General features: G+C 43.2%; 1 protein-coding gene across 1 annotated transcript; it reads right to left on the bottom strand.

Moving 5' to 3' along the window:
* Window positions 1-581: 581 nt before the first annotated feature.
* lrig1 (leucine-rich repeats and immunoglobulin-like domains 1) lies at window positions 582-37,792 on the bottom strand. Its single transcript, XM_056391208.1, has 18 exons — window positions 36,775-37,792; window positions 25,327-25,398; window positions 24,308-24,382; window positions 17,874-18,011; window positions 17,341-17,484; window positions 16,061-16,204; window positions 15,301-15,444; window positions 13,492-13,635; window positions 11,159-11,239; window positions 9,061-9,132; window positions 8,492-8,563; window positions 8,074-8,237; window positions 7,330-7,683; window positions 6,128-6,409; window positions 4,152-4,586; window positions 3,776-3,910; window positions 3,247-3,534; window positions 582-2,730 (listed from the first exon to the last, which is right to left on the bottom strand). Exons 1-18 carry the CDS (start codon window positions 36,975-36,977, stop codon window positions 2,528-2,530), a joined length of 3,150 nt encoding a protein of 1,049 aa, XP_056247183.1. The 5' UTR covers window positions 36,978-37,792; the 3' UTR covers window positions 582-2,527.
* Between the last annotated feature and the right edge of the window lie 23,156 nt (window positions 37,793-60,948).

The raw sequence follows: 60,948 nt of genomic DNA, 5'->3' as shown, positions 1-60,948 counted from the left end.
CAGGTGGGAGTGTTTGTCATGCTGCTTGTCACTAGGCTGTTGGACAACAATGGTCGGTGTGTGATTGGTGGAGGCCATGGCCGGGGGCATGTCAATCATCCGGTGACAAACATCCATCTGGAATGCACATTCTGGCCAGCCACTGACCCTCAGTCAGCCCTGACTCAATAGAAAATATTTTAAACAGCCCACAGAAGGAAAAAATATGCCTGCTGTCTTTGGAGCTTCAGGGAGCCAGGAGACATTCCTGGTTGGAAGATTAGCTCTGTGTGTGTGTGTGTGTGTGTGTGTGTGTGTGTGTGTGTGTGTGTGTGTGTGTGTGTGTGTGTGTGTGTGTGTGTGTGTGTGTGTGTGTGTTAGTGTGTTAGTGGTCCAGGCGCAAGCTACTTGACTGCTTTGAAGATCAAGGTCTCTGGGTTTCATGTCCTTGTGCATGCTCCATTTGAATTGATGACTTCTCCATAACCACTGTGACATGTGAGCAGCGCTAAATGCTAACTCAGCTGTTTGTGATACGGTTGTCACACAAAACATCCTTTCAAGTGTTGATTCAGGCGGAGACACAGAAGAAACACTTGGAATAATAGCAAAATGTGATTTTTATTAGACACTTCAATGCCATGTTAGACACTTCACTGTTTGCAGCTTTGACAATGGTACAACGGTTTGGGACAGTTTGTTTCAATAAATTACTCAGAACACGACCTGCACCCGACTCCCTCTTGTCCGTTTTACCTACTACACTGGAATTGATTTTCCACCAGGGCTCTCTGATTGGTCTTGCTGGAAAATCATCTCTGATAGGTGCTATCAGGTGTAACCAGAGGAGGTTGTCCTCCAGCTTACCTTGATAAGGCCACTGGTTAACAGAAGATAGTTCAGACAAGGGCACAGTGGGGGAAACACATTAGACACTGTAACTACTCTGACTGATTTCAGAGCCAGGGTATGCAGGGACTGTGACAGTTCGGGGAGCGTCTAACTGCATTATTCCTCCAAGTTTGGTTAGAGCACATTTCACAAGCTTTCCCACTGTTCACAGCATCGAGCCGCACCTTTAGTTACCTCAAGCATGAAACATTATTCACCTGTAGTGATGCTGAGAAAGTTTACTGTTACAATGTGGTGGTGGTGTGACAGAGGTGGAATACTGGCCATTTGCTTCTGAATGCACATCATCGCTGGATCTTGAGGCATATTACAGCAGTAACATCATGACACAATACAACATCATTCTCCCTGATTCTCCATCTTTTTTTCTTATAAATCCAAAGCATAAGAATTATTTCATTAAGCATTGGGCCAATAACATGTCAGTGCCTGAGCGCACATATAACTGGAGATTTCATGACAGCTGTCCTGTGTCCACACTAAGAGATCATTACTAGCTTTTACAGCTTCATAAGATACAACTACAGCTCCAAATTACAGCTGACGGCTGATGTTTGTCCACATTTGGTTGCAAACTTGTGCCAAAGTCACTTTCCTGGACAGACAAAGAACCTAAGAGAAGAAGAATTTCTCCCAACGAACTCAGAGCAGCTTTGCAGTAACATTTATATTGTGAAACAGGTGGAAGAGCCTTAATGTTACAGTATGTACTGTCAACTTTACCGTGTCAAAATAAGTGGAATGTCTCCTCGTGCAGAGGAGGTTCCTGCATTCCTATTGGCAGATATCATGTACACAATCGGCTTGTTTATGAAGTGAGTATAAAAGTGCTTTAACTGACCGCCCACAAATATCCCACCTTGAACTATCTGACGTACCAAAATAATTTACATCAAAGCTCTTCCTTCATACAATAACAAGTGTGAATTGTGTTTCTGTAAGGCCATGGTTGGCAGCGTTTGTCAAAAAAAAGAAAGAAAAATTCAAGTGCAATCAAGTGTTTTGTTTTGTTTGCTATAAAGAGTGTACCAGTATCTCTGACAAAGGTCTCTTGATATATGCTATTACAAGTTGAGTTTTCTTTGATCATGCAATAAGGCACCGCAGCTGAATGTTGGTAAAAGCTGAAAAGACAGTTTTTTTTTTTGAAGAAAAATAAAAATACCATCACTCCTTTCTTTGTCATGCACATAAATTCAAATACTCTTTTGTAAAAGTTATATAATATATAATATAAGAAAACTCTTATGTACAGTCAAATGTCCAAAGGTATATTTCTCTTTTTTGCCCCTGCACATACATACACTGTACAAGATTCCCTACATTTACATGCTTCAAATGCAAGTCACATTTTTTGGAGCTAGAATTTTTATTGGTCACCTCCCAAGGGAAGGTTTTAACTATGTACAGCTCATACGCTCAGATGGGACGCCACCCACACAAGCTCCACCTTCAAACTCCGGATGTCCCCTGCGTTTTTTCCCCTCCCGGCGCTCCAAGTCAGTCGACATCCAGGAGGCTCAGGATCGATTGCCTCGATATGAGGTAGCAGTTTATTTCCCAGTGCAAAAAAAAAAAAAAGAGAAAGTCCACTCATCTATTGCGAGTCCACATTTTGGGCTGGATGCAGCGACTGCTAGTCGCTGGCTCTCCTTAGGGGGGTGCTCTCATTCTGAGAGGCTCTGAGGGTGTGTCCATTGGACAACAGAGTCTGTCTGAGCTCAGGCTCACAGTCAGTGTCGGAGAGGCCGTGGCTCGTCACGCCGGCCAGCTTCACCGGCTTGTGGAAGGACTCTTCCTGTGCTGGCGAGCACGCCAGCGTCTGTCCCGCTCTGCTCGCTGATGAACACAGAACAGAAGGAGGTGGAGTCAGAAACAGGCAAAGTCAATGACGTGACATGTATGTAGACAAATATACATTTCGCTATAGGATACAGAGGCAGTGGAATGTGTGTACAGGGCTGCGTTGACATGTGGAGGTGAGAATTGGTATTTGAAGGCCAATTCCTGTGGTATTACTCCTCGCAAAAGAAGCTGAATCCCAGAACAGGCCCTGACGTGCAACTGCAGGAGTTTGGCAGCAGAGAGAACTCAGTGGTGCTTTGCAGTGGTTTTAGAGACATATCCCGAGGGGCTCTGGGCATGCAACTATGATACACTGTCAAATGCTGGTAGGAGCCAATCTATCAACAATCAGGTTCAAAGAAATTTGTCTTGATAAGAGTTCCTCATATGCTGATAGTTTCGCATGGAATCACCTGATAGAAAAACTAAGATTTAGGATTTATTACTTTATTACTGTTTTTGTTTATGGGATAAAGCTGTTGGCGTTTGATCTCTCTCTTATCGTCTCACCTTTTCTATCCTGTTGGTTCCCTTGTAATGTATTGTGGTTTTTTGGAAATGTGGATCCCTGAATGTCCTTCCGGATCCCGTTGGGTGTCCCGTTGCAGAGCAGGGTTGTGTGTGACGCTGGTTCGTGATGCTCCCCTGGGTGAAAGTGAGAGTAAGGCGGGGGAACAGAGTGCTGCTGATACTCCATGCCTCCAACAGGGCCGAAGCTGTGTGTCAAGTAGTCGGGATCTTTGGAGTAGCTGCTGCTGTTCTCCATACAATCTGTACACACTACTGCACCGTCATAACCTGCAGGCAGAGAGAGGGAGAGAGAAAATAAATGAATCGGAGGCAGAAAATCAACAACTGTATATCAACACTGTGGTTTGGGTGTCTGCAGTAATTATCTCTGATGCAGAGCAGGCCTTCACAGACAACAGTCCTCCTTTCACCATTATGCAACACACCAACTTCGCTCATGGGAAGTGGGAGAAACTGCTGGGGAGCACAAACATTTGGAAGACCGAGCAGAGATTCAACTGTCAGCTACCTGCGGTGTCTACGATGTGTCCGTTGGGCTGAGGTCCACCGCCGGCCTCCACGCGGATACACACATCCTGCCGCTCGGACAGAGTGCCCTGGGAGGAGAGGTAACTGGGCACATCTGGAGGAACTATGGTCTCATCTGGGAAAGAGACGAAAAGATTGGAACACATGACATTACAACCAGGGCTGCTGATCAAAATGTATTATTTATGTAACTATTTTGAATGTCGATTCTTCTTTCAAGTCATTTTAAAGATTCACAGCTTTACCTTGTGTAAAATGTTTTCCCTTCTATGATATTGATAATGAATTGAATATTGTGGGTTCTTATATTGTGGATTTTTACCCTTTATAACCACACAGAACCGATCGAAGCTCACCTGTGTTGGTGACACTGCACTCCTCACTCTTCTTCCTTGTCTGGTAGATGATGCACACCCACACCAGTGATGTTACCACGATACTCGTCACCACGGCGATGACGATGATCCCTATAGTGACCGTGCTGGGGCCCGGCGGTGAGGTGCAGAGGCTTCTGCGCTGCGTCACCACCAGCTGGCTGTGAGCGCGCTCTGTGCCCAGTGTGTTGGACATGAGGCAGGTGTAGCGACCGGCGTCCTCCAGCGAGGCGGATCCAATGACCAGCAGCTGGTTCCCCGGGGTGAAGTGGTGTCTGTCGGAGGGGCGCAGGGGCTGGTCGTTGCGCAGCCAAGTGATGCGGGGTGGTGGACTGCCCAGGGCCTTGCACTGTAGAGCCACCGTGTCCCCGACTACTACGCTGCGATCCTCCAGGTCCTGGGCTAGATGGGGGGTTTCTGTAGCAGGACAGGAGAGATATAGTTCTCATCTAAAGCTTGGAGACTGCAGGATCCCTGAGGTCTCTGTTTTTTTCATTATTCTATTGTTATTCTATGGCATCAAAGTTTTAGATTTCTGTTCTCAGGTTTCTGCTTTGTTCACAGTCTCTGTTACAGACTGTGGGACCATGGTGATTTAGCTAGATAGCCTGAGCACAAAGTGATGTTCTGTGTTTGATATCCACCGACTGAAAGCTCATCTCATAATGACAGTCTCATCTAACAACCATATTTATGCATCTGAGGTCAGATCTGTAATGCTGACAAATTCATCTATTTTAATTTTGACATTATGACACACCAACAAGATATGTCTCGGGACGGATTCCTCTTCAAAACCATGTTTTCACTGTTTCCCTGGCAACTTCTCATTCTGCTGAATGGAGCACGTTGAGCTATGTGTGTGTGTGTGTGTGTGTGTGTGTGTGTGTAGGTAGGCCTCTCCTCTCAGTCTGAGCACTTCCCCTCACAGTGGGACATACACAGATTAAGAGATCTCACTTAACCCACTTCAGTCGCCCTTCACTCTTCTATCAATACTTTCTCCCTCTCCATCAATCCCCCTCTCTCTACCACCCTCCTCCCATCTTTCTTTTCTCTAAATCCCACTTTCCTACCTTCCCCCACACACACTCCAACCATTCCAGGTCTTCTTTGGCTCCCATTTTTCTCCCCCGCCACTCTTTTCCAGACAGGGGCCCCTCAACTCCAGTCACCCACCCCCCCTACCCCTCTGTCTCTCAACCCCAAACATCACAGATTCTGTGCAGAGGCAAAGTCTCTTATATTCTACATTGTTGAGTGGATTAGCACTCGGCTTGAACTGCTGTGCAGTCTAACAAGTTGCACAAAATGCAAATTTGTGGCTGAAATACCAACTACACCAGTCTGCTCATGTTAAACATAGACACTGTTGCTTGTGAGCTCTTTAGGGGAAATTTCAGGCTTGTAATAAAGCAAAGATCCCCCCCCCCCCCCCCTTTTTTTTTTTAGCTCTGTCCAACAAGAGACTGCTATGCTCAGTTCAAAGACAAAGGACAAAGATGATCTATGTGCTGAGATGGTTATAGGAGAGCAGCTCCGTTTTGTTTGATTTAACAGTGTAAAACAGCCAATAAACTGGGAGCATTCAGGCCTGCAGTGAAGCAGCCATGACTGTCCCTCCCACCAAGAGAGGATAGGGGGGTGGGAATGCCTAACAAACACCCCTCTATGAGTCCCTCTTGCTCCCCCACCATCCCCCTTTGACCCCCAACTGTGACCTCTGGCCCCTGACCTGCAGCAAGGCCGCAGCTGCCGAAAAAAGAAAAATATAAAGCCGCTCATTCTGCAGCCTCGGACTGACCAATTCCCAACTGAGCGCAGAGCTATTTACAAGTGTACAACTCATTTTTAGGGTTGTGGGAATATGATCAACACTATGTCACACTGAACACGAGTCAAAAATGGGACAATATTAGCTCACATAAATTACAAGATAGAAATATCGCAGCTCTTACCAAGCACAGTGAGGGTGGCGTTGGCAGAAATTGTGCCCGCTGTGTTTTTAGCAGTGCAGCTGTACACGCCCATGTCTTCCGGCTTGACATCCATGATGAAGAACACGTCGTCATCAGGCATGACGTGCATTCGCCGCTCACGGGCTGCAGGGAAGTCTGTGCCTCCGTCCTTCTGCCAGGCGATCTGAGGTGCCGGGTGGCCCTCAGCAGCACACTCCAGCCTGGCTTTGTGGCCCGTCCTGATGGTGCTGTCCTTGGGAGTCTTCACAAAGGATGGAAGAACTGTGGATGAAAAAGACACCAATTCCATCAGTATGGGTCGACCAAAACAGCACCTTTATATATTCCAAGGAAGTCGACTATCCACTTTGTTCATTTGTTCAGATTTCCTAATTGACAGTCATACAGTTTTACACTTTGACACCTGTGAGCAGCTCTGCTAGGAGTCTTGGGTACAGAACCTTGACAGCAGTTGTTGAGGATTACAGATCATTACTCATTCACTTCTTCCAACTACATTTTTCCAGCTGGTGCTGACATTCAAACCAGGGAACTTCCGGTCAGAAACCAATGTCTCTGACCTCTATGGGAAACATCTGTTTGTACGCCAAGACAACAGGCAGAGAAATGATTCTGTCAGAAGTGAGAGTAAAGAACAAGCTAGAGGTCTGATGCAGACTTCGGCAGGGAACCAAGCTTTAGATAAATACTCTCCATTTGCAAGAAAGCAGAATGACTGAGTGCAGAGGAGGTGGCCCCTGTTGACGCTGACATGCACCTAAATCAATTTGTTCCGAATACCATCCTGGAGGAGATGGAGGCTGAGTGAGAGAGAGAAGACTTTATTCAAGCGAAAGAGAAGAACTCAGCATGGCCACTTATCTCAATCGTGCCTCTGTCAAACCGGACAATTGAAACTCTGGTCAGTATAATATAAACAGGCATTTTATTTTGCAGAAATGATGTGATCACACACGTCAACACAGATGCTGGAGTGGCATGTGTTTTTCTATCTATCTTGTCTTGACAGATGATCTTTTATTTTCCTCACATTTTAATTACTATCACACTTTTTACAACCACAATGACTCAACTCTTCCTTTAATAGAGTAATAATATCATCAGTCTTAACTAAGAGGCTAATACATTTGTCCTTCACTGAACATCTGGTGAACAATTTCAGCCCAACAACAACAACCTACCATTGACGATGAGGCGGGCTTTGCTGGAGTAGGTGGAGCCAAAGTGGTTGGTGATGATGCACTGGTAACGGCCCTCGTGTGCGAAGGTGACATGCCGCAGGTGCAGGATAGTGGTGTACTCCATCACGCCTCCATTTGCAGCAGGCGCATCAGACGTTGTGCCTTGGTGGTGAGCTTGTACGTGAGCGTAGTTCTCTGTCTCAGCGTGTCGAAGCAGTTCCTGATCCTTGCGCCATGCAAAGGTCATGGGGGATGAGCTGCTGCTCGCGGCCGTACAGGTGAGATGCACATCGCTACCAAGGACTGTCACTGTGGTTTCTGGTTGTGCTGTGATCTGGGGCTTGGGAAGGTCGTCTGAAGGTGATTGATGGCAAAGCAGAAGTGGAAGGTACCGGATGGGGAAAAAGAAGAAAAGAAGCCCAGAGTAAGGACAGCTGAGTGATAAATCATGCATCAAGCATAAATCATGTGTGGTCCAATGTCAAACATCACAAATGTCTCTCAGTGGGTGTCTGCTTGCTATGCATACATGGATGACAACGAGGAAAATAAAACACACATATGAATCCATTAGCGGATTGCAAATGCAGAGCTTAACAAAAACACCACACAAACAAATATGTGTGAGTATGTAAATAACAGAAGAGCGCCAAGCTGTCAATGTGGCCCATCTGTGCCTCCAGCGCCTCTTGCTCAACACACCCGCCCACATAAACACAGATTATACACACACACACAACTCACCACACACAAAGCTGCTGGACGGGGCCTGGAAGATGGTGGTGCCCTTGAGGCTCTCCGGGTGAGCACAAGTGGCATTGACACCGGCCTGCAAACCACGTGTCACCAGCCAGTCAGGCAGCCACTGGAGCTGGCAGTCACACAGGAAGCTGTCGCTCTGAATGAAACTGTGGAGGAGAAGAGAGGAGGGAGGAGAGGAGAGGAGAGGAGAGGAGTAAGTGCATGTGGTATATATCACATCTGTTGCATCTGTAACTGAATATGTGTTTCTGAATGCGCATGTATGCCAAAAGCAGTGTGGGAGTGTGTTTCTATCTCAGTTGAGGCGTGTGAGTGTATATCTGCTGCTGGCTGCTTCTCCATGTGTGGGTTTGTGCACATAAATCATGTGTGTTTGTGTGAATCCATCAATATAACTCACAGGGTTTTGAGGTTCTTCATCTTACTGAAGGCATCGGGCTGGATGGAACGAATGGCATTCTCGCCCAAGTTCCTGTTGGGACATTACATTGCATTGCATTACACGTTACAGCCATACCTGTATATGGACTTCCATTAGCAAGGATCACACACTCTTTAACCAAGGTGGACATATCTGGGTCTGTATCTCTGAGCCTACATGTCAGCTTTTCAATCACTCCCTGCATTGCACTCATTGGACAAAGGCCTGTGAAAGAGCTTATAGGAATTCCATTTCTTCTACGGAGCTCACCATATGCTCAATAACTTTGTTCCTGTGTGGACGCAGGAAAAAAAGGCCAAAGATTGTGCTAGGCTAACGAGAGAGAAGCAGCTGGGCGCTTGCAAAAGCCCCTGTCTTCTCCTTTTACAAAGACGCTATTAAATTGCTAGCGGCCTCCTCTCTGCCAGCTACTTTTGGCAACCCCCCGCTCCCTCCACACACACTCCACCCTCTCTCCCTAACACTCACTCACTCTCTCTTTCTCCCTGGCCGAGAGGAGGGGTGGCCAAGCATTGTGGAATACTCACAGGTGTTCCAGGGTCTCCAGGCCAGAGAAGGCTTTCTTGGCCACCGACTTGATCTTGTTTCCAAACAGAGTCCTGCCGTTTCCAAACATGAAGGGTGTCGATAGATGAAGAGAGAGAACGAGAGAGAGAAAGAGAGAGAAAGGGAGAGGGGAAGAAGGGGGTGAGAGAGGGGGTGAAAAGAGAGGGAGAGACGCACAATTAGCAAGGCTGAATCTGATAAGATTGAGGGGATTGAGGTACTGGAAATCTGAACTGCATGGAGATTAGCCAGGAGGAAGGGTGAGGGAGAGTAGATGGGGTTGAGTTGGGTGGAGGGGGTGGGGTGGGGCTGCCTGGGCTCTGCGCTGCTCTTCAAAGACCACTTTTATCTTTATTAGAATTTAATAGAATGACCAGGGGGTGCTGGGTGCTCTGTGTGTGTGTGTGTGTGTGTGTGTGTGTGTGTGGGTTCTTTTTCCTCGCAGAGCTTGTAACGACATACGTGAGACCCATGCGATTGTGTGTCTGTGCCTGCCAAGCCTGGTTTGAGCCAAGAAGTGAGTTGCTGTTCCCTCTGATTTGGGGTCCTAATCCCTTCTTCCGCCCTCTCTCCCCGCTGCCACCTCCCCTCCCTCGCTCCTCTCCTGTTGTAGCCTTCGCTTCACAGGAAGAGGAGACACGGCTGGCTGGTTCACAATGAAGACCCCAGTGTTCAAACTCATCCACATGTTCACACAAACAAACGGCTGTCTTGTCACAGGAATGACAAGAGGGCTACTTTGTCATTTTTGAAACTTTTATTTTGAAGGAATAAGGTGAGCCTATGAAAACAAATGAGGGCAGCCTGAAAATGAAATCGTATCATTTTCTGTGGCTTAGAGCTGGAAGACCCACTTCCCTCCCATGTGATGGCATTCACAAGCTTCTTTTAGGAAACCCAGTGTGTGTTGTGGACACTTTGAAGACTTGCCTCTTCTTTCTCTTTTCTGCATCTCTTTTTCCCATGGCTCGCTTTGCCAGCGTCGGGATGCAGCGGGCCGCTTCCGCCAACGTCGTGACAAAAGGGGCAGGGTCAGAGGGCGGGGCGTGTGAGGCGTTTGATGTTGATGACTGAATGCAGCCCTCAATTTCACCCTCTCTCAGTTCCTAACAACAGGGACTGGGAACGAGGGGACGAGAGGAGCGGAGGCATGGAGGAGAAATAGAAATAAGCCTATTGGGGAGCGAACCCCTGCCAGCTCGAAGAAAAGCCCTTTCTCCCGTTCTTTCTCTTTCAGTGGTGCCCACACTGGGAACCATCTTGGCTGGACATCATCTTTTCATGCTGCAGGTTGATGATTGCCACTGAATGCCAGCAACTCAACGTCTGCTGTAATTTTCAACTCGCCAGCTTTTGAAATTGAACATTTCAAGCTTCCTTGATGAAAACATCTTTGAGTAATCATGAAGAGATACAAAAGAATACACTGTATCGGGGCGTCGTGTAGCGTAGTGGTCTAAGCAGGCGCCCCATGTGTAGAGGCTACAGTCCTCGCTGCAGTTGGCCCCGGTTCGAAAAAGCCCAAAAAAATATACTTTAAAAAAAAAAAAAAAGAATACACTGTATCTTCTTGATGTAGCTGCAAAGGGAACCCAGTCTGACCATAAAGCTACAGTGAAACAATGAAATCATAAGATGAAAGCCAGATTGAACTGGAGAGAAACTGGCCTTGGCTTCTACACGATGAAGGGAGTAAAAAAATTACCTTCGATGTTTCATGAGCAAGCCTTGTAAAAAAAATTAAAAAAAAAAAAAAAAGGAAGAAGGGGAGGATAAGTCATCGTACACTGCAAATGTGCAGGGTCTTGAGGGGCTAGATATCTCAAACTCTGTGGCACTAACCTGCACTGGCTAAACTTAGCTGGCAATGAAGGGTGAGTGGGGATTTGGAGGGAAACTTTTGGATGCGAGAAAAATGAGAAAGCTCACTCCTGTTCCTCTGAGCGTCTGTTTTTGAAGAACAGCAGAGAGAATCCCAGAATCAGTGACAGGCCAGAACAGAGGGGTGAAAAGGACGGGTTGGTAGAGAAGGAGAGGTGGAGGGAATAGAAGAAGAAAGAGGCGAGGAGAGACACTCACAGCTTGTTGAGGCTGTCCAATCCAGAGAAGGCCCCATTGGTGTCCTCTATTGTGCCCGAGATGTCGTTATGGTCCAGCTCCCTGTGGAGAATGAGAGAAAAGAGGGGTATAAGAGAGATGGAAGGAGGGAGGGAAGGAGGAGAGCAGGGACAGAGTTTGCCAGCGCTGATGTGTTTCACAGCCCTGGCAGAGGCTGGTCTGGAAGTCACGGGTTACCCCCTCGCCCACACTCCCTCCCTCCCTCTATCCCCGGCACCTGGCCTTAAGAGCCCCTCTGCCGCTCTGCTCTGCCAACCAAGCGCATTCTTTCCTTGGAGGGGTGGAGAAGGAGTGTGCATGTGAGTGTGCGTGCATGTGTGTTGGTGTGTCGAGGCAAGCCCCAGCACAGGGAAACACATGTATAATTCATGACGGCGTGGACGGATTGGCGGGAACACAATGCCTTGTCAGAGGCCAGTCAGTTGGGTCTGCTGGTCCAATGGTGGCAGGTATGGCACAGTCAAACTAAAGTTGATGACCTTAATGAGGTTTAGGACCAAGCTCGGCTGTGGCCAGACAAAGACAGAATGGATTCAATGAAAGAAGGAAAAGAGAAAAGGCCTACTTTTACAGTGTTTGGAGGTTTCCAAACACTTGTTGAATGAACTTAATTTCCCCTTGAGGTCTAAAGAAGTACCTCTGTAGGTGAAGTCATAGCTGCAGAGGAACCACCACTCCTCCCCTCTGCATGATAATTGAAAAGAAAAACAACAGAATCGGAGGTCCCCCCTGAACCATTAAAAGACTTTCTTTCAAACTTGAGAAGGGCTTTTGAGGTTGATGGTCAGCCACACCCTCCACCACCTCCACAATAGCATCCTCCGCTCCACCCCCCCACCCCCACCCCCTTTGCTTTTCCAAGCATCTCTTATCCCCCCCTCTGGTTCTTTTCAGTCTCCATTGGCCGCTGTCTTAGTTGGACTGCACTGGGGCTGCCAATTTCCTACTCTTTCTGGCTGGCTGGATGTGAATGGCCTTTGCCTTGTTAAAGCAAGGCCAGTGGTGGGGGCTATGGAGCAGGGAGACCGGGCACAGGGAAGGGGGGCCCTGATGAGCCAACGACCCCCGTGGCCGAATTAGAGGGCAGGCTGGCTTGTTTGGAGCTTTCACACCCCAATGCAGGCTCCAGCCCCATGCCAGCACGGCCAGCAGCGCAGGCCCAATTAAAGCTCCCCCGGCTCCTTTTCACGGCCCAGCCTATGCCTGTCCTCCCGACCACTGATTAGATTAGGCCTGCCTCAAAGACACAGAGCACAGGAGTGATACAAGGAGAGAAAAGATTATGCAGAATCAAGACAAAGATAGGGAGCGTATTGGGGATAACAAGAGGAGATGACAGAACACGCTTAGAATAACGGGGAATAAACAGGCTTTAAGTGGGCTTTCAAAGGGTAAAAGCCAAAAGAAACAAAGTGAGCAATTAAACACAAGAAAGACAAGAATGAGAAAAGAGCAGAGATATAGCAGTCACAAGCTCAGCTCCCTGTCCCACCCTCTACATCCCTCTGTAGTTAGTTATCTAGCACCCAATGTGCCAGCAGAGAGAGGCCTTATGTGCCTTGGCTTGTCACCTCGCTGTGAGAGAGAACTTGTCTAGCAAGCTCTGGCACAACTCTCCTCTCTGGCTCTCTCACTGGGAAGAGGCACAGCCAAGAGGACCTTGGTTGGGAACCAAGACCCCCAAGTTTTTCTCCTGGATTTATCCCCTGACTTTCTCCCTTTCATTCCCTCCTTTTCTTTCTTTAGGCCTGTTTGGGCTTTTTTGTCTAAAAGGTGGATCAGTGGGAAAAGAAACCTGTCTTTATTCATGGCTTCTAAAAGCTGGGAAGGATCTCAAGGGAGGCAAATGACACAGAACACTTTTAGATCCAAGTTTGTTGGAAACCAGTGTCCGAGACAAAAAAAACAAAAAAAAAAAACAAAACAAAACCAAACAAAAGGAACAAAGTTAGAAAAGACACGAAAAATAAGACGTTGCCTAAGAAACCAAGACAATACTGATGGACAAAAACCTTATAAAAGTTAAAAAAAAACTCATGAATAGACATGGATGCAAATTAGATCAAACCTGGCTTGGAAAGTAAACAACCCCCAGTTTCTAATGTCGACTGAAGGTACTACATAAGCCTTAATATCAAACATGACACAGGCCAAACCAATATTGAACATCTCAGCTTTCACTGCTCCCAAGTGGCACATCTTAGCTCATCGTCAACAGGGGCAAAACCATAATGAGTTAGTTGTTGGGGGTTATTTGGGGCTTGATAATGGCGGTTGCAGTGAAGTGTACTTACAGGACGCGTACGGACTTGAGGCCTCTGAAGGCTCCCTCTGTGATGTGGCTGATGGAGTTGTGGCCCAGACGAAGGGTGAGGAGATCCCCCAGCACAGCCAGGCTGCCTTCATCCAGACGAGTCAAGTTGTTGTACGACAGATTGCTGGAGAAAGAAACGGAGACACAGAGACGGAGAGAGAGAGAGAGGAAAAAAAGGGGAAAGAAAGCGAAATGTTCTGTGTGAGGTCTGGAAGGAGATGACAGGTTGGCAGAATGCTGAGGCAGCTCGCGACATCATTATACTTAAATTTCATGGCTGATTCAATGTCTATTTGCCACTCAGTGATGTGTTTTTCCATTGTGCCTTTTTTCACATGTGAATGGAGAATGGGCTTAGCAGACCTTAGAGCTCCACTGAGGACCTAACTGTTTGACAGGGAGGAAAAGAAATTCTTGGTCTGAACTTAACATGTCTACAACCTCCATTTATAAGCCTACCTGAGCATGTGGTAAACCCCAGGGGAATATACTGTCACTCATGTCTTCTGTGGATATGTAAGTCAAAATATGACTTGCATATCCAACATATCCAGCTTCCAAATCCAAATGGGATGAGAACACTAAATGAATTTCCAAGCCCTATCACTTGTTTCAGGAAATATGGAGAGAAAGAATACTCTGCTAGTAAACAAGACAAAGAGTGTGTTATATCATAGTATGTATATAATACCTCTTGATAAACCCTGATTATAAATGATGGTAAATCCGATAAGGGTATCTTTCAAACAGTGGTCAAAGGCAGTATTGTGTATTTTATTGCCCTCTCTGTGGGCCTCACTGTCTGTCTCTGTGGCCAGGCCTCAGGTCTGCTTGACCAGTCATGTGTGCAGAGATTCTCCCTGATGACCAGCTCAGTCAGGCCCATTGGGAATGCAATAACAGGCTCCTTATAAAGACGAGTCACTCTCTTGTATCAGCCATGGGGGTCGTCATAACTAGATAATAAAATCATATAACCACTGACTGGTGCAGTGCTGGGAGGACGATTCGAGGATGGCACTGGGAGCAATCTGTCATTTATAAGACGTGCACACAGGAAAAGGCATTGAGATACACAGAGCAAACTACCGCAAACACCATCAACCTCTTTATTCCTTCTGACTGTTAATAGGCGCCACATATTCCCCAGGTTACCTCGCAGTTAGCAACGCCTCAGCTGAGCAGAGCACTTTACAGCAGCAATACGACAGTCATGTCAACAGAACAGGAAAGACTCTCAGATAATAATTCCTCATTCGGTAGACAAAGGCCGTGAAGGCAATCCCTCAGTACAATTACCACAACACAACCGTCAGAGGATTACATGCCGGTTTGCCAAACCCCCCTGCGTTTCAGAATTTAGTACAAAAACTCTTGTCGAAGGGCTTGAGTGCTGTTGAGCCCAGCTCTAATTATGGGATAAACAGGCTTATCCTGAGAATAGCGCAGCGTATTGAGTGTTAAAGCACAATGTCATTTAACCCTGGGGAAGGTAGCTGGATGATATGGGTAGGGGTGGGCAGTGTTGGGTTCTCAGGCTATATGACAAGTTTAAAGAGTTTAAATCTTAATGTCATTCTACAGTTGGAACAAAGTTTTAAATACACATTTTTTATTTTTTAATCTGAACTGTACTGAACTTATGTTCTTTGTTGCCTCCAACTGTGCCCCACAACAGTTGCCATTCCACTTTTAGGAGTTTTAACTGCAGACTGCTGAACGGTTTTTACAAGAGGACATTAGACATTAACGTTTGGGTGTTCAGGCTAATTTAAATGCTGGTACTCACAGTTCCCTCAGCTTCTGGCAGAACTTCCATCCATCAGGATTGATGCGGGCTATAGAGTTGTTACTGAGGAATAGCTGCTGAAGGGAGGTCAGGCCATATAGGGAGCCACTGTTCACCTCTGTCAGACTGTTGTAGTCCAGGTGACTGCATGGGACAAAAAAATTTGTAATGTAGGTGTTGATATAGTGAGAATTCAGAGATCTTGACACAGTGGTTTGCATGTAACAGGATGTCAGGAGTTGAAGGGTATTATTGTGCCCTGAAATTGCAAAATCTGCAGCAGCGTTTTTGGTAACTTGCAATGCAATTTGTGACAATTACTGTGTTATTTTGCGTGTAATTGAAGTAATATGTAAAAATTGCATGTTGGCTAGAAAATGTGTGATTGTTGCGATTGTGACCAAGTTCCAGTAAGCACACAAAAAGATCTTTTTCTTATGAGGTTTGGTTGGTCAATGTTCCCATAATAGTCCCTAACTGGTGCAAATAGGATTAGCCTATCAGGCAGTGCTTGCTCCAAGCTATGTGCTACAACCAAACTCCATAAATTAGGTGGTTAGTTTGAGATATTAGGTTAGATTAAAGATGTTTTATGATACTGATGCAACATGTTTTGTGCAAAAGAACTTAGTGGCAGTAAAGTAATATGTTAGATGAAACATTAATCACAAGTATCATTTTACACACATTTCTGATTGTGTAAATGTATTATTATGTTTATGTATCAATAGTGTTTCAGTTTTTTTTTTTTTTTACATACAGGACTTTCATCTTTGCCAGGTCCCAAAAGGCCCCATCAGTCAGCTTGCTGATGTTGTTCCTTTGCAGCTTCAGCACCTCCAGACTGGACAGACCCTGGAAGGTCAGACCCTCTACTTGACGAATACGGTTCCTGTTCAGCTCGCTGCATGGTGGACAGGAAAAATACCAGACAAGTTAAAAATGTGATCATGGGAGAAAACTTGTGAGACACTTAATCAGACTTTGTAAACTTTCCCAAAATATTCTTAATTTTTCAAAAACAGGAAAACCATTATATTCCTGTTTCTTTTCTTTTGGAATGGTTGCCCTCATTCTACTGCACATGAGCATCCATCATACTGAAGTCAAAACTAAAGATTCCTGTAGTCTGCACGCTTCAGCTGCAGCATTTTGTCGTTAACAGGCCCCTCATTTAACAGGCATTCCTCAGTGGTGTTCCTTCTACCTGTGGCACAGAGCCAGCAGTGTATACCCCAGCTTCTAAACAAGGGTCAAAGCTATGAACCTTTGAATTAACAGTGATACTAAAAGGAGGAATGAACAGAAAATATGGTATAAGATTTTCAGTCATTCTGTTTTCTGCATGTAAAGTCTGAGATGTCTTTGTATGTAACAGTGCATCGGGTATGTGTGCCTGTGTGAAGGCTGTAAAAGCCCCCAGGTTGGCAAAGATAAACATCCACACAGGTTCTTTTGTGTCTAATATGCATCACCACTAGCATGTGCAGATACTGTGTCATCGGGGCCACCTGTCCAACAAAAGGCACCTGGGGAAACTACTGAAGCCGCCATGGGGGAGACTCACATAATGCGAATCCCTTCACTCTCCAGAATGGAGGCGTTGATCTACAAATGGGTCGGCCTCACTGTTACGCTGGAGGGAAGTTTGACAAAGATAATGGAGCACAGTACGGGGAATGAACAAACCACTTTGGGGATATGGAAGAAGGCAATAAATCACCAATAATATGGCTCTCGTGTTTACCTAGTCAGACCTTATCCATCCCTGGAGGTATAGCTCACACTAATAGCATTCCACATGTTGAACACACAGAGCTCAATCAACAGACACTACAAAGTCCTCCTCATTCAAACCCATTCTTTTCAATTCTGTAATGTCTCCAAAGGCTACAACTGGGAAACCCATTCATTTTCAGCCTAAACACAAATGTCAAAACTATATCGTTTTTCCAGGGTAAACTCTTCTGACAGATCAAAACACAACTTTGTCAGCACACTAACTATGTTGTTAAACTGACGAAATCCAGTGGTACTCACAGCTGGGTGAGCCTCGGAAGCTGGAAGGCTCTCACGGGGATCTGGCTGATGCGGTTTCGGCTCAGTCTCAGGACCTGTAGTGTCGAGCCCAGATGGTCCAGAGCTCCGAGCTCTAACACACTGATCTTGTTGTTGCTCAGGTACCTGAACACAAACGCAGCACATTGTGACATCAGTGATTTATAACAATACTCAAACATGTGTTTATGAATGGCCCTGTTTCTGTCTCTCTTCAGTTACTTTACATACTTGTTGCATGTTGTAATCAGTTTCTCCCATATGCTTTCATTAATAGACTCTGTGTAGCTTTGGTATTGATATTTTGGATACAAATGTTAGGGATATCCAGTTACAGCACTATTGTGCATACTCTTTCTGCTTCTATTTAATTTTTCTACTAATTTTGACTGCTGCACAAACCTTATTTCCCCACATGGACTGGTAATGAAGCATCTTAATTTATTTCATTTCAGTTAATACATTTTTGGAGGACTGGTTTGTTATGTGTCACAGTAATACTCGATCATACTTACAAGTCTCGAATTTGGAGGCCGGCAGTAAAGCAGTGCCCTCGTAGCTCGGTGATGTCATTATTGCTCAGGTCCAGAGTTTCCACAGACACCAGCTCTCTGGTCCGCCTGCCATCAATAGTCCTGATCTTATTGTGATGTCTGGAAAAAACACACATAAAAGGCATTAATTGTGGTTGACAATCCTTTTTACAGACCCACAACTTCTCCCAATGAAATGTCCACATCAGTGTCCTTTTCCCATCACCCAAGGAGGGAAGACACTCCAAATCCCTCAGCTTCTCTAAGCCCACTCAAGCACAAAGAGAGAAGAGTACACAGAACAAAGTGGTCTTCATCAACCACAAAATGTGTACTTTAAGAGCTTCCAAATAGAGGTTGTACTTCTTTAAACAATTCCAAGGACACCTGTGCTTCTCCACAGAGCTTAGTTGCAAAATCTATTAGATAGATGGGGCCTCTGTGATCAACCAGAGCCACTTGAAGGGGTATTTTGGAGCACTTCAGTGTGTTATGGAATGGAGCAGAGGCTGTGTGATTCTCAAGAAGGACTAGCCACTATCAAAGTCCTATTCTAACCAGGACATATGAGCAGGAGCAACTGCCCTAACAGAAAAACAAAATTTAAACCACCAAAAATTCTTTTCACAGGAAAACCTGAATAAATTATGCCTAAACACAGAGGAGCGATGGCATGCTACCTTTCTATTTCAAAAGCATCTACACTTACTGAAATATTATTTTAAAGTAAAGAAAAAGAAAGTAAAAGACACTGTCCCAGTCATTACCCTACAATTTGGAGAACATGATTGTGGGAAACACTACAGACAGCCAAAGTGATCACAATCAGAAAATCTCTGGTCAGCAGAACACATGGAAGGCCACAGGGCACGTAGGAAACCCAAACAGAGCTCTGCTCTACTGCAAACATACACAGAGACAAATGTATACAGTACAATATGCAAAGCAGACAGACATCTTCTACACCAACGCTCTGTGTGGTATGTACATGTGAGTGTGTTAGGAGCCTGAAGGCCAGTGTTATCTGAGCAGACATGAAAGCCTTTGCTGGATGACACATTTAACACATGCCCGGGTGCTAACTAGGGACCGGAATTTCATTTAGTATCACTTTCATTTGCCCCCGAAAAAAAACATTTAAAAAAAGAGCGAGGACACAAGAGAGAGGGATCAAATCAAGTATATTTATTTGTTACAATTAAAAAAAGTGGGTACACACAGAGAACAACTTCCAGTGTCACTGCTGGTTGCCTGGCAACCTCACAGTGGCGACTAGAATCCAGGAAGTCGTTGTTGCCATGCTAAGAACTAATCAAGCACATAGCCCCTCATAAAACAACTGGTCGTTATTACACTATGTTTTTTTTTTTGGATTAAACAAATGAGTGTGGACAGATCTAGGCGAACTGGTTCCCCCTGTTTCTTGCCTTTATGCTAAGTTAAGCTATGAGAGCGAGAGTGGTATCAGCTTATCCAACTCTCAGTGGGAGAGTAAATGAGTGTTTTTCCCAAAAGGAAAAACTATTTCTTTAACAACACGTTCCTTAGACACCAGTTAATGTTTTCATATCCTGCTCTCTCTCACACTCCCTGTTCTACTCTCTTTTAAAACAAGGACCTGTGTTGGAGATGACCTGCTTCGGATCCTTTTACTCCAAATCTGATGACCCACAATATCCCCATGTCAAGCCAATTACACAGGATGCAGCCAAGAGACAAATCAGGCAGTGCATCACATCATTTTCTTCTCAGAGGTTAATCACTTGTACACCACTGACCCTTTTACATGAAATTTGAACTAAATCACATCTCTTAAGTGAAATTCACGATTCACAGAAAGCTTATTCTTAGTAGCAGTTTATTATTAGTATTTCAATGCAAAGACACTAAGAGAGTTGACTTTATTTTTAATTAAAGCTCAGAATTATTCTGACTGCTTAACTTCCCAAGCTTGTGTGTGTGTGAGTGTGTGTTTGACAGAAAGAGCAAGACAGAGAGAGAGTAGGTGTTCCACCAGTCAAACTTGTCAAAACAAGGTCAGTCTCTCCTTCCTTTCTAGCCTTCAGCCAGCAGATGGACACACACACACACACACACACGCACACGCACACGCACACACACACACACACACACACACACACACACACACGTCATTTATTGGTGTCTGAGAGGAGGAGGGGTGACACCACAGCAGCCCACCTGAATAAACAGTGGCAGAAATGGTTAATGATGAGCCATGCAAGCACGCCTGCGCAAACACACACACACACACACACACACACACACACACACACACAGACACACACACACACACACACACACACACACACAACAAACGCACACATGGGACAGAGCAACAGACAGTGGCTTCAGTGAGCATGAGTATAGGAGGGAAGAGAGGGATGGGGGAGGAGGAAAATGGGGGAAGGGTGGGTGGAGAATGAAGGGGTGAGGTGGGGTCAACAGCTGGTGACCTTTGCTGGGAAAAACAGATCAGTCTCAAACTGGTGGGAGAGGTTGACCTCTCTCACTCCTTCTCTCACCCCCGTTCCTCTTCCACCACTCTAACCAAATTCCCTCTCCTCTCTCCCGCCCACAGTGAGAGCCCAGCTGCGTGTGAGAGACAGATAAAGCCTCAGCGCTCAGCGTGTTTGAAGTCCACACATACAATAGTAGCGTTTATAAAAACTGATTATCATACGGCCAGTGACATTTCTGATAAAGAGGAGCTCGGTTCAGGCTTGTTCTCTTTGATGTCCAGGGGCCTTATTCACTCTTGATTCCACTTAATTCCAAATCTCATTACTCTGCCCCATTGACCATCAGATTATCATGAGCCCGGCTCATTTTGACACTTCTTTTGATGTATGGAAAGTACATCGGGGGTTTACACTAGCATGCCCATTCTCCTGTTTCCAGTGTCATCTTTGGGGGCAATTGTTTGGCCCGTCCCTTCCTGTTTGAAGCTGGTGGTCGGGACAAAAGAAGAATTATTTAAAAATCAGATCATCCAGCGGGCCATATGATTTCTATCCCGAGCTGTTTTGCAGAGCCCCTTTGATGTTGACTGGAGAGGCGATGAGCACAATGGGAAAGTTTGTGCTGCTCTGCTGTCAATTTGACACTGTGTTTTTAAAACTTTTGTTGCTTCTTTTTTTTGCCATCCTGCTGAGGCATTCTGGGAGTCTGCGGGTTGTCAGTGGGCTCGCCAAGTGCATTGAGGGACTGTGGGAGCCTGGCATATGGTTTTTGGTTGCTTACATTTGAAGCTTCTGCATGATCAAGTGACTTTTGTTTTTATGTTAACGATGTTTCTGTTAAAATGATTTGGACGTGGATGTGGACGTTTACCCAACTGACAGTGATTGGCCAAAGGAAAAATTAAAACTGCAGCAATGCAACCACATCCAATCTGGCTTATCTGTGCCTAATGGATTCCACGATAGCTGCAGTGATCAAAAAGAGCTGCCAGACATGTCAAAGAAAGGATGGGGGTGAAAGGACTAAAGGAAGCCGAAAGAAGGCAAAAGAAAAAGGCTGAGTCACTTCTCGACTAAGAAAGAGATTAAGAAGAAAGAAGAGAAATAAAAAGGAAGCAGGGGGAAAAACCAAGCCCACTCACCTTTCCTTTCTTAGTACATCCATTTAAATTTCCTCTTTATAATTTTGTATGTTGTACACTCACAGTGGCAGGTCATCTTTGTAAGATCTTTGTAAGTGCAAACTGTGAAAGATTCTAAATCAGATACCTCAGAATAGTCAGAATGATTATCTTGGAAAAAGTTCATCATCATAAGCAATCTTGACAATGACTGGTGAAAGGGTAATCTTTGAGCTGTATTGAACATACTATAATTGATTTAAAAAAAAAAGGGGTTGCTTTAAAATTGTAACTCTCTACAACAAAAAAGTTTTTGTTTTTCTGTCCTTGCCAGAAAACCACTGCTTTCTTCACCCTTCAATATGATAAATACTGTATCTAGGAGGATAATGATGATGATAAAAACTAAATGAAAATGTTTTTTTTTCAATCACCGTCCCTTCCCTAGCATCTTGTTTGCCCCTCAATGCAGAAATATAAGTTGAATTTGACATTTTTTAAAACCCTAGAAATCCTAGAGACTTGTCAATTACCTCAACAACTAAATATGTTAAATTCTAACATAATCACTTTTTCATTTCCTTCAGACAGTGCAAAGACTCAGGCGGTCAGACTGTAGAAACCTCATATAATGAGCTCTCAGCCTTTTGGAGAGTTTACTGCTGGATGAGGGGTTGAAGACAGATTCTCTGTCCATTTGCTTGGATGAGTGTGTGTTTGTGTTTGTGTTTGTGTGTGTGTGTGTGTGTGTGTGTGTGTGTGTGTAAGCCCCTGTCTCACATAAACTTGTAGTCAGACGACATTCCAGACTATCTCCAACTCATGGCACAGGAACACTGCCCTGCATTCTGTGCTGCTGCCTCTGCCAGGGCACACACACAGACACTCTCACACTGCAGAGGGCTTGGTGGTTGGCAAGTCAGACACAGTGCACTGGATTTACTGTAGGGAATAACCCTGAGCCTGAGTTCACCTCTTGCTTCCCTTTTTCCTCTCCTTACCCTCCTACTGACTTCTCCTTAACCATTCCTCTTTCGACATGTAGTGATGTCACCATGATCTGACATATTCACATCCCCCATCCATTCCTCCCTCCCTATTTTCTCATCCTTCCTCCCTTGCTCACTGTCACCCATTTTACTGTAAGCCATGTGACTGACAGCTGCAGCTGCAAGTGCTTCAGCAGGCCTTCACTTCAGCTGCGTGGCTTTGTAAAGATCTGACCCTCCCTCCAGCCTCCACTCCCATCAGGCCTACAGGCCTTCCCCCTAGCAACAGGCTTCAAGTCAGGCCAAAAAAAGACACCCTGATCATTTGGAGGGGCTGCGACTCCGAACAGTTTGTGCAAGTAAAGGTTAACTTGCTTCAATGTGCTCTGTAGCAAAAGCAAAGTGAATAGGAGTTTGGACCGAACTCTATAGATCCAGATAGAAAACCTACGACACACAATAATAATAGCTCAGACGTTTTACAAACATGACACATTTTAACAAACAGCTGACAGCTGCTTACTCAAACATCAAATTTCCTCCCCTTACTAACTGTCCACGGCCTACTGAAATACTTTGACCACATTAGTGCATCATGATAAATTCTGAGAAGCAGGCAGATGACACACAGGGAGAGGAAAAGGTGTGACTCCAACAAAGCTCACCACTGAAAATGATATGACGATGACGATATGACCAGCAGTTGCATACTTTACTACCAGGAAGTCGGCTAACATGCTAGCAAGGTCTGAAAAAAAATACAGTTAACTCTCTTGTTTAGGTTGAGTGAGATGTGAGTGTTCCCTGGTCAAATGGTCAGGGGGGGACGGGGGACGGTGGCACAGTGGAAAACAACAGCCCACCCAACAGATGATATGGGTGGAACACTGTCCCAATTCCACTTATGCCTGTGTGTGTGTTTATGTAGTCTGAAATATAACAAGAAGCATTGCCAAATATATTGTTATTTTGTGTGCCTTGCATTCCTTTAGACATTCCCGGGCATCATAGTAACACAGAAAATTGTCGGTACTGAGATATCACTGAAGACTTAAATAAAAGTGTTGAACAAATAATGAGGTCTGGCTCATGTGAGCATTTCTTCAAGTACCAGTACCTCTATTATTATTAGTTTTTTTTTATCTGGCATTCAACTAACGAAAAGAAGATTATGAACTCCACCTGTATTACAATAATCAAAATATTTAAAAGCTGTATATTTCCCTCAAATGCTGCATTCGCTGGCTTCCAAACTGCAGCTTGAATAAAGTCACCATTTTCTCGCCATGAGATTCCTTCAACAGTGTTAAAATGAGACTGTTGATGGACTACCAAGCTCACGTTTGTGACACACACAAGCGCACACATGCCCTTCCCAAATAGGGCAGTAAATCTCCAATGAGATGCCAGTGCTGGCAGTCCCCACAGGCACAGTTTCACAACTGGGAGCAACCAAGTTGGAACTATATACGAGCTAACACTCCAAGAAGTCAGCACTGCTCACTGTAGACACGACCACATGACCAGCTAATAAGACTAGTCAGTTACCTGACCACATACTAATCGCTCATGACAGAACTCCATACTTATGCCAAGACAGCTCAAGTGGAGAGCGGATTTTTGGACAAGTTTTGTGTAATTGAGTCACATTCATCGCTAACTTCACATTAACACTGCGTTACTTCTGAGATGTACACATGCATCCTCGACAGATGTCAAGAGACTATTTCAAGAGCATTTCAAAGAGGTCACTGACCTAAGAATATGGTAACAGAGAGCCAGATAATTCTGGTACCATGTCAAGCAGTAAATGGGGCAGTACTTACAGGTAGAGCGATACAATCTTGGGAGCAGCCTGTCCTAAATCTGGTATGGAGGTCAGCTCATTGTGGTCCAGCCGCCTGAAAGTGACAAACACACACAGAGCAGTAGGTTAGAGAACAAAACTCTGCCCTGAAGGAAACACTAAGAAATGCATAAGAATGATATGTTGTTATGATATCAGAGGCATTTTTCCCAGGTAGTACAGGCACTGAAGTGAAAATAACAGGTGCAAAGGAAAGAAAAATAAATATAAATTTAGACTCAAAAACAGGGACTATGTCAATAAAAGCTACACTCAAGTTGTTGTCAAGTTGTAATTTCTACACAAATGTATATGCTAGCTAAGGTGTCACAATGTTACTGCTGCTATTCCACATGCTACAATCACTTGATGCTAAATTCAATCAAACCTTATATAAATCAAAAGATTTCAAACACAACTTGTCACCTCTGCCGCAGAGCAAGTAGCAAGTCATCCTTTTAAAAACCATAAATAGCATGGGAGTAAAACAGATGTCGAGGAGCGTATGACTGGCTGGACAGCCTGCCAAAGATGTCACCAGTGTGCGTATCACTAGTTAGCTCGTGTATGTGTGTGTATGTGACTTGTGCACTGGCGCTGAGTGACACAGAGCCAAGCCCTCTCCTCACCATATAAAATATTTACAAGGCCAGCGTTGGCCACAGTATCGGATGGTGGAGGGGAGGCTTAATATAGAAAACCACCACTTTATTCTCAATTGGACTTAGTTCAAGGCAACACATACGAGGACGCTGTTAGGAAGTAGAGTGGCAAACATGGACGTTAGTCACAATCAAGTCATTGATAAAAACTCCTCACAACCGACACTCATGGATTTAAATGAAAAACTGGGTTACATTAATAGTTTAACATTTTAAAAAGTCACAACAGACTCTAACAGGGCCAAACACATACTTAGAGAAGTCCATTAGAACGTGTTCAGGGGTTTGCTGTCAACTGCCTCAATGTAAATCATGTGTATTTGTGAGTATTACTTACAGCTCTCTCAAGTTGGGCAGGTTGGCAAATGCTTCAACACTGATGGCGGTCAGCTTGTTGTGGCCAAGATTTCTGAGAAAAAGAAAAGAAGATGTTAATAGAAAGCAGTTCATATTCTTCTATGCATAAATATCAGCAGTGCAACAATATTTTTCATTACTTTTACTGTATGATCATGGGCAATTTGTAGTTGTTTAAATAAGAACTCTGATCGATAGCAACAATTATTTCTCCGATTTGACAAACAGCCTCATCCGTCCAGTTTAAGTATGCCTGAAAACACTGCAGTACATCAATTCAGCCGGCCTTCAAGGAGGGCTAGATCAATACTATCGATACAGAGCGTCTCTCTCTCCTGGATCACTTTCCAAATATAACCAACAGGCCATTCATCTGCAGCAGTCAATTTGCACTTTAGGCTAACAATGTATTTAATAGCTGGCACTTGACTGTACAGAGGCTTATTAGAGAGTGATTTGTCCGGTGATATAGCGTTACCACTGTCAGGGAGCGAGTGAAGGGGTATGTGTGCACATCTCACACATCTGCATTTCAGATCGAGCTTCCCACGCTATATGAATCAAATTTATTTAGCACATAAACAAGTACTATCTCTGTCACACACGCATACACCTCCTGCCCGACTGGCATGCAGCCTGCCTGTTGGCAGAGGGGAGGCTGCAGTGAGAGCGGTGTTTGTGTTTGTGTGGTGGGGTTAGGCTAGGCGAGACAAAGGGATCCCACAGCTCCGGGCCGCCTGCCTCCCACCCCTCCATCGCTCTGTCCAGACGTGAGAGACGGCCCAGGAATGTTTCACAGGCCTGCCGAGAGATGGCTGCTTGTTCCCAGAGACTGGGGACACTTTTACCTGATGCAACACATTCCTCATCCTCTTGTACCACAGTGGCCATGAAAAGCCATGGCAGGAGGTTTGGGGGTGAACTCTGTGGCAGAAGCTCTTATTTCATATCGCTGATTCTTTGTTTTAAAGCAAGCAACAATGGATATTAAGACAGATAATTTGAGGAAGTTGGTCAATACTATAGCCAAAGACTTTCTGTTACATCATACACACTCCACTTTTTAATACTATTCACATCTATAAATTTCAATCTGTCTCGACAGATTTCCCTTTCTTGTCTCTTGTACTTGATTGCAGATAATGGCAGTCTCCATCCCCAGTTCTTTCTCTCTGCTTATTTTTGTGTGACAAGATAATAGCAGAGCAAGTATCTGCCCTCCAGGCACAGGCCTGACAGGGAGGTGTGTATGTGTGTCTATGTTATGATCATTTACTGAGGCACCTCCTATTGTGGCCTAGATCACCAAATTGTTGGCCCCTGCAACAGAAGGCAATTACCTCGTTACGGTGAAGCTAAGTGAAAAAATCATAGAGCTTTCCTATGGGCCGCCTCTGCCTAGAGATATGTATATTCACACACAGCCAACACACACACACACACAAACATACACACACTTCACACAGCATAGGAACATCTCCAAACAGTTTTTTTTGGCATTAAAAGGTGAAGGAAATTGGCTATGCATATATACATAGGCATGAAACCCAGAGCTTAAAATAAAGAACAGGGCAAAACAGAACAAAGGGATGACTAAGAAACCTGCTGTACGGGTGCTAAAGGCCACAGCAACAAATGAAACTGTTTGTGTGTGTGTGTGTGTGTGTGAGAGAGAGAAGGCATGCGTATGCCTCTTTCTCAGTCACCTATGGTGTTTACACAACTTTTTTTTCTCCATCTCATTCAGGCAGATTTATTTTCTTGCCTATCAGATGAGATAAGTTTCACAGTGTTTTAACACCTACTGTATGAGGCGATGGTGATAACACTGGTTTCCCTCCCTTCCCCCTCTCTCCTGTGGAAGAGGGGGGCTAGCGGGGAGACGCCAGTGCTAAGCGTGGTTAATGCTTTCCAGAAAGTGACCTTACAATCATGCCGTTTCTGGGGGAATTTGCCGAGCCGGGATTAGAAGCCTAGAAGTCATTAGAGTTTCTCACTTCTTCACAGGGGACATGATGTAGACACCAAGACCAGCAGAAACAAACATGCTGAGAAAAATGAGAACCACCCAAATAACCTGTCAAACTCTACACTACGTGCACAAAACAAAACCAGCAACAGCAAAACAGGACGTCTATAAGTTTACATCATAGAGTCCAACCAACGAGAGAAGGATGTATAGTTGAGATGGGAACAGGCCCTGTGATTAAACAAGGCACATATTACAAACCAATTTAGTTCTCAAAGCCCTGAATGTTTCAAACACTGCATTCCATTGTATGGTACAACTAGTTTATACAAATGGGCAGGACTGTTTGACATTAGTCAGCAGGATCAAAATCAAAAGCACTCTCTGCCAGGTACTTAACCAAAGGAAGTGAGTGATAATTTAAGGCTGCATGTTGGGCCAAATACTCAATTTCCCCACTGAATTCAAGCTGCTGTGACTGGTCCAGCCATGGCTGATTTTCTACATTAATTTCATGAAATTATTCACCCTTTAAAGACAATAATTACATAGATTTAATAAATGGCACATTTAACAATCGTGTTATTACTCTCTCACTAATAGTTGTTTTACAAGCATCATTTCCCGTAAATATTAATTTATCACGATACATTTTTTAAAAATTCATTTCGCAACCATTATTGCATGAACCACAGAAAAAAATTAATGATGCAAATGATCATATTCAGTTTGGAGCTGCTTCTTATTAAAAAACATTCACAAAAATCAAAAACTGGCCACATTTAACATTCATCGTCTATTCCAAATCCAACATTTCAACTGTGTTCTAGCAAACTTCTGCCCATCACTGAGCACAAAGGTCAACACAACCTCTTTTCTGAAAGCAGAACTGGAGAGACATGCAACAAGAGGGCAGCAGGGATGAGTCTGGTCTGGAATAAAGAGGTGTAGTCACACTCCCACCTTCCAACCACACCCAACCAGCACAACCCAAAGGCCTCCCCACGCATTACAAACAACCACTAATGCTGGGACTGCGACATCTCAGGAGGAAGAAGCTTCTCTTATGAAACACAGCAGAAATTTAACAAAAAACAAACAAAAAAACAACAACAAGGCATCAGCATATTAATACCACAAAAAATGGCAACATCAGAAATAAACAAATAATCAACCACTTTTTGCAATATAGACATTTCACTAGCTTTGAAACAAGCAGTTAGATAAATAATCTATACAAAATCCATTAATGACTAGTCAGATCACTGACTAGGTCATATACAAAGAATAAAACCCAAGCACTTGCTAGTCACAACTTTTCAGATAAGGGATCCCTTTCTTTTCTCTACATTTTAAGTATGTATAACATTGCGTTGTTGGACTGTTTGTCCAACAACTTTTTATAGGCTCAACAAAATGAATTGCTGGATCAGCTGATTATCAGCCAACTACTGGAGGGAAACATTGGCTTCAATCTTAGGCTGCCTGAGAAAGAAGTCTTCAAAAGACAATGCGATAAACTAAAATGGCCTGCCTGACTAAGCAAACTGTCTTACCAAGCAAAACATGTGCCTGCACTACACCATCATTGCTGGACCATGCAGTTGGTTTGACATATAAAACTCATTAAAAGGCTTTAAAAAATAGTTGTGTTATGGGTGCTGTGGGAGTAGAGGAAAGCTGGGAGTACAGGAGTGATGTCATAGCATATGACACTATGCTTGTAGTGTAAGTCAGCGCACAGTCTGTGTGTGGGAGAGAGGAGATATGGGGAGGGAGGAAGAGAGCTGGGACTTACACATACAGAGATACATCATCATTATCTTTCCCATTTCTATCATAGATAAATGCAGTGTGAACTTTGCTCACTGAAAGTGTGAAGTGATGTCAGTGATGAGCCTTCTGTAGTCCAGCTGGGAGACAAAGGCCCTTTAATGTGGTCGATTTCAGAGCATCATAAAACTAGTCAAATAATAACCTGTGTGTTGGAGAGGCAGACACACACATACACACACCAGTGTTCCTGTCATTAAAGGCCAGTTTATAGCCAGGCAACTGCAGTGAGAGTGTACACAAGGCTAACACCAGCTCCAGCACACCATTTTACACACCAGTCCAACAGAGGAAGGAAACTGGCTGAAACAAAGCCAATATCTTATCAAGTTTGACAAGGTTAAAAGCATAAGCTGATGAACAAGATTTACTATTTTGGTGATAAATGTGATGCTCTAAAATCTGAGTAAAAACATCAGTAGGTATAAGATCTTGGGAGTCTGACGAGAATTTAGATGTAAGATCAGAGAAATGTAGCACTGAGGGGGTCAGCATATTTTAACCATTTACATTACAGATTCCCACCGCCCACACACACACACACACACACACACACACACACACACACACACACACACACACAACAAAGGAGCTGCTCCAGCCTTTGAAATCAGTCAGGCTAGAAGCGTGACTCAGTTTCTGAAGTTTTCCGAGGTAGAAAGGCAGGCCACATCTTGGGGCCATGTGCACTGCCGTTCTCTGCGCTGCTGGTTCTGGGCTGAAGCAGGAGATTGAGAGGGGCACTCAAAACAAACAGGGAGAAGGTTGGGAAAAGGGTCTGCACTAGCCCGAGGCACTGCGTGAACCCATGGCCAGGTCTTAAAACGCCAGCCTCCAAACGAGAAGCTCAGTAACACTCTGCTGTCCACACTGTATATATGTATGGGCAAACACTGTCCACACACACAGGATCATGCTCCTGCATTAAATACTGGATTCGAGCGTGATAATACTTTAATTTGTAACAAATGGCACCAGACCACTTCATTAAGAGTAACAGGAAATGAGTGTCCACAATTAATCTGAAAGAATAACATAAATACTGTATGTCTCCTTAGTAGGGTTATTGTTTTAGTACTGCGCAGACAGCTGACCTTATGCTCTCAACTTCAAAGTGAAGAAAAAGACAGATCATTAGTCAATTTTTCCCCCACTTGTTTATTATACTAGCAGAGTAATAATTACACTCCAGCCAGTGGAGAAATAAGTGTATAAATAGTGGACCATGCTATCTGTACAATCTAATTGCATGCAAATGTGTGGCTGTCTAGACAGTGAGGCTGAGATGCTCCTTTTCGTAGTATCAGAAAGTATAGTGGCATATTTTGCGGATGGGAAGGGGCTTTGAAAAAAATGTTTGTCCCAATTTAGCACTCACAGCTCCACACTTCTCGAAGGCCTGCCTGTTTTCTGGAGAGAAACTGCTTCACTTGCACAGTACCTCTCACTCTCTGTTCACGTCACGCTTCTTTTTTTCTCTAACATCTTCTCCAGATTTCCAAACTCTTACCAGATGTAGAGAATTCACAGATGATTCATCGATCAAGCCCACTTTGTAGACACCGACTTCGGGGAGAGGGAAAGGGGGGAAAAAAAACCTGGCACTCTAAAGTGTCTTCACAAAAGGGCCATCCATTCTGCTGACTGGATTCCAGCAGAATGACTTGTGGCAGCAGCTGTTTGATTGTCATTAAAGCCAGTGCGAGGCCGTGAGCTCATTCCATATCTTCATGTTAATGTCAGACATTATCTGTTGTTATTAGAGTAGGGGCTCAACCTTAGCTCTTCCTTCCTAATTTGTTCGCAGCTAATGTTTTGCATGAATCATCTCAGCTGGTTATGGGGATCATTTACAATAAATAATAAATAAAAAATAAATAGATGCTTTAAAATTTCCATATAGGAAACTTACTACTTTTACTATCTAACTTCACACAAAACAGCCTGATAAGGGAGGAAAAAGTGAAGAGCAGCTGATAAAAATCAGTGCCAATGATTGTATCATCCTAAACCCTTCCAAATGCAAAATATCTGCCAGTGGACATGCAAGTCGCAAGGCTAGGGAAACTATGACAATAAACAAACTTGGTATAATCACTCCCAATACCGCAAGATTACAAGGCTGCGTAGCGAGAAATGCCCTAGAAACCACAAGGGGCTCAGCCCTGCTGAGTGCTGCTGCTGAGTGCTGCTGCTGAGTGCTGCTGCTGTTGCTGCGGCTGAGCCCCAACTGCTGAAATGTTCATCTGTTTTAACAAGACAGGAAGCATTTGGGAAGTTCAGCCTTCATATATCAGTCAAGTTCAAACTTACTAACAGCAGAAATGCCCATGAAAGACAAACTGAGCCAAGGCCCATCATAGTCCCACTGTCTGACTACCTAAAAATAAAAGAGCTGTGTCTGACAATGTGTGACATACAAGCAGTCAGTCCTGTAATGTTTCATTTCCTCTGGGTTTCTTCTGTGTTAAAACATGTGTGACAGTGGTTGAGGTTTCTGACCAGTGACGAGACTTTCACCAACTAGTGGAACCAGTCTGATGGCAGAAGCAACAGCAGCAGCACCAGACCATGACATTGACAAAACACTTCCAGGCAGTGGGCGGAAAATGTCCCCCCCACCTTTCCTCAATTCCCCCAGGCCAGGTGATCTGCCGCTCCACCCTCTGCCGACCAGTCCACAACCAGCCCGCTAAGCTCCCAGCCCCTGCCAGGAAACCACCGACACAAACCCATTTCCTGAGGGCAGAAGCCAAAACCAACTGTTGGGGGTGGTGTTTACCAATAAAGCTGTACTATGAGGTTTAAGGCTACAGTTTGGGGTTGAGTCGCAGCAGAACATTTAGTGTACACCATGCATTATGGCCAGCACATTAGAGAACTTGGGGAAACCACTTGGGAAAAGCTGGGTTATAAAAAGTGATGAATCAAGATCAGGCTTCTTCTTCTTGCTTTTCACCAGAGAAAAAGTTGGTTATCAGGCCGGTGAAGGACACACCATTGAGAAATTAAAAATATAGACCCCATTGAAAAAAACTGTGGTCTTCTGTAACAGTAAAAAACAAAAAGGATTTTACAATCACACATAAGAAAGATGCTGGCAAACAGACACCATGTATCTGCTTTATCTCTATCCAACCACAGCAATCGCAGCCAAAATTAGTAATGCTCATGCTTTCATTTACTAGCAAAATCCCATTACGCCAGTGGCACTGTGGGCAAAAATGCTTTTTATACACATTACCGTGGCTGCAAATAAGATAAGGCACCACTCCTGAGAGGCAATATGTGACTGCGTGAGAGCAAACTTGCTTTGAATGTTATTAGGCTATTCATCAATCAGAAACAATGGACAAACATCTGATGCTGGCGGTCAATTTGTTAAATGTTACAGGCACTGATGTAAGACAGCACAGGATGTGTTTGACAAAGAAATTCATGACTGCAGAAACTGTAAAGAAGTTATATCAGCCCTTTAACCTTAAGTGTAAACCTTTGTGGGTGAATACAAGGATGAGACAAATAAGTGATGAATGAATTGAATATAATCAATGTTCTTTGTTGCAATACATTATCAGTTCATTAACATTCCAATAAGTAATGTGCTGAAGTAAATTTTTTTCTCTTTTTAATGATATTTTCCACACTAAGTTAAGCACACATCTTCCTCACCACCCTTCACCATCTCTCCTTTTTCACTCAGTCTGCTTTGCCAGGCTGTGCCAACATGATTGTTTCCCCGATCCTCATCAAGGCCACTGTCTCACAGGGGACCATTAAAATCAGGGTCCTCAAGGCAGATTATTTTGACAAGTGGAAAGCATTAGGGTTTTTTCCTTCACCGAAAAGCCAGAGGGCTGCTAGGACTGCTAGTGATGGATAAACTGCCAAAATGTACCCTCAAGCCACCTATCTTTTCTCTGGACAAATATTCATCCAGGTTCCCTGAATTACTCCCAAAAAAACATGGAGCCACTTGTGGGGGCAACAGAAGCTACTTGCACAAATCTTTTTGACCTGGCACTGTATATTATGGGTTTGCCAAAACTCCTTTTTTATTTGCATACATTAAATGTACAGGAAACCTAGCTGCAGTCATCAATTAGACAACAAAAGGCCAGTGGTCGACTAACCACAACATCAAGAATTAAGCATAGCTTACTTAAAGCAATACTTTTATGGGAGAGCTTCATGACATTGACAAATCCAAGAAAACCACAAATTTCCTAAAAGCTTTTTTTTTTTTTTTAAATAAAAAAAGAAAATCACATTTAGTGCTGGGGGAAACTTTGCTGTTGTATTTTCTTGTTGACACAAAGAGTAAATTACTTTTTTTCTGTGGAGTGGGTACTCTGTCACAGCAATACATCATAGAAAAAAATAAAATAAAGATTTTCACATTTACCAGCATGTTGTTAATATTGTTTGCTACCTGCTCAAAATCCCCCCAAAACCTCTGCAACTTTCCTACACCCTGGAGAAGACAGGATGACTCTCTTTAAGAACCATTTCCTTTTGGGAGCTGCTATACAAAAGCAAGCCCCGAGATACCACTGCAGTGTGCATTACTGTAATCCCAATTTAAGAGCCTGTATAATGATAATTGCAACAGCTACATGACAGTGCAATCATTCTTCACCCACACAAAAGGGTGGGAAATCTCCATTCATTTTAAGATGGATTTATCCTCTCTACTTGAACGAACTTAATTTTACAGACAGCAAAACAGAACATAGAGGGCTTTTAAAAACGTCTGCAACCACTTCACCACTCAAGTGAACAGGAAAGTGCTCTCAAAATTTTGACATCAATGTATGTATGATTAAATGGCAGGCTTCTTGTTGATTAACAACTGCAATAACAGGTTTTAGCTATTTACTTAACAGTAAAATCCTACAGGTGTTTCAGTGTACTGAGATTTTCCTTCGAGCCTTACATCTGCATTATCTAGAAGAGAGGAGGAAAGCTGGCCTTGGTGAGTTGTGTTTATTGAAACCCACTAATAATGTCCTCCATACCACCACCAACACCACTACTGCTGCTGCTGCTGCTGCTGCTGCTGCTCCCTCCCTGGGGTAAACATAACAGAGACAGTTGATTCCACACTGATTTCACATGGCTCATGTGCCTGGAGGATGAGGTGAACAAACGCACTTTATTTAAAACTAAAACACTGTGCATACCAACACTCTCAGTCAGCTCTACTGACAGGATGAAAGTATTACTGTAGCACTGTACTATCTCCCTCAGTTTATCATTTGTTCTAACAATATTGCAGTTTGCCAGTTTGTCTGGGAATAACATGCACACATAATTTTGAGCACAGGCAGCACTCGAAAACTAAAACTTTCAATCCACAACACAAATAATTATTTCATCCACTCAAGGGAACAGGACTTGGCGTAAGTTACTTTATAATGTGATCATGTTGGGCCACAAGTGAAATTGTCCATACTTGTCTCTTTAGGTTTACAGTAATCATCCACTAATCTGGCTCCGTTACAGACCTCAGAGGAATGGAGCTGGTTCCCTTTGAGTTACCTGCCAGCATAATGTGACTATCTCAAGTGGTGTGGAAATATGCAACCTAGGTGTTTTAAAAGATAATCCAAAGCCATAAAGCCATTCCCTTTGAAAACAACAAGATTGCAGGTCCTTAAATCTTGACCGATAAGGTTTGGCCGAGATAAAAGAAGTAGACTTGGAGCGGGACAGGCCTCCTACAGTACCCTATCGTTACAGAAACCAAAAGGTTTAGAGCAGCTGTTTCAGCTGGGACAGCCGTCCCTCAATAGTTGTCCACTCTCCATGAGGACAGGAAGAGCAGTGTGTGTCTGCGTACATGCACGATAGACAGCGTCTGCACTTGAACTTGGCTAAGTGGTGCTTCGGGGCAATGAGGCTACCCGGGCACAAGTGCTGTTATTCATGTTTTTAGAGGACTTTTTAAAAGTTGCATTCCTCACTTCCCAGGGGAAGAAAAACTGCCTAACACTGGAACCTGGGAGCCAGAGGAGTCTTTGGGTCTTTGCTCTTTAACCCCACGTTCCCAGCAACACACACACACAAACAGATGCCGAAAAGTTTACAACAAGATGCCTAATTGTCAGCGAGGAAACACAATTGCCACTGGACAGTGTTTGGAATATGCTGCAGCGAGAGCCAAAATGTTGATTGGGCAGACAGAGGGTAGTGTTGTCTGTAAATAAATTAGTTCATTCAGCTTGATAAGTGCTGAAGTTCCCTAAACACTGAAGGATGTTTCACAAAAATGTCCCAAATTGGCTCATTTCCTAAATGAGCTGGCAAACAGGGTTTCAACTGTTGTCAGCCCTACTGTGGGGAACTGATGCTTAATTTACAAGAAATTTAATTTGTGAACCATGACTAGCAACACAGAAACAGGAATTAGGATAATACCTGTCATAAATCTGACTGAATAAAGCAGAGGTCTATTTGTTATGACATGTTTGGGTCTATTTGTTTACTCACCCTGAGGGGACAGTTTGTTCATTCCAGCATTGGAAACATGAATACATTTTTAGACAGTTACATTATAATGCACATGTCTAGTATCCATGTATCAGAAACTATGAAAGATATCAAAATTCACTGACAGCAAAGGATGATGATAAGCCATGTCCTGTAATATTCAATTATATTTCTGAAAGCAGTTAAGTTTGAAAGGACAATACTTTAAAATTAAGGTATATCATACTAGGAGTTTGAAGTAAACAAGAAAATTAGTCTTGCTTTATGAGCTGATTAGAGTCTGAAACAAAAAGTATCTTGCCAGCATTTTTCAAAGGAGCAGTTTAAACTTAAAGGCACAATACAGAGCTCTTTCTGTCTCCCACAATTATTTAATGTGCCCATGAGCAAGGCATTTCTCCCCAAGTAATTGTTGTCCAACATTAGAATACACTTCATGAAATGTTTGTGCATATGCAAATTCTTGCACTTACAAAACACCTGTTAAACTGCTGTAAATCATACTCAGCAAGCCTAATTCAATTACATGATACTGAAATACACAATAAAGCCTAAAATACTACATATGGTTTTCTGTCAAACTCAATTAAGCTTTCATTTTGCCCGCAGTCCTGTTGTGAAAGATTATATGAATTTCTAAATAATGACAATCCTAATCAAATTAAAACATGATGTATAACAACTGTCGCAGCAAAGATAAATGCTGGCAGTGTGTTGTTCCAGTGGTTTCCAGAGTGGGGTGCAGGGACCTCCGGGGGACTTTAATGGGGTAACATAGGGTCCACAGCAAAGTGAGAATCAGTTCAGTTTGACTCTTAAAATTACTCACTCAAAGTTACTATTAGGAATAAAGAATAGACACAACTACCCTGACGATTTCCTCACTCTCCCTGTTACAATTGAGAGACATTTAATGCAACTCAAAGCTTAACCTCAAAAATCTTCTCAGACGGGATTCCTGGAGAGAAAACCGTATCAACGGATGTCCATTGCACAATAACCATTTATTTGTGTCGCTGACAAAAAGTATTAAAGTTTCAATGCAAGTTTGCACTTTTCTTTTCTTTACAAATATTGTTACCCCGTTATGGGCTGGTCAATAAATAGGCGAAGGCAACTAAGCGTTTTACTTACAAGGAAACAGTCCGGGCTGGAAGGTCCAGAGGCGTAGCTGTCAGCTCCAGATTGCTACAGTCCACTGAATCTCCGTTGCAGGTACAGTTCTGGGCACAAGGCAAGTCTGAACCGAATCCACGACTGTTAAACAGTTCGACCGTCAAAATTAAATAAAAAACACAACGAGAAACAAATCCAAATCGTCCCAGGGACGCCGCCATTTTGTATCCAGTTTTAATAGCGCGGCCGCTGAGCTCTCTCCTCGCACCCACAAACTGGAATATTAATGTAGTTTCGGGACGACTGACTGCCTTTCGTAACACATGAATTATCTTCTTAACATCCAGAGGCTAGCACAAACAACTATGGCGCATTAAAACGTTTTCCATCCCAATAACAGTCATTTAGGACACAAGTTCCCAGTCCAACTTTCTCCTCTGGTGTCCGACGCGGGCTAAAAAAATCAGAGATTCACAGTAGGCTACAGCGAACTTGTGTGTCGCACTAAACTTAAGTTGCAAGAGTGTGTCCATAAAAAGGCTAAAATCTACTTTCTCGCTTTTTGTGACATGTATTAAAACATGCAACAGCTCAACGTTAAAGGACACCGTGCGCCCGCACAGCTCTCAAAATAACTGTTGATCAACGGAACAGCAGCAAAACTGTTTCAAACTTCGCAAAACGGTCACCCGGTGCCTTCTGGCGATGCTATACAAAGTCTACCACAAAGTTGAGGATGTAGTAAATAAGTAAAGTTCCGCAGGAGCAGTGCCGAAAACTCCAGCGTTGGTCTCTCAAGCCGACCGCTGCGTATCGTCCAAACAGCACTTCTCTGCTGTAGCCGAATAAATCCAACTTTGAAATAACATACTCGCTCCAGAGGAACTCAACCAGCAGCTTATCAGGTGCAGTCTGTGGTCACAAAATCTCGACGATCCGATTAATAGTAAAATAGAGTCCCCCCCTCCTTCCGACCGTGTACCACCACCATGAGTTTTTTCCTTTCTTGAGTTACTTTTCCTTTTTTCCTGGGTGATCGTTCCGTAGTCCCACGTTGGATGCACAACAGCGATTCCAAGGCCCTCCCATGGCTCGCTGCGATTGGCTGTTCCGGTTTGACGGACGGGTAAAGCCCGAACCTCATTGGTCGTTACGGGCTCTCGGTGCACCGCGGAGTTGGAGAGACTTTGAGCGGCTGTCACTCAGCGGTTTCTGGCCCCGCCCCTGTTTCCCACCCCGGGGTGTGAAACCGCACCACCTCCACTCACTCTCACTGCTTCTTAAAGAGACAATCACCGAGATCAAGCTCTGTAATCGCATTATAACAAGCCATAATAACATAATTGGGTTGAATGCCATAACAGTTCAATTTAAAGTGTTTGTTCGTGAAACTGAAATCAAAATTTACCTACCTGTAAAAGAATAACTCAGAGAAGAATTCATAAGCAGTGGACTATGTTTCCTCCAATTTTAACACTGAGAATGTGTAGGAAAAAGCAAGCAACAAGTGTTACTTGGCCTAATACTAACACTTCTATTAATACTGCCATCAGTAATCATTCTAACCTCATTCAAAAGGGTTGTAAAAAAAAAAGCATGTATTTATAAAATCCACTTCATATGATGTTCCCATAAAGCCTTCAGTTTGCCACATTCTGAAGAATTTAGTTCATGTGTTTTATTAAGAAAATGTGTGTGTGTGTGTGTGTGTGTGTGTGTGTGTGTATGTATGTGTACGTAGTGCATGCCAAAAGGGCTGCAACTCCTGTGTATCTTTTGATGTGCACTTCAATGCACCGCAACAACTCAAAATGCTCTGTCATGTAAGATGAAAAACCACCTGGATACGTGAGTTCACTTGACAATGTAAATTTACTTGTGCATGAATCTGAACAATGAAATGCAGTGTTTATTCCGCAACTCCAATATTTAAGAGGCAAATATTGCACTTTTTTTTTTTTACTCCACTTCATTTATTTGACAGCTACTAGTTACTTTGAAAAATAAATGTTTTTTAATGCAAAGTAATACATTTTACTTTTCAGCAGGAGTGGTCAAAGAATTATTCAGACTTTTTAATGAAGTAGGCTAGAAGTAACTATACAACAGTGTTGAAATACTCAGTGTTTCAAGTAAAAGTGCGTCAAAAAGTACCACAAGCAAAAGAATTTATGCTGAATGGCCCACTTCAAAATACTATAATTTACTGGATTATAACTATTGATGCAGTAATGTATAGACACAATCTCCAAAGTAACTCACTGTCAAATAAATAGTTTAAGCATAGACAGACACAAAGATAATTCACAGACATGCATTACACTTAAGCCTAATATTAATCAGCTCCATACTGAGCAAATAAACTATTAATATACTTCTTGCAAGTTATTGCAACAGTAATATTAAGTAATATATATATAATAATAAGATAATACTATTCTGTTAAAGGCCATTCTACATAATGACAACTTTTACTTTTGAAAATTTTCATACATTTAGCTAATAATGGTTTTATTCAAGTGAATTTTGATTGCAAATTTTACTTGTTATTGAGTATTTTTATGTTGTGGAAGTCTTCTTAAGTAAAGGATCTGAATACCTCCTCCACCGCTGTCTGTCCGTACTGTCCAAAAGCTGATACTTTGCACAGGTGCGTCGGAGCATCTGCGTTTGTGATTGTGTGCTAACAAGGTGTGTATACTGTACTTGTGTGTGCAGGCAGGCACACCCATGCATGTGTGTGTCTGTGAGTGTTTTGTGCATTGAGACCTATCTTTTCACCATTTGAGCATATAATGGCCACATGATAGCACAAAATTCTTCCCAAATGTTGAAGTCATGTTCGCCCGTTATCTAAAAAATGCACATCTGTGATAAATCAGGGGTCCTGTCAGACCCATGGCCCCATGAACACTTTTTCTCATCACGTATTTTTCCTGGCACTGACAGACCGTATTGATTGACTTTGCCAGAGCTATAGTGATCACTTCGTGTGGGGAGAAGTCCCAGATTTCATTGCTATTAATCACACTAGCGAGGACGCAGATATTCACACCTGCAGCACTTCAGGCAGTTTAGTGGCACAGTTCCTCGTTCCTTTTCCAATGAATAGACGAAGGTTTCACATTGCATCATGCATGTGTGAGTGAGCGCAGTAGCCTACAGGTGAGGCCTCTAGCTCCTAGAAGCAAGGAAAATATCTGAGAAATGAGACCCTGTTAAAACATGACTTCATTGGGGATGGAAAACTGAGTAATGGAAGACAACTAATTTCTATAGTTTGTCCTATTACTTGAAGAGTTGGAGCTTGTTTGGATACATGCATACATAGATCTTGAATTAAAAAAAAAAAAAAAAATCTTGGAGGCAAAGTATAACTTGGTCAAATGTCTGTTTATCAAACATGTACTTAACAATAAATTGAATATTAATTTGAACATGTTTAAAAATATAGAAAGTATATTACAGCAACTTATCGTAGAGCATGATGTGATTGATATACAGTCGTTTTCATTAAGAGCTGACATAAACAACTTGTGCTTATTTCCATACATTTCATACAATGTGAATATCTGATAAATTAAGTTGCAGTTTAAGCCGAATATTTCTCTGCACCATGTGGGACGATGCAGTATTAAGTCACACTTAATCATTTTTGAATGTTTCTTTCAGCATATATAGAATTAACCTCTGCCATCTACCCAATTTACATCTTAGAAATATTAAATTCTCGAGTTTTCTGCACAGTGTTGGATTCTGAGCCTGATAATCACACTGAATTGCGATCTTATTGTCATTTCATTCTTCAGATCTGTGTCCTTTGCACATTTTGGTTACAAGTGGCAGGATGTGTACAATCACAGCTATCCCAAGTATGCTCAGCCCTGCATTTTGATGTTCCTTCAGCAGATATGGGAATGTGGACCAGGTTCTTTGGGGGTCTATTCTGAGAGGACCGTTGACACGTCTTTTAATGTGATTTATTCGGTGGACGACCTGCTCAGGATGACTTGGCACACAAATAACTTTACTAATGCAGCAGGCAAATACCAGGTTAAAATTTTGACCAGCACACTAAGCTCAGGTTCAAGGGTCTCTCACAAGAAATGTTTGTGTGTGAATGTGGAGGATTTGACTTGCCGTGTTCGTAAATCCAGCCTGATTAAGATCAGCCAGTTTCTGCTTCTAAACTGTGATGAACTTGGTGAATAAAATGTATTATATAATCACCTGTATTTTAATATACAGTAAGTTCTACATTTAGTTTTGAAAGTAGACACTTCCCCATTCACAGCAGATGCTGTAGTGTTTTGCATTACACAATAAAAGCTGACAATTCCCTTGTGTTGTTGCTGCAAAATAATAGAGAAACACATTTAATAGTCACATAATGTGTGACTTCATTTGTCTTTTACTTTACTGACACTGTGCTCAAGTTTTATATCGCATTGTACATAAAGTTATGGCACTGAGCCGCTCAAAGTGCGCACCCCATTCCAGAAATTAGTCTCTTTCCTTGAGGGCTCAGACAGTTCACATGGCACCATCCTGAGGTGATATTTCTCTATGCGTATGGATTGATTTATAATCTGAGAAACCGAGGGGCCTACAAAGAATCCACATTGTAAGGAAAGCATTAACAGCTTTTGCTACCATAACTGGTCTGCTCCTCATACTCGCCCCACGCCCATTCTCCTGTGTGCTGCTGTGTGAAGTTGTGACTGATGAGAAGAGTGGACGTGAGTCTGTCATGAGAGTGCATTGTAAAGAGGATAATGACTGCACCAGATGAGCCCCTGTCTTTTTTTTTTCTGTGTGTATGTTTTTAACACCAACCATATTGGTGTTTACACAGCTGGAGTCGAATGAACGTGTCAATGCGGACTGAAGATTTTGAGGCTGGTACGAGAAAAGTGAAAGCAGTAGCCTCTTAGGTGTGCTTGACAAGTCAACTACATATTGTTCACATTTCACTTTTTCTGGTGCTGGAGGGGTAACGTGGTGGTGGTGGTGGTGGGGGGTGGTGGTGGATGTGTAAGGCCTGGAGCGATTCATCACGCTCGTCTTACTGGAATCTTCAAAGATAACAAACCATCTGCTGCAGTTATTCATCAGCAATAAAATGGAGAGGCGTGAAAGCCGGCCAACTCATCATACTGCGACTGGGATGGCTAACGGGTGTTGCAGGAGCACGGAGATGCTTCGCTAATGGGAAGCAGAAACGGTTCGGGCACTTTCTGTCGATACCAGGCTGCCTGCTAAGTGGCGTGATGCGTGGCCTACTAGGGGGAGAACATGAGTGAAGAGTGAAGAGAGGAAAGCAAGACAGATGTAGATGTGGGGAAAATACAAGGGAGACTAAACACAGAGTGATAGTGCTCATGGGCAAGAGAACAAATCCTCCTGTCCAACACACTCTGGACCAAAGGCTGTGTTTTCTGTTTGGCTGCAGCAGCCATGCAACACAGAAGTCAGTATTACTTGATTGTCAGTTCATTACCATTAATAATTTAAACTTTTTTTTTTTTGTCAAAGTTAAGTCAAAGTAATCGTGCTTCACTGTGTCTGTGACTCCGTCAACATAAAGTAACATTGTGTACAAACAACCATGTTGTTGTGTGGTGGCTAGTGCTAATGCTAATGTTAATTACCAATTTGCCAACTAATTACCAACGTGCTTTTGTGGAGATAACACATCACCATATTTGTGAACCTACACAGAGAAGTGTGTTGGGTAACTTTAGTTGTCAGAGATTTGCAGAGGAGCCAGTGCACACAGCTTCCAAAGGTTTTTCAGAGTTTGGGTCTACATGGATCTACATACAGTACAGTGCTGCCACAAGTGAACTTCAGAGTGTAGGAAACTGAATTCCTTTTCAAGACATCAAAGATATAGGACTGCCTCATACACAGCAGTCACTAAAGTTAAAGTTCCTTCTCGGGTGGTGACAACAGCAGGACTCTTCAGGACTTCTGCACTTATTATCATGGCCTATCCTGTTGTTTTCCCATCCAATTACTTTGGAAAATCCAAATGCTGACACATTTGCTTCGCACTAATAATAGTTTGTTTATACGAACACCTGGGGGAACTTTCCATTTCCTGATTTCTCCTGCATTTCCTTTGCATTGTAGTTTGCTATACTTGACACTTTTTCCTAGTGGACATGTGTGTTATACCCTCAATCCGTACAAGAAGTAAAGAAACACACACCCGAAAGAGTCAAAGTGACACAAATTAATTTAAGCTGCTCATTCACTGTAGGTGTTACAGTGCTACCTTTTGGGGACATACACCATTTTCCAACAACATCAAAACAAAAGTTACAATCTTTCTCAGTGTAACATTATTTGCTACATTCAATATTTTGCAATATTTTTTTTAAACAATTAACTTATATTGAATGTTAAAATCTCCAATAACTGATTAAATTATCAGATGTGTTAACATTTGCATGTGTTATTAATGTGATAAATGATGTTTCAACCAGTTCATGAAGTAAACAGCCATCAATGGAGGTGGAGGAAAGAGAAAGAGAAATAAAAAAAAGGTTCAGCTGTGGTCTGGCTGTTACAACCACATGATCTGCAGGTGTCCAAACACCACGGCTCTGGCTATTCTTCTCCTTGCATTATTATTTTTTGTATCCATATTGAAAGTGTGTGCTAACATTTACATTTCTCACCAGTGTTTGCCTAATGAGGGGAGTGAATCAGGCTGTGCTGTGCCAAGTTCCTGTCGGTAAGTAAGGCTCGCAGCTTGGCGGCCCAACGGCAAGCGATGAGAGACAAACCATACCAGCTCCCTAACCTGTTCCATCATGAGGGAGGCGTGGCTAGAGGTGCTCGCTCTGTCTGTTATGCTTAAACTTCAAGCCACAAGTGTCAGTCGCAATGAAGGTATGCATTGTTGAAAGTCCAAGCCCAAAATGGCAGTTAGTTTCCACGTCCTTTCAACAGGTGTTTACTTGTGTCTACATTGCTCACATCCTCACCCTGCGAAGACAAAGTCAAAGCCTTGGCTTGTTGGTTTACAGCTTCTTTGACAGGCAGGGTGGGGAAGGGCAACTCTCCTGTGTATTTGGCTATGGTTGTTTTAATAGGCCTAGTCAATTGAATATTTCATAAAAGAAGCGATGGCCTGGAACAGTTTTTGTTCTGTGCAAGGAGAGGAATGTGCTTGTTTCACTCTTTGAAAGGTGACTTCTGTGCTGCACGGCTACGGCAGCCAAACAGCTTTTTGTCTGCCAGCACTCTTTGTTTCTGTGTTTTTAGTGTGAATGCATTTGCACCAAGAAGGGATCTCATTCTGTCTTTTGTCTTTGTCTCACTCTTGTTCTCTCCTCAGCGTCGGAAGGAATTTAAACACAGCTTTTGTTGTTGTATAGAATATAATTATCACGGTTAGAATTATTGAACTCCATGCCCTCTCTGCACTCAACCATGCATGTTTTACTCTAAAACCTTATATTAGAAAAGCCAGTTTCTTCCCTGGTGTTTCACATTGAACTCTTCATTTAAACCCATGAAATATAGAATCACAAGACCTACCTTTCACCTGTCACATTTCATGGCTGGTTACACATAGGCTCAGCGTTTAGACATCTACTGAGTGGTTTAATTAGCCAGCTAAATCAGAATGGTCCGCCAGTCTAAATTCAATTAGGTCTTCAAACACACTCAATGGCACCACAGGCCAGAGGTGGAAAATTCAATTTATTTGAAGTAACTGGATACCCATTAACTGCACGGAGGACCATATGGCCTCTCCCTTGGTGTGCGTTGTATATGTTTACGAGCAATTCATTCAGCGTCATTACATTATCTTAAGTATATCATTAACTGTGGCGAAATGGCAATTAGATGGCGTGTTAACTGATGTATCTGTGTGTGTGTGTGTGTGTGTGTGTGTGTGTGTGTGTGTAAGAAAGGTTCAGAGAAACATTTTTCTAAAGAACTGCTAGACTATTCCCTCTGAAGCACACAAATTACAGTGATTCAATAAAACCACAGTTCACTGCATTTCTACTTGTACATTTGATGAAACATTTAATTGTTCAGTTCTCCCTGATTATTCCAGAGCTGGCGTACACAACACAAATGTACTCAAAAAGCAAAACCACCCAGCAGGCTGATGAACACAGGACTGACATTCCATCAGTGAAGAGAATTAACCCATATTAATCAAACCTTTTCTCTTTCTCGAACCTGCTTCTCTCTCCACTCACAACACTGCGGAGGCCTGCTCATTAGCGGAGGCTTTGGGAACGCTTGTATAGCTATGTGGAGTACAAAGAGAGAGAAAAGGGTGATCCCTCCTTTTTTTCTGTGCTCCCTTCCTTCTGACAAAGTAGGGCCCTGGTGAATAGCGGAGGCAAAAGCGGAGCTGAATGGAGCTGGAGGAGCGGGGCTCGCTCATGCAGAGAACTCCCATCCCCTCTATACCTGCCCTGGAGAAAAGAGTGGCCAGCTGCTGCTGCGGAGCCTTTTTCCCTGGCTTCAATAGAGACCTTGTGAAAGGAGCCTGGACAGGGTAGCTGAATACGGAGAGAGAAAGTGAGGAATGGAAGTTTGGGAGGCAAGGAAGGAAGAAAAAGAGGTGGGGGGGAGTAATTGGGAGTAGAGAGCGCACATAGAGTATGTATAAGCCCATCGTTATGCCCCCGCTGTGCACAGAGCTCTTGGGATTGGTCTATGACAGAGAAGAAGAGCAGTTTGGTTTAATCAATCATAATGGAAATTAGCATGTTATAATGAAGCGGTTGGAGAAGTCCATTATTTGGGCAGTTCAAAGGGGAGATTGACTTTGGAGCTGGGATCTGCGGATGCTGGCCAAATCAAGCTTGGCGGGGCCTCCGCTGAAGCTCAAAGAGAAAATAAGCACTTTAAAGAGCTTTCAAATGCATGCCTGGTACAGTAGTAATGATATTCACGCAGCAGGTCTCCCAGTGCTTTCATCTAATGTGGTTATTTGGAGATTTCTGTGGGTATATCCTGGTTCTGGGACTATTTTTGGAATCGTTTTTAAAGTTCAGTGCCAGTTCGTACCATCTCTGTCTCTTTTCTCCTTCATATTTCCTCAATCCTTTATTCATCTGTGTCTCAGTCATTCCACTTTCCACATTTCTAGTATTGCTGTAGCCACAGCTGCTAAACTTAAGTCAGCTTCTTTTCCTCCCCTGTGTGCTTCTCATTCCTTCTTCTCTACCTCCCTCATCAATATCTGCCTCCCTTCCTCTTTTTCTTTTTTGCCTATGCTGCTGTTTCATCACCCTCCGTTGACTACACCGCCTTTTTTTGTAATGCCAGTTTCTTCGCTCCCCGTTCTTCGACCTCCCCACCCCACTCACGCACCCCCCTGCCTGCCCCCAGGCCGCCACTGCTGCTAATAGGATAATGGCTGCCATGTTATGCACACTTAAGACCCACAGAGCAGCGCTGAGGGCTGTGTGCTTGTCTACGTGTGAATGTGTGTGTGCCTGCCTTCTCCAGCAGGCTGTGGGGAATACAGGATGTTTTTAAAAGTATGTACAACTCTTTGCAGGGATCGCTCAGGGAGCAAATGTCTACATCTCCTCCAAAGTCAACATCGACAAAATGACTCTTAGCTCTTACATTTAGGAATCCACATGCTATTGAACATTTTAGAGACCACAGCGATACAGTTTTCACCATTGTCTTCTCAGGCTTTATTAGAAGCCCAGTTAAGGACGCTTTAGTCCTCATCTACAGACAATGCAGTACTCACCATTCACCATGGCTACTCAGCCCTGGGGCTGTGGGCTATAACTCATACTGTGTGTAATTGGGAGCTTACTAATCTCTTGACAACTGTATAAATGTCCTGAATACACTTTCTTCAAATACAGAATGTTATCAACAGGATTTTTTATATCAAAATGTATCAAAAAAATCTCCAGCTTTTAAACTGTGAAATTCTTTAACCCCAATTTTAAAGTAACACTTGTAGGAATCTTAAAAGGAAAGTAAGAAGATAAATTGCTGACACTTTTATAGACTTGATCTCGCAGGTATTGAAGAGTGTATAAGGTGAGATAGAGCATGATTTATTGTGTATTGAAAATATATTCCATTTATCTGCATGTGTTTATTGAAAAACGAGTGGACAATAACAAAAGGCCTTTTGAGCTTTCCTGAGTTTCCTTAGCCAGGTTTTGAAAGTGCTCTTAAACTACCTAGCAGATGTTCGCTACTTCTGATGTATGTCCAATTCCTTTGCAGCACAGGAGACCTCTTGCCACATATCTGATCTGTGAGGCCTGCAAGTTCTGTATCTTTCTCCCCCAAAACAATGTCAAAGTTAACCATCATGGCACGAGTATATAAGAGACTCAGGGAATCAGCGAAAGGGAAAGGTAAAGTGAGATTTCCCTCCGCTAATGTTTTCTCCCTTGTAAAAGAGCAAGCACTGGAGATAAAGTGGAATGAAAGCAAAGCCAGAAACTGTCAGGGTTTTTGCATCCAGCTGGAAAAGTTCTCGATTCGACACTCATAACATTTTAGCATGCACCTCCACTTTATTCTTTTGGAGCCTGTGCTGGAAGAATGCTGGAGTTCAAGAAATGAAACGTGGTGTACTGGACTCACATTGAGAGCTTCACATGTAGAGCCAAAATATACATATGAATACACACACCCACATAAGCCCCTTTCACACAGCCAGGTCAAGACGGGAATGTTGCGCCTTTATTCCGCCTTGCCGTTCTGGAGGGTGGGGGCATTGTTGTTCTGGTAAAAACCCGCCAGGGAGGTAGTCACAGAGCCAGATCCATGTCTACACATCACACCTCTGAGCCCAGAGCGCTGGTATGCATCTAAAATCACACAGAGGGGCAGCAATATGCCAGCTTTGTTCAGCTCAGTGTAAAGAAGCAAAGAGGGATCTTCTTAATGGCAATGCAGTGGGATCTCTGTGTATTCTGTTGTGATGAACACATGGATGGTGCATGTACAATGCTCTCTTTCTCACACACACACACACATACAAAAAGAGATAGGAATCATTTGCACATCATTAAAAAAGGTCAAATTCAATGAAACCTCATTAGTGTGAATCATAAAACTATCATCCAAAAGCCAAAAAAAAAAAAAAAAATCAGCCATGTGGTGTAAATTAACATTCCTCTGCACCTTGACAAATTCGAAACGCTACGCAAAACAAGTTTGCAAAATCAAATTTGCCATGCCATCAAATGTGATAATTTAACATCTAGCATTACACAAGATCTTGACAATGTTTTCCATATGCCAGACTCCACAACTGAATCCTCTACTGGCTGGTAGCACTTGGCATAATGCAAAAAGCCACACAACCCCCATGAATCAGAAGTTTCTTGGTGGTTTTGCGTTGCACAATATGGACTGTAACTGTGAACACACAGCAGATGTCTGGATTTTGGGGGGGGGGCACTAAATTCAGATTAATAATGAGATTTGGACATCTGAGAACCATGTTGTAAACATCACTTTATTTCCCTGCTGAAGTCACTCAACAGGCTGCATTTATTCCCCATTAGCTCATTACAACTACTGACAGCAATGAATTGTCATTCACACTTGTCTGGATCTTTTCCATCCCGACTTAACTCCTGCAGATCAATTTAACCTTTTGCACTCCAGACATGCCGAGGTGATTATTTTTGCCGGTAAGGTGCTGCTACGTGTCACGCCTGGCTGAGGTTCCCCATTCCTGTTCAAACACCCTTCCCCTCCCTCCTGTGCTGAATTTGTTATGCTTATTTAGCGTGGGCACCTCAGGCTCTTTGAGGCCGGGAGCGTGACTAGGCAGATGCACCACAGTTCCGCGTGTCTCCAACCGGACACTCACAATTTCTCTCAGTCTCTTGGTTTATATCCTGCTCTCTCTCTTTGACTCAATCTTGGCTGTATATCCAGGCTAATTTTAGAGGCCTAAAATACACTATAACATTACCAACAATGGAATTATAATTACAATAATAATGGAAAAATAAATAACACAAATAAAAAACAAACAAACAAACAAAGTGTATCAATTCTCAGCACTTCTGCATTTCATCCTTTATAAAAGACCAATACTGTGACATAATCACACATTTTGAGCGTGCCAGCCTTTGCTGGATACTCCACCTCATGTAGGGAGAAGTCACACTTGTGTCCTAAGAATAATCCACTTCTTGACACCTGTGAGGAGCCTCCAAGTCAAACACACGGAGGTTGATTAAAACATGACCATAACAGGAAATTTGCAGTGGAAATCAAACACGGGGTTTAAGTGAGATGGGGAGCGCTGAAGTCTGGCAGTCACTGAGGGGAGAGGATTGATTGTCTTGGATTAAACACACTCATCTCAGATTTCATCCTGGTCCTGGTTGGAACAGAGCCTGCTCTACTTGCAATGTCGTAGTTAGCTTGCATGAAATAGATGGAGCTCTAATGAATCAAACTAGACATTTACTTGTGGCTACATAATATTGTGTAGAAGTTTGACACCAAAGTGAGTTTACAGTATGTTTACTTTTGCTGTCTTTCAGGTTTCTGTGGACATGCATGCTTGCCATATTGTGTTTCTCCATGTCTGTATATGTCAACACGCATGAATGCATCCACGCAGGCATGTGAGTGAACATTTGGTCTGAGTGTTACTGACCCATATGCAGGTGTGAATATGTGCGTGCGTGCCTGCAGACATGCACAGTCCACCGCAGTAATGACACCAATGTTCTCCCCGGCTATCTCCATTATTGGCCTTTCATCTTCCTCTTGTCTCTCCTTCCTCTCTTTTTTTTTGACAGCAGATCGGACAGGAAATGCCACCCTGATTGGAAAGATTAGCGAAGCATCTGCCAGCTGTTGAAGAAATGTGTGAAGGTAAGCAGACACGCTCCCCCACTGAGCTGGCATTGTGTATCCTTTTTTTATTTTGAAGGGCTCTCCAAAAACTGCTGTAGGTATCTACTGGTACCTGTTAGGTAATAAAAGCATTAGTACATCGAAATTACTTCACAAAAAACCCCAAATAGTTATCTATAGTCAGTGTATTTACCTGCAATAGATTCGGATCAGCGTGCTCCCGGTTTAGAGAAGCAGCAGGAGCACCGGCACAGAAGCTGAGCGATGCGCTGCTGTGGACGGGGGCTATGGCCACTTTAAAACATTCCCACAGAAAAGAGGTTAATATCAGTTGAATGAGTTCTACATTTAGAATATTTTCACCCCTTGCAGCCCTTTCTTTTGGAACTACATCTTTTTCTACTTTTTTCTAACTTCTGTATTCCCAGCTTATCTGTCTGACTCTGATCTGATCTGCGGAGGACTTCAGTGCGCGCGGTAGTTGTGCTTGTGCATAGTAATATAGTAGTTCAACGGTTTACAAACTGTAGTTCCAAAGGAAAGTGTTGTTTGACAGCAAGTTAAAGGCGGTGAAATTACTCAAAATAAAGAGTACACTTGAACTGATTTTTAGCTTTTTTCTGCAGGCATTTCTTTAACCGACTAATACACATTTTTTTGCAGATTGCGCCGCCCACAGCAGCACATTGCTCAGCTTTTGTGCCGGTGCCTCCAGCTGCTTCTTCAAACTGGGAGCGTTCTGATCTGAAGGTGACACTGACTTTAGATAACTACCTCATGCAATCCCACATCAAATAACTAACGAACTATCATTTTGACCTAACGGTGGAGAAAAGTCGGGGTATCACCAGAGGATTCATCTTCTGGGGACCATGAATGAGATTTCAGGGCGATCAACCCACTAGGTGCAGATATTTCAGTTTGGACCAGGCAACCATGCTAGCATGGCTATAAATTATATATATCATTTTTATATAATTTTTTTTTCTTACCTAGCTGGTGCTGTCTAACCATGCAGATATTTTTGCCCCGGTTTTCAGATATACTGAGGTTCCTCTCACTAACCCTTCGGTGCTTAAAATTGCTGAATTTAAAATACAGTCTATATGACAGGAAAGGTAATTGGTCTATTAAGACTCAGATAAGAATTTGCTTCACCTGTGAATGTATAAAAAATATTGCCATACTTAGAGAGAGTTACTGAGAGATACTTTATAGTGCCAGTTTGTCATCATAACTCCACAGGGTGTAATGAAAACTCTGCATCTGGTGACAGTTATATGAGCCCTGGCACTGTCAGATGGGAGTCTGTGTGTCTATGACAAACTTACCTCTTCAATCTGATTCCTCTTTAGAAGATTATCAATCAGAGTCTGGTCTGCTCTTTTATGTGCAGGTCAGGCCCAGCAGATATTTAAAAAAAAAAAAGAAAAAAAGCTGCCCATCATATTTTGTTCAACAGTTGTTGAGCACATATTTTTCCAAAATGGTAATTTTTGTCTGTTTTCCAGTTGCATGCCCGGTGCATTGCAAGGTTTTGATTTGATGCAACCTCTTCCAAAAACAGTGGACGAGAACAGACTTCACTTGAACTGAAGTGACCTGAAAAAAGTAAGTAACTGTTTTCCATTCTTTTCCCAAACAGATTTTTACAGCCAGCTTAACCTTGTCAAGAAATCTTTGAAGTCTCTGTATCATATGACATAAACAACAGATGTATCAAATGTTCGAATCTGCCGTTCAGAGCCCGACTTTTCAAACAATTAGAATGAAACTGAAGATTAATAATGTATTGGAATGTGGAAATGCTATGCAGCATTGGTCATAGTAGAAACATTTGATCTGCACCTGGGATAAGCTGCTTACACAACCTTCACACCTGCATGCTCTAGACGTGTGTGTGTGTGTGTGTGTGCACTCGCGTGCACGTTAGTATGAGAAGGAGAGAAAGCAGGAGGAGGAGAAAAGGGGCAACAGAACAAGAAAAAGAAAAGGAGGGGAATGAGATTTAGAGGAAACAGACAGTAAAAGCAATGAAACTAAGACAAACAAAAACAGAATAACGTATCGACACAGGTGGCTGAGGCTCCAGGCAGCCATTTTCTCTCTCGCTCGCTCTGAGAGAAGCTGTAAAGTTTCTGTTGAAGTGCGTGCAGGATGTTTTCCGGGGGGCCTCCCTCGCTCGGCCCGGGACCGTCTCTTTTATTCTCCCTTTGCACAGTTGCTTTTTCAATCACCCAACAACACTCTCCTGCATGTCAATGGCCTGGTTTCAATCAACCTGCAAAGCATTAAGTCCTCCTTAAAACACTCCTCACTCTCTCTATCTGCTTTACAGGTCCATGACTCAGAACCAGGAAGACTATTGCGGTAACAAAGAACAATAAGTCCTTTCTGGTTTTCATTCGTGTTTGCTCCACGTTATTTAGCATGAAATAACTACAGCGTCTTTCTCCTTCAAGGTGTCATTTCTCAAACAATTATGAGGAGGGGTTTGTGGGAGCTGCTCCATGCTTGATATTACATGCTTATAATGGCTTAGATAAATTGTGGCTCTGAAGTAGTTTTGCGCATCGAGAACACTGATGTTCATTCACAGGGCTCAGCTGCCGAGCGATGCACAGACAGATGGGAAATAAGCCATCATTACTTACTATTGCTCATTTATCTTGAAACGGCTGCATTTAAACATAATTATCTCTATCGCAGAGCCCATTAAGACAGGACGACACAGGACATCTGTGTGTGTGTGTGTGTGTGTGTGTGTTCACTTCCACATGTGCTGTTGATCCTGAGGACTGCTGGAAAATTGAGATGATGATGTTCCATGTATTTTGGTCTGAAATTGCGATATTTTTCACTCTCTCTCTCTCTGTCCGTCTCGCTCTCTCACACACACATACACACAACAGATGTTTTCATGTGTACTGCCTTGTTTTTACAGCTTTGAAATAGTCACGGCCCCTTCCTACTGATAATTCATCTAATGCGCTGTCGTGTTCAGCTTTGGACCATAACTTCATGCTTGTTCGTAGACTGATGTGCTGTCTGAAAAACAGGCCGTTACAGAAGCATTAAGAAGCCTGTATAATGTCTCTTCATATATTAGCAGCTGGTAGTCAGTGGTAGAAGAAGTATTTAGACCCTTTATTTAAGTAAAAATATTCCTTTACGAATACACGTCAGGCATTCAAAGGTCAACTCGAGTAGTTCGAGTTCCCTCTTCACAACCTCAAACTCAGGACCCACTCAGGGTCTTCTCAAGTGCTTGTTTTGGAACCTTTGACTGTACGCTGAAGCTCCAGAATAAGTGAATACAGTAGAGATGGCTTTGTCAAAAGTGCAGTATCATTAACAGCAAGATGTAAAGTGAATAGATTTTCTTTTTTTTTTTAAGTATATCTTTTGGGGCTTTTGTACCTTTATTGGACAGGATAGTAGAGAGAGACAGGAAATAGGGAGGCAGAGAGAGGGGGAATGACATGTAGTGAAGGGCCGTCCGATGCGGGATTCGAACCGGGGCCGACTACAGCGAGGACTGTAGCCTCTATATATGGGGCGCCTGCTCAACCCAATGCGCCACTCAATGCCCCAAGTGAATAGATTTTCAAGCTATAAACCCAACATTTGAATATTATCACCTTATAAAGTGTTTATGCAAACAATTGCTTATTTGCATGTCAATTACAAATGAAGCTATATTTGCATTTATTTAGAGATATTTTTTCTTGGGGCCATTTGATGAATGTAAGGACAAGGGTCGCTAGTTTTGTCTGTCTGTTGTTTGATGCTGGGCAGGTAGGATACAATGGATTTATGCGTATTAATGAAACCAGTTCATGCACCAAAACAGCAAAGTCACGGGCCCCAAATAACAGTGTGAGCCAAAAAAAAAAAATAAAACACTCCATAGAACTTATAGACACAGACATCTAGAGTGGTTGTGTTGTGATACTACGTGTGCTCGTCAGTATGAGCCACCCATTTCACATTGCTCATAGTCATTTAATCTATTGTTGATATGAAAATTTTGATTAGTGCAGCTTTCATTATAACTCAAGTGTCATTACTGATTCATTATCATGCAAGCAGCATTTTATTATTGTAGCTGGTTGAAGTGCAACTATTTTTTAACTTGAATACTGTTGGGTTGTTTAAAACATTACACTGCATCATATTTTATTAACTGAGCATATATTTTGTGAGTAAACTTAAAAACTTATGTTCAGAATTTGAGTGTATTTAGTCACGTTCCATTATTTGTGGTAGTTCAAAGCATGAAATGATGTGTTGACTGCCAAATCATCAAAGAGTGCTTCTCAGTCTACTTGTTAAATATTTTGTGTGCCCCATTTTTTATACTTGGACACTGCAACCATTCACAGAAAATCATTTGCCCATAAATGTAGCACATAATTTGAAATTAGCTTCAAATGACTTGTGGCCAACAAGCAATCAGGCTTCATTGTGAAGATATGGACGTCACCCAAGAGCTGTATAAATGAGCTGTGCAGCGTCTATAGAAAATACTTCACTGGCCCACACAGTTCGTACAATAGACTGATGGGAAGAGGAATGTGTGCAGCAACATGTTCAATGTGATGATTAGTCTGCTGTGGCCCAAACCCAGAGGCTTGATCCTTTACAAAACAACCCAGCTGGAGGGTAGCTACCAGTCCGGAGGCACTTGTAGCACAGGTGCAGCTCTGGTGTCTCCCTCAAAAAAAAAAGAAAAAGAAAAACCTGACCAACCCTGTGACATTCAAACAAAAACAAACACTGAGCTGTGCACCGATGGTGGCCATGGTTTTCTTTCCATCTTTTCTCCTTCTCCTTCTTTTTTTTTGGGGGGTGGGGGTGGGGGCAGCCTCCCCTCACAAAGCTACAAAGCAAACAGAGGAGTGTGAACACTGGCTGGAATAAGGGTAAACACGGGTTGTTGTGACGTGTGTGGTGAGTGAGTGACCATGTGTGCTGGACATTCCTGATATTGAGCCTCTGGTGCTATTTTTTTTCTTGCTGGGTGAGATGTTTTGAGAAGCCCGGTCCCCCACCCAGGGCTCACCTGTTGAGCCATGACAACCAAACAAATGGCTTCCATCGCTGCTCACAGTGACCTTTGACCCCCCGGGCTTTGAGTTGCCCTGCAGAGAGGGGCTGTTTTAGAAGCCTTTCTGGTTCAATAACATCTTTTCCCCCGGAGCAGCTAAAGCGCTTAGCTGTTTAACACCTGTGGCTCCATCCCCTGAGCTCCAACACAACTGCTTATATCTTCCATATATCCTCCCACAATGCGCAGTCGTTTGTCATGCCTTGTTCTCTCCGCACTTGAACGCAGCAACAATTTGTTTTGCGTACATAACAGAAGCTACATGAACAATTTCAGGGTGTTCAGATTTAAAACATGTAGACATGTATAAATGCCGTACCCACATTTTTGTACACCTCATTTCTTTGCACAGTTATCCATATTGCATGTACCAGTTTGTATTCCGTAAATCTTTTTTTGTATTCATTTTGAATTCATCCAGCCAATTCCTGTCACAGCAGAATGCCAAATAGTAAATCAGACTAATTAATGAGACAAAGTTGCAGTGATGTAAATTACATGTGGCCTGGATATAAAATGATAGCACATTAAATCACACTGTGCCACATCCATGTTGCAAAGTAACATCAACCTATACACATTGACATAAAGAACTAGTTTGTAACATCTAAACCCTGCCTTACAAATGTCGAAATGAAAGTTGTGGACAGAGCCGTGTTGGCTGATATTAATGTGTGGGATGAAAATGAATGAAAAAAAAAACACAAGTTAGAGAGCTGATCAAAGGTAGTGAAGCTATACAGATGTGTGCCTCCAGAGGTTTATTGAGGTGGTCTTTGTGAGACATCTGGACTTCCTCTCCTCTCCTCTCCTCTCCAGTTCTTCCCCCAAACCCACTCCCACTCTCTGGCACTACACCAACTTTGTCATTGTCGACACATCCACCTCCAGTGTGCCTGCCTCTAGTCAAACATGCGCAACTCATCAGCCTCTACGTGGGAGAAAATTACTCCACACTCATGCATGAGTACACTCAATCTGAGGCAGATATTCACTCACCTACTGCATGATAAACAATCCCTGTCTTACCTCATGAATAAAATGAATAATCAACTTTGTAATTTACAATGGAAACTTCGTACCAGCAGACTATAATTGCTGGAGAGATACAAACACACACACACGCAGACACACGAGTCACACACCTATGTGTATTCATATTCTCTCCAGGCCCTGACACACTCAGTTTGGTTTGTTAAAGTGTGAGGTGCAGATTTTTAAGCAACAGCAGAGCCTCAAATTGTTGCTGCGTGGCTCGTTCTCAGAAACCTTGAGGAAACACTCACTGTTTTCCTTCACACCTAGCACATGAATGACCACACATACTGTACGTGCACACACACACACACACACACACACACACACACACACACACACACACACACACATAAGCCCATAAAAGTATGCAGTACACACAAGTTCATACCCACAAAGACATACAACGCAGTTAGATAACTATTCAGTCACCTGTAAGTTGTCTCATAAAACATTCATACTCATTCAGATTGAGTAACCTTGTTACTTGAACAGCTCGGCCCTGCGAGTTAGGTCTGCAGCATACCACTAGGAACACGTAATTGCTCGTATCAAGCTGCTACAGATACATCGAAATGCTGCAATCCAAGACTGTACTGCCAAACGCTCCGACAAACAACAGCAGCACCTGCCTGAAATCTGGGAGTGAGTGGAGCGTAATGCCTTGGCTTCAGAGAAAGGATATGTGTGTGTGTGTGTGTGTGTGTGTGTGTGTGTGTGTGTGTGTGTTCCTTCAGGAGTGATCATGATGAAGCAGGACTAGCATTAGGTCATCAGTTCTGCTGGCGTCTCCACAGCTGCTGGGCTTGACTGGTGGAGACATGTCCACATATGGAGGTTCTTGCTGCTCACAAAATATTTCATATGAACAGCACTTTGCTCTGAATTGGAACCAGAAATGTGACTTTCTGGTTTATAATGGGTCAGATGATTGGCTTCAGCTTTGTAGAGGTCTGTTATCTCTCAGTAACAAATATTAAATTGACTAATGATGCAACATGGACTCATGAGTGCTCTACACTGTGCAAGTGTGTGGAAAATTTGTCGTTAAAGGAACTATTTGTACGTTTTGCTCTTGCTACATAGCATGGAAGAAACGTCTGGAAGAAACGTTGCAAGTTCAGCATCAAACTTCATTCCTGTACTTACCAAGAGCTGTCTGTTAGAAAGTAAGGCGAATGTTAACTCTCGACCACATCTTTCCTTCTACTGAAGTTAGCTCGAGGGGAGCTGCATCTGGTCACTGTCGTATAGCGACTCACTATAGCCTTCAATCCGCTCTGAAGACGTAGCGCTGCTCTTAGGGCCTATTATAACCTACAAAGACAACAATGGCTGAAGCTCTTGTCACGCCACAATCACCACCACCCGCTCCTGGCAACAACAAAAAAAAAACACGTTTCGCCCCTTTAAAGAGAGATTCCTGTATTTGTCAAAAACATTCTTATATTTTTGTCAGTCATGACTTGGGTCATGATAAAATTTCAGTCACCCCCTCTTGTTGTAGAGCTTTGGGAAACCAGACTCTAACAAGAACAACATCATTCAGGAAAGGCAGCCTACACCTCCTACAGCTTTCCATAAAAAAATGTCTTTTTAGGACAAATCATCTCAAGCTCTTTCAATCAGACAGTGGTCCTCTGGAAAAAAATGTGTAGCAGTTCGGAAAGTTGCTGTAAACACACACCACTTTATCTTATTGGCTACTACTTCTTTATCACACACAAACTAATTTGAAAGCAAAACATTGCTTCACACTAATGGAAACAAACTTGTGTGTGCTGGGTCAGCTTGGTAGTTGACCAGGAGTGGATCTGCAATACTGCGCAGTTTGCTACAACACTGCGGCTGAGATAATTCCTGTTCTGTTACACTCAAGGTTTTTGAAAAGCTGGAGGAGTCACACTGCCTTTGCCCCGAGTTACAGCGCTGGAGTCCATCTTTCTCACATCAGAGGCAGTGAGTGAACTGTTATGACCAGTGGGGATGGTGCACAAAACCTGCAATATAAGACACAGAATGATAGGTATGGGAATTTTCCATTCAGAATGAGCAATTTCACGCTAAGATTGAAGAAAACACTGGATTATTAGCATTGTAATGTTGCGTGTTGGAGCAGTCAGAGCTGTTTTCCACCTGGTCGCACAGTTAAAACAGGTTACACCACTGGCTCATCGGCCGTTATGTCTTTTGAGTGACTCATAATCCATATGCGCACTAAGCAGAACAGCACTCCCACACAAACTCAGCACACATACAGACACTCTCATAACCACACTGCAATGCACCCTCCCCCTTCTGCAACCAGCGACCCTCACACACACACACACACACACACACACACACACACACACACACACAGTCAAACAGTATCAGTGCTGTTGCTATTCCGCTGAAGCTGCTGGGTGCGAATCTGTGCTGTGTTTAGCGAAGGAGATTGTGTATTTTGAGAGTGTATTGGGACTACAGCAGGTCAATAAATATTTGATGACAGTGCCACCTCTCCTCAGCGCCCAAGCCCAAGCAGATGATCTCCTGACCTTCAGACACCCAGGGCCAGATGAATTATTAAGAGCAGAGCTGTCAGTCACGAGTGCCGGGCCAACTCCAGGTGGAATAGAGAGGGAGAGCTATCTGTGATCACATCTCGCTCAGATGTCAATCTCCAGAACACCACCTGCTGATTGGACACTTTGATGGAGAGGAAAAAAGGAGTTTCTCTGAGCTCAGCATAATTATCATTGTAATAGATGCACAATATAAGCACTAAAACTGATCCTGTATGGACAGATGGACCAAAGAGTGATAGATATATGTATCTTTTGGCATGATGATGGATGCACATGACCTAACATTCAAGATTTATGGTATTCTTTCATCCTTGTGTCATTAGGAACACTTCCTGCCTCATGTGGAAAGCCTTGCTTTTGATATGCCAAATGTTTCCACTGTCTTCTAAGAGACTTCTGTTTTGTATTATCTTATTATTTCCTGCTTGAATACTTGCTATCACATGAATGTAATGTCTGTTTTGATGAGATTATAAATGATTGCTCACGATTTTGGACATGGTGCAGAGTTGCTGTGGTCCCAAAGCCCTGCGTGGGACAGCAGACTATTGAACTGATTGTGACCTGTTAAGCTTTGTTTGGGTGGAGCCCTCCAATTTCACCACTCAGTTGTTAGAAGCTGCTGTGTTTGTGCTAGCTCATATGGATTAATCAATGAGTGTGTGCGCTGGCAAACAGGACTTTTGCTGAGACTGTGATTCAGTGCCTGCCTTCATCTTTGAATATTTGTGTGTGAGTGTGAGCAGAGAGTGTGTGTGTGTATGTGTGTTTGTATGTGTATCCGTCAGCGTTTCCTGAGGCCTGTGATCCAGGAGGATGCCTCAGCCCGGACTAACCTTCTCGCATGAAGGTGTCGCATATGATACTTCCTCAGGCAGTGGCCAAACATCACCCGATCCCTCATCCAACACTCAAGCCTGATCCTTTCCATCCCCTAGTATTCCCTTTCTGCACTCCCACCGCCATCGCCACCTTGCCGCCGACCCTTCCCTTCTCCCTGTGCTGGACATTTAGTCACCGCCCCACCCTACTCTCTGCTCCATGTCTCCCAGCCCCAGCAACAGCTGGGCTCAACTTGCAGCTGATCGGAACTTTTGCTTGGCTGCGGCTGGATCCTGTAACTGGGTGACACAGGGCCGAGATTAGCTTCTCTGACCACAGAAACTTGTGTCTAAGACTCAGACGTGACAAGCAAAGTGCTAACTTTCTAAATTATGTGTGAGTCAGAAGATTAAACCGTTTTTTTTTTGTGCACTTTAAGGATTCTTCGAAGGAAAGTTCAAAGTTTATGGTCAGTTACAGAGTTGTGTGCTGAGTTGAAGCTCTTCAGTTCACCTTGCTGCTCTTCCATCAGTTTGTAGAATAGAATATGATGATACTCAACAGTTATAAGTTTTTTCTTGTTTTTTTTTTTTACCATCAAGTTAATTACTTTATTGATCCTTTCTGAGTACTGATTGAAACATGAAACATTTCTGTCAGACCACATCTTTACATGAGACTCCCCATCCATCTTGTGTTTCTGGCCAACTTCTGTGTGCTGTTGACAGTGGGCTTCAACCATGATAAGCAGGGACAAGAGCCGGGCATTTCATTTTCTTAATAAGTTAAATGCTGGCAGGACCACTTAATCAGATCTCCTGCGGGGAAGGGAGGGGGTGATTGCTTTAACTGTGCTCGTGAGTGACAGGTGACATTGTCGATTTTCAAAGGCAGATGCCTGTGAGAAGAAGTGGGTGTGCGCGGTTGATACGCAGCAGGTTGCCCCCCAGCTGTCATTGTGCGGCTGGAAATGAAAGGCTGAGGATGTTCCTCTGCTTGGATCTGACAAGCGGCATTACAGTGAAGTGTGGTGATCCTTATGGATTGGCCTTCAAAAGAAGCAGATTGGTATGACAATCAGAAAAATGAAGAGGGGACTTTTACTGTGGTACTATGGTTGGCATGGCTCTCATGCTATGAAAAGGTTGTAGGAAGGGTGCCATGTTAATGTTACATGTCCTTGAATGAGGAAGCTCTCATGCAACCTTCAAATGTGCACTGCTTGGTTTGCATGAATCGTCAGCTGCTTCATACATACACACACTTGTTTGCAACATAAAGAGAGTATTCTCTTGGTGCAATGAGAGTGATTGAGCCAGCATCAGTGTTACTGTGCCCAGCAGACACAGGTTTCATGTTTATTTCAAACACAGTAGCTTTAGTGCCATCCTAGCTATCTCAGCTATGGGCGTCAGGGGATGCATTCTGCTCAGGGCTTGGATTCTTATGGGTTTCCTAAGTGAAAATACAGGCCCCGCCGGGATTACTCCTCTGCTTTATTGCAATGGCTTTTCCACTGACTGGACACTTGCATACAGCAATGCTCGTTCACGAGGACCACAGTGTAACTTTCCAGCGCCTGTGTGACTTGTGTCTGGAGCAGCGCGGCGTTGCTTTTTAGACAAGATCAGCAAAAAATAATCAGCCTTATCATTTTACCTCCATCAACACTCCAGCCAGGGAAATATTATCAAGTCGAAACACAGACGCTGAATGTGACTGATATTCAAAATCCGATCCGTGTGTCCAGTTTCACAAGCTGTGAGGAAGACATACGGCTGTTATCAGGCTCTTTGGCAAATG

Source organism: Seriola aureovittata, chromosome 2 (genome assembly GCF_021018895.1).
Source record: "Seriola aureovittata isolate HTS-2021-v1 ecotype China chromosome 2, ASM2101889v1, whole genome shotgun sequence".
Classification (NCBI taxonomy): Eukaryota; Metazoa; Chordata; class Actinopteri; order Carangiformes; family Carangidae; genus Seriola; species Seriola aureovittata.
This window is presented reverse-complemented; position numbering and strand designations above follow the sequence as displayed.

Excerpts from the sequence above, each read along its gene's own strand:
- lrig1 (XM_056391208.1), bottom strand. The coding sequence starts at position 36,977 with ATGGCGGCGTCCCTGGGACGATTTGGATTTGTTTCTCGTTGTGTTTTT. Across the intron at positions 17,485-17,873 it reads GGCCTCCAAATTCGAGACTT|GTACCTGAGCAACAACAAGA; the intron begins GTAAGTATGATC and ends GTTTGTGTTCAG. Across the intron at positions 4,587-6,127 it reads CGCCACCCTCACTGTGCTTG|AAACCCCCCATCTAGCCCAG; the intron begins GTAAGAGCTGCG and ends GTCCTGCTACAG.